Raw genomic sequence first — 72,089 nt, 5'->3', positions numbered from 1 at the left:
ACTGATGGCCTTGTCATCATCTGTGGCAAGATCCTCTGGTGATCGATCACACGCTTGGCTACAACAACTGTCTGTGGTTCATTCCTGCCTTCATTACATAAGAAAAAAAAAGTCTTATTTTTATTTTATCTAATGGCTCTTCCTTCAGTAGAGTCTAGCAGAGACCAATAGGATGGATAAAATATTTCACAGGGAAATGTCAGCAAGTTAGCAAATAGAATGAGTCCTCCATTTCCATATACTGCTTCGTTTCCTTGATCTCTCTAGTGCTAAATGGTTACAAATTGTCATGCAGGTCCAGACTACATTAACTGTCCTGGGGAAGAGAAAAAGTAATGTCAGAATTACAAGAAGGTTTTGATTTCTCAGAAGGCTATAATGAGATAAATAGGCGTGCTGCTCTTTGGGGCAGCTTTCCAGTTTGTCCACACGGATGGGAGGATTGTGCCACTTTGATGCAGATGGTGAGCTGGGTAAATAAGAAGTTCCTGTTCTGCTTCAGTCTGCTGATGTTCCACTTGTGAAAGGGCATCTGAAGGCTGATCATTGCCAGTTTACAGCCCGGCTATTTCCACCATTCCATTGTCACTGCTTGTTTAAACAAGGAAAGGGACCATCTGGCACCTGGCCAACCTCCTCTGCTTCTTCACATCCAGGGAAGCAGGAAACCTACACATTTGTCACTCGGAAAGGCACTTTGGTGTATATTACACATAGCCATAAAAACAGTCATATCGCCTACCCAGTATCATTACTCTAATGTGTTGTATGACTTAAACCAAATAAAGTTATGCTCAGAGATGAACCTCAACCTTCAGGTCTCTTTATTAGATACAGAAAGCTTGGTCCAACAGGCCTTCAAACAGCTGTTTATACACACACATAGCCTTAATGAAGTAAACAATGCTACTGATGTTCTTCAAGTGCTCTTTACTAGATCCATGCCTGTATAATAACTCAGCTCTATTGCCATTAACCACCAAGGTATTTAATGGGGGACTTGCAGATACAGGTGCTACACAGTAGGACCTGTCACAAATTCTGTCACCCAGAGGGAGATGGGTGTGTGCTGTGGACCAGGTTCTAATACCACTGAAATTTCATCAGCCTCAGTCATGCTACTTCTAATCCAAATAGTAAGATCAGCATCAGGGAGCTGTACCTCTTCCCAAAAGTTAAAATGAGCTTAATGATTGTTCATATATTATTCCCATATTCAGCTGAGGAAGTAACCCAGCAGGCAAAATCAGCGTAGTGCTCAAAATGATTTACTTTACTACCATCACTAGCATAGACTGTGTGACTTACGCTGTGCATATAGTAACAATATAGGATTTGCTAGGTTATAGCTCCCAGTGTAAAGCCAACACAGCCAACAGACATCCACAATGCAAAACACACTTTAACCCCAGTCTTGAAAAAGGGCTGCTGTGGCTGGTTTTATCACATGCATGAAATTCCAGGTGCACATCTGACCAAAGTGTTTTCAACCTGCACAGGCTGCCGAGCAGTGATGTTCCAAAACATCTTCCCCAGACTGTTACCAGCCTATGCTGCTCATCTGTTTCTTCATACTTCCTTCTCTCATCAATGAGCACGAGCTAGGCTTATATTTACTCAACCTTATTTACCATCTCAGTTGGGGAGATTGAGGTCAAGATGAAGACTGTGCCTGTGACTGTGTCTATAATACAGGCTGGCTGTTGAAGTTTGGTCTGCAATCGGAGGAAATCCAGCCAGTGCAGTCTCCTGGAGCCCAGTGACCCAGCTGACCACCAGCCAAAGTCAGCTTCAGAGAAGCAGGTCTCTCTTGGCTATCAAATGGATCTCCATAGCACAGTTTGGTTGCTTAATCATGGACATCTGATGCCATCACAGATGACTGAGGACATCCCTGCTTTCAGCTGCTGTTACAGAGGAGTGCCACGTGCCATGCCTGTAAGTCCCCAGGACTGTCTGGGCTACCCTAAGAACCTCACTGCTTATTCATTTCAGAACTTCTAGCTCTAAAAGAGATGGTCTGCGTCAAGAACCAGAGGATTTTACTATATCCTCACAAGAGAGATGTGCCCAGCGTGTCACATTTCCTACTGACATTAACAAAAGTTCTTACTTGGCATTTGCTAGCATTTTGCATGGCATTTGCTTTGGAAACAAAAATACTATATCAGATTCCCTTTCCTTCTGAGAACTATTAGCAAACTCTTTTTTTAAACCTTGTGAATTAACTTAAAAATGAAGTTTCTTGAAAAAAAATAAAAAAGGCTAGTGGTCAAACAGTTCAAAGGAGCGAGTCATTTACAATGTCTAAAAGAAGTCCATTTTAAATGTATTGATGAGACGATTTAGAATCATAGAATCATAGAATAACCAGGTTGGAAGAGACCCACCAGATCATCGAGTCTAACCATTCCTATCAAACACTAAACCATGCCCCTCAGCACCTCGTCCACCCATGCCTTAAACACCTCCAGGGAAGGTGACTCAACCACCTCCCTGGGCAGCCTGTTCCAGTGCCCAGTGACCCTTTCTGTGAAAAATTTTTTCCTAATGTCCAGCCTAAACCTCCCCTGGTGGAGCTTGAGGCCATTCCCTCTTGTCCTGTCCCCTGTCACTTGGGAGAAGAGGCCAGCACCCTCCTGTCTACAACCTCCTTTCAGGTAGTTATAGAGAGCAATGAGGTCTCCCCTCAGCCTCCTCTTCTCCAGGCTAAACAACCCAAGCTCTCTCAACCGCTCCTCATAAGGCCTGTTCTCCACCCCTTCACCAGCTTCATTGCTTTTCTCTGGACTCGCTCCAGAGCCTCAACATCCTTCTTGTGGTGAGGGGCCCAGAACTGAACACAGTATTCAAGGAGCGGTCTCACAAGTGCCGAGTACAGAGGGAGAATAACCTCCCTGGACCTGCTGGTCACGCCGTTTCTGATACAAGCCAAGATGCCATTGGCCTTCTTGGCCACCTGGGCACACTGCTGGCTCATGTTCAGTCGGCTGTCAACCAACACCCCCCAGGTCCTTCTCCTCCAGGCAGCTTTCTAGACAGACTTCTCCTAGTCTGTAGCACTGCATAGGGTTGTTGTGCCCCAAGTGCAGGACCCGGCATTTGGCCTTGTTAAACCTCATTTCTTCCAAACCAGCCAGAGTCTGAGACACTTAGCAATCCAGAAACAGAACAGACTATACAATTAATTTATCTGATCTATGCAAGCCAACATAACTAGGATTTTGAACATCAATTTATTGATAATCACCTCTTTATGAGCACCACAGAGTTCCCAGAGATTGTGTCATAATTCAGACACAAGCAGTCAGACAGTGAAGACAAACTGAGGGTAATGATAATGCAAACACAAGTTTTGTGTCACAATATTTTTGCAAAGCAATATAGACAACACTGATTTAATGCTAAGAGCATCAGTTCTGTACATAATGCAATCACAGTCCAATGTTCTGTGCCTGGATGTATGCCTGACCTCTAAAAAGCATTTTGATTTGCTGTACTTCAGTTTCTCCTGTGGAAATAGCCATTCTGATGCTACGAATAGGAAACGTTATGTGAATTAAGCTAACAATTCTGCTTACAGCCTGTAGGTTTGTCAGCATGGCAGACTTGTGTGGGTCAGACAGGCATTCTGTTTTCCTGCATGGTCCTGGAGCGCCAGTTTGCAGAGGTGGGTGCGTGGGTTTGTAGTTATGGTGCTCTTGACTCTAATCCATCCAAGAGAAGACAGTGTGATTTGCACATAGCTCTGGAAAGAATCCTTGTCAGGCTTCTTACGAGGAGCGGCTGAGAGAGCTGGGGTTGTTTAGCCTGGAGAAGAGGAGGCTGAGGGGAGACCTCATTGCTCTCTATAACTACCTCAAAGGAGGTTGTAGAGAGGAGGGTGCTGGCCTCTTCTCCCAAGTCACAGGGGACAGGACAAGAGGGAATGGCCTCAAGCTCCACCAGGGGAGGTTTAGGCTGGACATTAGGAAAAAATTTTTCACAGAAAGGGTCATTGGGCACTGGAACAGGCTGCCCAGGGAGGTGGTTGAGTCACCTTCCCTGGAGGTGTTTAAGGCACGGGTGGACGAGGTGCTAAGGGGCATGGTTTAGTGTTTGATAGGAATGGTTGGACTCAATGATCTGGTGGGTCTCTTCCAACCTGTTTATTCTATGATTCTATGATTCTATAATTCCTACCATCTGGGTGGAGAGTCATTCCTTGAACAGAGCCAGCCATGTCAGCTGCAGGGATCAGTAACCAGAATAAGCAAGTTTTATGAGAATTAAGCACAAACGGACGGGTTAGAAGTTTCAGGACACAGAGGCTGGCTATGTAACCTGAAAAGCTGCTGATGCAAGAACATAGCTGAACACTCCACTGTCTGGTCAAGGTGAAGACAGGTAGGAGGGTGGGCACCTTCTTACATGACACTAAAACCCAGGTAAAACCAATCTCTGCTTAGATTTGATTACAAGCATGAATCTCGGGTTAGGTTCATCAAAGTTCCTGAACATAAGCCAAGTATTGAATGAAAAGACCTCTCAGGTTTCCAGCAGTTCCAAGTTCCATTTAGAGTCAACCTAGGCTCTAGGGCTGGTGATTTGTGGTTGCAGAAAGGAAGGTTATGAACTTAAGTGGTTTTGAACAGAAATCAGTCCAAACTAAGATCTGCAAAGGTGCTACTTTCTGTTATCTTCTTGATCAGTCCCAAAGAAGAACAAGGTGGTGTCAAAATGAAAAAGTTTTTCTATTAGAACTGCTTAGAAGTGGAGATTTGCATGATTTTCCTCTGCCTTTCTACATTTTGATAAGTTTTCAAGCCTTTAATAGCTTACACTGAAAACTGGAGGAGAATACTGATCTGTGATGTATTGTGGGCATTGTTACATTGGCATTTGTTTGACTGGTATCTACTTTCCAAATTTGGAAATGATACAAACATTTGCATTTTTTTTGTTTTAAGCCATTCTGATTTTAAACTCAAGCTCACCTTCAAGACTAGGGCTTGAGATCCCTAATCACATGATGAAGTGGATTTCACTTTGATTACAAGAGGAAAAATGGAATATATGTCATATGAACAGACCCCTCCTCCTAAGCACATCTACCTAGGCAGAGAAGGTCCCAAGATGATCACATAGGTCTAGCTGCATCTGGATTCAAGACACCAGGAGTGCATATATGGGAGGCAGTCTGCCATGCATGCTTCATGCCACGTGTTACCCTGTTTATAAGTATGTGTCAGTTCTTGTGTCGACACAAGGTTTTTCAGTAACTATCCAACTTTGGGAACACAAAAACTCTGGTTTTGGGGCTCAGCCGAACACAGGCTGAGCTGTTCACGTGTGTGATGTCAAACCATTCTTCTGCACATCACTAGATTCGGCTTTCAGGAAACTGCTTTCTACTCACTGGAGTTCTGCCTCCTTAAGATAAACTGTGGCTTTGGTAATCCTGACTGAACTGTGCAGCATGACTGCTGCAGTGTGGGATGGTCATTTGGCTGTAATATCACTTATTTATGCATTTAGATCACTAGATGGCACTCAGGTCAGTCTCTGCTGCCAACTTCACCAGGACAAGAGATTTAAAACAAACTCTTCAGGGCTGGTTTTTATGTGAAGAATACAGAGTGTTTCTGCTCCAGACCTCATCTGGACCTCCATCAATAAGTCAATCCTCAGATTGCTCTTGCTGTCTTTCCCATCTTGTTTAGTATAAAAACACCTTCCATTCCCCCAGAGCTATATGAGTGGAAGCCGTAAATATTGTCTGACTCCACTCACCTTCTGGGTTTCATTTGAACAGAAACCCATCTTTGTCTTTCCAGTCTTTTCCTCAACTTTTCCTCAACAGCTCCAGTGAGTTGCAGGTACATCATGGGTACCTCCCCAGAGCAAAGCAGGTCTCTGTAGAGTTGCTTTGTCACTTCATACCACCACTTCCCTCCAAGTCAGGAGACTTGCTGGAAAGTAGGAGTGGGCAAGTAAAGAGTCCAGTTCAAGTTGTGCCACATCCCAGTTCACCTTTTGCTCACCTGTGTGCTACCCTGACAGTAAGACAGGATGACTGGGCAGACAGCCCCAGCTTGCTGTATTCACTTTGCCTCACCATGTTATGCTTTATCCAATGTTCAGTGGCAGTGATAATGTAGCTTGCGGTTTGCCGGCTATGACTAACTGCTCATAAAGAATAGTCCTGCCCTGGCCTCTGACAAGCCATGTTCCAGTCCCCACTGGCTGTCTGGTATTCCTGCTAGTATGCTAGCACCACGTCCTCCATTCCTGCAACACCACTTCTATATATATAGGACCAAGAAGGTTACCCAGTGGCAGACCTGAATTGACAGGGCCTCCCTGTCTTCACTACAAAGCAGAAGGTAAACTGTAGCACTGGAGCACAGTGGTGTCAATGGCATGGCAAGACAGGAGACAACGAGGACCTAAAGTCATGGAATCATAGAATCATGGGATAGTTAGGGCTGGAAGGGACCCTAAAGATCATCTAGTTCCAACCCCGCTGCCATGGGCAGGGACATCCCACTAGATCAGGTTACCCAAGGCCCCATCCAACCTGGCCTTGAACACCTCCAGGGATGGGGCATCCACAATTTCCCTTGGCAGCCTGTTCCAGTGTTTCACCACTCTCATGGTGAAGAAATTCTTCCAAATTCTTCCTAGTCTAAATATGCCCCTCTCCAGTTTATACCCATTCCCCCTGGTTCTACCACCACAAGCCTTTTATGAATAGCCCCTTTCCAGCTTTCTTGTAGGCTCCTTTCAGATACTGGAAGGTTGCTATAAGGTCTCCTTGGAGCTTTCTCCTCTTCAGGCTAAACAAGCCCGACTCTCTCAGCCTGTCCTCACATACCAGACGTGCTCCAGCCCTTTGATCATCTTTGTAGCCCTCCTCTGGACTTGTTCCAACAGCTCCATATCCTTTTTACATGGAGGATTCCAGAACTGGACACAATACTCCAGATGAGGTCTCACAGGAGAGGAATAGAGAGGCAGAATCACTTCCCTTGATCTGCTGGTCATGCTTCTTTTGATGTAGGATCCCTCCTAATGAGCACACCAGTCCCCCTGAATAAGCACAGAAATCTGCAGCAGGTTAATTCTTTCCAGTATTTGAGTTCTTTTGCCTTCTGGAAATAGTTGATAAAGAAGCATCCCATACTAGGCAAAACCTCTGACCATATAGGGACCTCTGTTTTAGTTTCTGTCACATGCAAGGACAGCAGCACTGCTCTGGAAGGCAGCCTGCAAAATGTCTTGCAGAACACAGTGCATCTACTGAAACCAACACCAGCCAGCCAACTCATCTTTTATCCTCAGCATGCATTCCTTTGCTGTGTAGCCTGACAGTCCTAGTAACGTAGGGGCTTTTCTTCCATGTCCACAAGTCCAGAGTTGGCTGTAATTCATGCAGTGCTGTTCCAGTTTCTTCCTGTAATTCTTGTTTTCTCTAGGGACTGCTTCTTATATGTAGGTTTGCTTTAGAGAAGATAGAATAAGGTTTAAATTTCCCACCTTATTTCAGAGCCATTCCTACCTTTCCATACTTCTTAATGCTTTTCTGGCCTTTCTACACTTACCTAGTCTTTACTTTTGCGGAACCCATCCCCCTTCAACTCTAAATTGCTTCCTCTTTTCTTATGTCTTCCTTTCTTAACTAATTTTTTGGGTTTTCTAATTAATCTCCCCACAGTGCCGCAATGTTATTAAAATCGGAGGGGGAGATGATTTTGTGGAACCCGCTAATTGCTTGAAAGCTAACAACCTTGTTAAGGAGGATTTAAGAGATGTTAGGTACAGGCTTGCTCTTTGTGCAAGCCTTGACTCAGCACATATGCAAACAGGCTCCAAAAATAGATTCCACTTTCCCAATTCACATGTGATGCATGTGCCATATTTCTGTGCTGCGCTTTCCAAAAATAGCGCTTACACATGATTGGTTGGCCTAAATCTGTGAGCATTTAGGTGATGCTTTTTCAACACAGGCATCAAAGCACTGGGCTCCACAGCCTTTTCATAGAGGGATTTTTCTCATGTGCACCTCCCCCTCTATTCACAAAAACAAGGATTATGTCCTCTCCCATGTGCAATTACTTAACACCCCTGTGGCAGCTGCACAAACCCCTCACGTGGAGAACTGACATTAGGTGTAGGCTGAAATATATTTTTAGCTTCTTTCTGTGCTCTCTAGCAGCTGGAAGCAAAGAGGTAACCCATTACCTGAAAACTATCCAACTCCCCTGAAACACCAGCAAGGGCTCTGCAGAGCATTAACCCAGAAACTGCAGCCTGAGAAGCAGAAGGTTTTTGCATGCAGAGCTGAAGAAAGAGCTTGGTTAGAAACTAAATAAAAGGTTTCTCTCCTGTACTTCAGGGAACCAAGTTTCTGGGTTGTGTGCAGATGTCTGCCAAAGAGAGTATGGAAACCGGGACTAAATGGTCAGAATGCTGGTGCGGCCACAGGGATCACTTCTTTGTGGAATAAAGCAACTAGTTCAGCAGAAGCAGGATAAACATGCATACCTTGTTTCAGACCCAGGTGGTCCTGCTGATCCAATACTGCAGTGATACCATATCAAGGGTCATTAATTGTGCAAGCACAGCCAGAGGTGAAAAGGACAGAGCTCATACATGAGTCATGTCACTTAGCAGATATGGTCTTCAAAAACTGTAGTGATAAGAACAGTTCTGCAGCAAAGTACACTTCATTATGTAAATTTACCTCCCATAGGGCAGATAACACTGATATGTTCTCCAAGCCTGAAGACACACATTTAACTTGCAGGAGACACAGTGGCTTAAAAACAGCTTGGGCCAACCTCACTTGGGGACCATACTGCGAGGTGCCAAGTACTTACAGCATACCATGCCTTATTTAAATAGCCTACTACTACCACTACTTCACTTATCAAGTGCTGCTTTATACTTATTGAGCTCCAACGGATTTACTCCTAAATATGCCAGCATACAAATATGCTGGCAGGACTCAGAGCTGGTACCATTGGTGGATTTTTTTTCACGTAGTAGGACTACTTAAAGGTAAAAAATAATGTAGTTGTTCTAGGGGCAGGAAAGAATTCAAGGAGTTGGTAGCTTAAATCCCATTACCTGCTGGTATCTTCCTTGAGTCATCACAGGCTCTGACCAAGGGTGCTTCACATCTGCTTCAGCACATGGTGGAGATACTTAGCTCTTACAAATAGACACTTTTACAGGAAACTTTATGAGGGTTTACAGCTTTTTCTCTGTCCAGCCGTCTACACTGCAACACCAACATCTAACATAGTATTGATCCCTACTTTTCTTAACCCTCCTGTCCCAACACTTTGACTCCTGTCAGACTTTGAGCCTCCTGCAAGCCACTACTTCAGAAAAGCCATGTTACAAGCTGCTGATACTCAGTTTGCAGTGGAAGCACAACAGCAACTTAGGACTGCTGACTGGGCATAGGTCGTGAAGGTATATAAAAGAATATTCCCAAGATGGAGGCTCTGCATTGTTTCAGCACTATTCCCCTCTGAACAATGCAGGTTCATCTATTCATGAAACACCTCCACTGTTCAGCATTGCAGACAGAGCCAACAGCCCTCCTGAGCAGGCACAGACTGTGGGATAAAGCAGCACTGAAGAGTTGGTGTGTGACAGAGGCTGGCTCCTCTGCTCTTTGGGCACCATGTAACACTGGATGTTAGTGTGCAGATGTGGGTGGGTATGCGAGCATGCTCTTGATTGCCTTTCGCTCCGAGGAAAGACACCCTAGTTTATGCATAGCTCTGAATATGTAAATTCCCTGCTAACATCACAGCCATCTGCTATGGCAATTTTACATACAAAACTAGCCAACATGCTCTACTGCCAAGAGCATGAACCAGAGTTGGTGGCTTCTAAGATTTTGGGGTATGGTGCAGAGGGCTGGTGTTCAAAATAACTTGAAGCTAGGCAGCTTTCTTGGGGGCTTCCAAAAGATTGTTCTTTGCCTAATGGGATTATAAGAAGAGTGTAAGTCATCTGCAGTGAAATGCAAACCTAGGCAAAACTCCTCTGGTTTGGTTACAAACACAAGTCTTGGGTTAGGTTCACAAAAGTTCACAGATCTCCTGTTAAACTTGAGACAGGCCTTTCATGAACCAAAACTGAATACCAGGGAATTTAGGGCCTTAAAGCAGTCCAGTGAAGTCAAGTTATGAAAGCGGAGGCAAACAATAAGGGACAAGTTCAAACAAGAGGAGGTGATTCTCCATGTGGGAGAACTGAGTTATAGAACTCCTTGCTGCAGGATGTTGTAGACAGTAATTAGCTACAAGGGTTCAACAGACAGCTGGACAAATTGATGGGAGAGAAATCCCTTGGAGGTTTGTAATTGAAATGAATACCCCCAGCTTGTGAAGATCACAGATGTTTCATGATTCAGGAAAAGGACTCAGAGCAAGGACTGTGCAAAGAAAAAAAAAACGCGTTCCTGTGTCCTGTGCATTATTTCTGTGCCCAGCAAATGCAGTCCTTACCAGAGTTCAAATGTGCAAAATTATTTATGATCTCAACATTTACTGAAATAAGGAAGTTTACATTTCTAAATGCCCTTGAGATTCTGTAGAAGGGTATCTCACCACCTCCCATGCAGACATTCCCTTTGTTCTCCCACGGCATTCACAGAAGAAGCTGTCGAACAGGTACCCTGCATACGTCTGTGGCCTGTAAACTTAGTGCTCAAAGACACAACCAAGCTATTACATTTCAAGGAATGACTGTACATGGTTTGAAGAGCAGGAATAGTCCTCTTGGGCAATGTTGTTTACACTGGGTACTGTAGAAAAGACACTGGCTTAAGCACCCATGAAAGACCTTTAATATTGTACCTCACATTTGTGAGGAGATCTGAGCATGACATAGGCAAACAATGGGTTAAGCTGATGTGTGGTATCTTATGAAGCCACTGCAGCTCACTGATAAATCTGAGACTAGCTTCTCTTGCAGACAAATGTTCTCCCATATCAATTAGTTTGACTGACATCAGTAGAGCATTGCCAACTTACACCAGCAGTACATCTGCTCCCACATCTTTACATAACTGTTCCTGACTTTTTCCTTTCTTTTGGTTTTTTTCTCCCCACAGGTAAAAAGAAGCTGTGATTATCCCAGATTCATTTGAGAAATGTCACTGAAATTGATGATATCACAATGATTATTACTTATATTTGCTACTGTATATATTTTAAGACCTTCAAACTCTTTCTTATATTGCTTTCAGAGCTGGGCTATTTAACTCATTCCCAATCTAACAGGCAAGAAAAAGAGCTTTATAAAAACATTAAACATGCTGCAAGACTTGGACCAAACCTGCTTTACAGTTGCTCTAAATGATCTAATAATGTACAGATCAGGTTCATGCAGCAGTGAGCAATTTGACGGTCAGACCAACATTGTTTCAGAAAAGGGGGGAGTCATGAGGCAAGTAAAAGGGCGCTCTGTGGAAATAAAGCACTTCACAGTGGGGCTACATTTGCAAAAGCATTTTTCACATTCTACAGGAATGTATTTCTTCTTTAAAAAATACCTATTGCAAACTGTGGACATGTTTAATATAGGCACCATGTCGACACCACCCTAGAGAAAATAACAATGGTTTGGCAGCCTGTGAAGTCTTTTAAAAATAGACTGTGAAGCCCCTGAGAAAACAACGAGGTCTAAAAATAGGAACAGAGCTGAGGGAGGTGAAAAAAAAAAGAAGGAAATAAAAAGCTTTCCTGATGCTGAAGCTCAGGGTCAGCTACAAAATTTGTGGTTCCTTCAAGGACAAGAAATTATTCATTGCAATACTCTGCAAAAAAAGCTTCCTTCCTGATTCCCTCCTGTGCTGCAGGTCCCTCAATGAGGAGAGAAGAGAGAAAAAGGTAGAATTTTAATAAATTCAAGCAGGTGAAACCTGGAGATACCCTCCCTTCCTACCTGTGCCCAGCCCTTGATAAAAGCACCTCACAGAAGTGGCATGTATCTATCTTTGCTTCTCCCAGCATCCTCTCCTTCCACACACCCCACTACCTCTGTTCTCCAGTGCCAATGCTCCTTTACACAAAAATGCTCCTTGGTGCACTGGCATGGAGACAGACTTCAGGATGATGAGAAAATCGCTGTAATAATCCAAAGAATTTTAAGCAATTGTCCCACACCCTTGATTGTTCGTGATGCAGGAAGCTGGACATTCCACTTCCAATACTGCATGCCCAAGCAGTAGGATAAGGCACGAGGCTTCTGCAGGATTTTAGACACACACCCACCCCTTTTGGGCCACTACCATTGTAGTTTTCAGTATCATCCTGTCATGTTTGTGAAATAAAACTGGAGCCCTCCAGTGGCCAAACCCATACTTGTAACAGCTGGAGGTTAACCAGAGACGGTCTCCAAGTTAGTTGACCTACTTTACCTTGGCACTGACCAACAAACAGTTTGGAAAGGGCTCGACAGCTGAAGCTGGTGGGATATACCTGGGTGGCAATCAGTCAGCGCACACAGGCATGTGGGCTGTGTATTCTCACAGGTTAAAGTCCTGACACATCTATCAAATCTGCAATTTGCCCACAGACTACCCCCCACCAGATTTCCTCCTCATTACTACATGGGAAGACACCAATGGAAAGGGGAGCTATTTAAAATGGCCATGGTCACTTGTTAGAAATAACGTGAATCCATTTCTCACTCAGAGAGTTGCAGGGGAGGAAAAACCTAGCCTGACTTCTTGGCAGAAGTGCAATAGAAAGGCAAGCCACTGGTACTGGAGAGGTCGGACAGCCCCAGAAAAGCTACTTTGTCACCCCAGAGAATAGCTATGGGTCTCCAGGGAATCACCTTCCTTTAAGGTAGCTACAAAATTCAGCCAAATGAGGTTGTGCCTGTGCTTTTGGCAGCTGCTTTAGAATCAAATGCTCATTGTTGTTTTGTTTACTTGAGCACTTACCTAATTGTTGTTTCTCAAAATACAGTGCAATATTTACCAAGGACTGAACTTAGCAGAAGATGAGCCTTGCATATCCTACCATCACAGGTCGCAGGGTCTCCAAATGGTTGCTCTTGAAGGTGCAACAGCAGTTCCTTTATTTGGATTATTTTATTCCTGTGACCCTCCTTGCCAGATGCTGTCTGATGTAAAAGCGAGCAAGTTTGCTTGTCTAGGATTTCCTTCCTTGAACTTTGATTATCCCAGTTTTGATTTTTTTGCCCAGAATGCAAGTAAACTGTGTTACATCCGGAGCCATGGAAGGGAAGTACCATGCAGCCTCCTGACCTCCAATGATCATCAGTGCCCTCCTTGCAGGGTCAGCAGCCAGGCTGCTCTGGGGTGCTCCAGATGAAGGATGTCACAGCAGAGTTCTCCCTCACTGTCTGCTCCTCTAAGCCTTAACCCTGCCTCAGCTCTCATTGCTCCTGGTTGAAATAGTGGAACAGGAAGCTTTACCAAGCTTAGAGCAAGAGCTCCCAAAGGAAATTCCAGTTCTTCTCTGCATCTGTACTACCTAAACCTACAGATTGTGGGCAAGAATAGGGTGACTTCACCACCTGAACACTCTGTCATTTTCCTGCCTCTTCTCTTGAGACTTATTGCCTCCAACACAATTTCATTTCAACAAAAATATCCCGAAATTCTTAAATCTGAAAACCAGCTAAGCAAATCATTGGTCACTTGTTTCACCGTACAGCAGTGATCATTCTCCAGCAGGTCCGCAGACGCCTGCAATTCACCACAGAGCTCCAGCCTACCATTTTCCTGCCCACTAGTAGGTGCTGATAGCAAAGCCCCATTCTGCACAGCTTCCAGACATAAAGATGATATTCCCAGCAAGTGCAATGAACTGGCACTTTTGGATGCCAGAGAGATTAACCTTTCGGCCAGTGCTAGGCCTTCTCTCAAGGATCTTCAAAATCAAACTGAAAGCATAGATGCAAAAATGGAAACATAAAACACCTGAGCTGAATTATTTCCTAGAAACCTCACCATACTTAAAAATGACATGTAACCAAGGGGAAACAATGGAAAATAATGCGAAAACCTACAGGAATACAGTTTTGCTGAGTTACAAAGCCTGGTATGGCTTTTTGAAGATGAAATCCCAAACCATAAAACAGCTGTTAAGAAAAGTCATTTTACCATTCTTTGCTTCTCCCCCACTACAGATCTCTCAGTCCTCAGATATTTTCCTGATGCTGCAAAAATCAAGTGTTAATGTTAGATGTTCTGCAAAAGTCCACAGCCCTAAGGACTTTGGAAATAGTGAGTATAAGAATGGAGTTTCCCCCCACCCTCAACCACCACAGCCACAAATGGCATTACAATTTTCCCTTCTATTCTGGGAGGGCTAACTTACCACGAAGGCCTCTAGACAAGCAAAAAATGACCTTTCTGTCTGCCAGAAGCAATCAGCAGAATGAATGGTGAGTCTGCATTTGGAAGAACTCAAGGAAGCATTTGGCTTGTTTTTTAAAACAAAAAGAGAAGATCAAACAGGTGGAGAAGAAGAGGAAAAGATGGAAGACATTTTGAAGATTACAAAGATACAGCTGGAGGAACTTCCTGTGAGTGAAAAAGCACCAGTGTTGGCAGGATAAAAATGTTCCAATGTGTTATATCCTGTCTTGAGATCAAGAAGGCAGTGAAGAGAAATGAACATAATCTAACCAAGAGAGCATCTAAAATGGCTTCAAATACCTTAAAGCAAACTGCCTCACTGCAAACTGTTAAAAAAACAACCACTCTCCTCATCCATTCTGGTTCAATGGACAACAAGAAGGGGCCCAGGGGGGTAAAGCACCTCCCACACTACAGGAGGATCAGGTTTGTGACCACGTGAGAAACCTGAACATATATGAGTCTCTGGGTCCTGATGAGATGCATCCCAGAGTCCTGAAGGAATTGGCTGATGTGGTTGCCAAGACACTCTCCATGATATTTGAAAAGTCATGGCAGTCAGAAGTCCCTGGTGACTGGAAGAAGGGTAGCGTTATCCCTATTTTTAAAAAGGGTAGACAAGATGACCCTGAAACTACCGACATGTCAGCCTCACCTCTGTGCCTGGGAAGATCATGGAATAGATCCTCCTAGAAGACATGCTAAAGCACATAGAGGATAGGGAGGTGATTAGTGGCAGCCAGGATGGCTTCACCAGGGGAAAATCCTGTATGACCAACCTAGTGGCGTTCTATGATGGGGTAACCACAGCAGTGGATGTGGGAAAACCAAGGGATGTGATCTATTGGGACTTTTGTAAGGCCTTTGATACGGTCCCCCACAACATCCTTCTGTCTAAGTTGGAGAGATATGGATTTGATGGGATAATGAATTCAGTGGATAATGAATTGATTGGTTGTTCACGTTCAGAAAGTCGTGGTCAACAGCTCAATGTCCAGATGGAGATCAGTGACAAGTGGTGTCCCTCTGGGATCCATACAGGGGCCAGTTCTGTTTAATATCTTCATCAATTATATTGACAGCAATATTGAGTGAATGCTTAGCAAGTCTGCAGATGACATCAAGCTGAGTGGTGCAGTTGTCACACCAGCAGGATGGGATGTCATCCTGAGGGACCTGGGCAAGCTGGAGAAGTGGGCCTGTGTGAACCTCATGAGGTTCAACAAGGCCAAGTGCAAGGTCCTACACCTGGGTCAGGGCAATCATAGAATCATAGAATCATAGAATCATAGAATCATAGAATCATAGAATCATAGAATAGTTTGGATTGGAAGGGACCTTAGAGATCATAAGCCATTTCAATGCAGGATTGGGAATGATGTGATTGAGAGCAACTCTGCAGAGGAGGATTTGGGGGTGCTGATTGATGAGAAGCTTGACATGAGCAGGCGATGTGCACTCACAGCCCAGAAGACCAACTGTATCCTGGGCTGCATCAAAAGAAGCGTAGCCAGCAGATCGAGGGAGGTGATTCTGCCTCTCTATTCCTCTCTTGTGAGATCTCATCTGGAGTGCTGTGCCCAGTTCTGGAATCCTCAATGTAAGAAGGATATGAAGCTGCTGGAATGGGCCCAGTGGAGGGCTGCAAAGATGATCAGAGGGCTGGAGCACCTCCCATATGAGGACAGACTGAGAGAGTTGGGCTTGTTCAGTCTAGAGAAAAGAAGGCCACAGGGAGACCTCACACTGAACTTCCAGAACCTGAAAAGGGTGGACAATAAAGATGGGGAGGGAGTTTTTACAAAGGCATGTAGTGATCGGTCTAGAGGAAATGATTACACTAGACATAACGAGGAAATTCTTCACAGTGAGGGTGTTGAGACACTTGCATAGGTTACCCAGGAAAGTTGTGGCTGCTCCCTCCCAGGAGGTGTTCAAGGCCAGGTTGGATGGGGCCTTGGGTAACCTGATGTAGTGGGAGGTGTCCCTGCCCATGGCAGGGGGGTTGGAACTGGATGTTCTGTAAGGTCCTTTCTGACCCAAAACGTTCTATGATTTCACGATTCCATGAAGCTGAAGTTGCTCCTGTTCTATAGGGCAGTATTTACTACACACTATGATATAAATCACTATTTTAAAAAGAGCAATTTGTTCTCCATGCATGGAGCCAAAGCCACTCCAGTTTAATGACTTGCAGTACCCAAGCTCTAGAGACTCCTTGCTGCATTATTCAACTTTGCTATACAGCTCTTGGAAGAACAGAAACAAGTCATCATGCCAGTAACATACAGTTGATATTCAGGTGAGCAGGTACAATGACACAGAAAAACAGATAAGCAATGACTCAGGAAATCCATGTCAGCAAGACCAAGAAAAAATGATTGTCTGCTTGACCCTAGTTGGGAAGGAAGAACATATTAACTTATTATCCATCTCAGTGAAGAGTGTTTCAGCATGGCAACCTCCAGCTGTGTCCCTGACCAGCACCTGTGGAAGATTTTGTATCCAGTCTCTAGAGAAAATTGTTTGGAGACCTTTTTTCTGGCATGTATCCCATTCATGCCACTGCAGTCTTTAAAGGAAAGGCATGGACTGAAACAATAGCCCCAGAATGAATCCTGGGTTTAAAGTCCTGCATGTGTTGGACAAGGCCACTGGACAGTAACTTTACGAAGACAAAGGTCTGACCTAAGTCTTAAGAGGAGATCATAGAATCATAGAATAACCAGGTTGGAAGAGACCCACCAGATCATCGAGTCCAACCATTCCTATCAAACACTAAACCATGCGCCTTAGCACCTTGTCCACCCATGCCTTAAACACCTCCAGGGAAGGTGACTCAACCACCTCCCTGGGCAGCCTGTTCCAGTGCCCAATGACCCTTTCTGTGAAAAATTTTTTCCTAATGCTCAGCCTAAACTTTCCCTAGTGGAGCTTGAGGCCATTCCCTCTTGTCCTGTCCCCTGTGACTTGGGAGAAGAGGCCAGCACCCTCCTCTCTACAACCTCCTTTGAGGTAGTTATAGAGAGCAATGAGGTCTCCCCTCAGCCTCCTCTTCTCCAGGCTAATCAACCCCAGCTCTCTCAGCCGTTCCTCATAAGACCTGTTCTCCAGCCCTTTCACCAGCTTCATTGCTTTTCTCTGGACTCGCTCCAGAGCCTCAACATCCTTCTTGTGGTGAGGGGCCCAGAACTGAACACAGTATTCAAGGAGCGGTCTCACCAGTGCCGAGTACAGAGGGAGAATAGCCTCCCTGGACCTGCTGGTCACGCCGTTTCTGATACAAGCCAAGATGCCATTGGCCTTCTTGGCCACCTGGGCACACTGCTGGCTCATGTTCAGTCGGCTGTCAACCAACACCCCCCAGGTCCTTCTCCTCCAAGCAGCTTTCTAGACTGACTTCTCCTAGTCTGTAGCACTGCATAGGGTTGTTGTGCCCCAAGTGCAGGACCCGGCATTTGGCCTTGTTAAACCACATGCCATTGGACTCAGCCCAGCAGTCCCGCCTGTTCAGATCCCTTTGTAGAGCCTCCCTACCCTCCAGCAGATCAATACTTCCACCCAGCTTAGTGTCATCCACAAACTTGCTAAGGGTGCACTCTATGCCTTCATCCAGGCCATTGATAAAGTGCCTTAAATTAATTACTTGATTAGTAGCAAAGACCTTGCAGTTGCTCTAACTGCCAGATACACAGCCTTTGTCATCTTAACCATCTTCAAGATTTGCAATCCAGACCATGACAGGATAACCATCTTCATCACAGTCATCCTGCTAGAAGTGAGACCTTACCCAGCAGGGAATATTACTGGTGGTCAGAGTGGAATTTGTTTCCTGTGTCCACCCCATTACAAGGTTTTGTGGTAAGACTGTCAAATTCAGCAGCCACACTACTGGTGCATTTGGTGTAGCCTAGTTTGGCTAAGATAAGAAAATGCTTTGATGCCTACTTGGCATGACATTTCAACTAAAATCATAGACATTTCTTGTTAGTTCCTTAAGGACTTCACCACATCAATAGACTCTTCCCTGTCTGAAATGGTTTTCTTTTTCTAGAGGAATAAATCAATCTCTGGATCACCACATAATGCCGCCATTGCTACTAGACATTCCCAGCACACCTCAGAAGTGAGTTCTTCAGTGAGCTTTGTGAACTTGTTCTGCTCCCTCTGACTCTACAAGCAATGTTAACTGGAATCAAGTAGACTTGTCTGGCTTGCATTAGATCCCCATTATCCAGATAACAGAAAATATGGAAATGTCCCACCAGCTCCATCTCTAATCCTCTAGATATGCCCTTCTCTCTTCCATACCATCTTAGCTTTTACAACTTCACACAACAGGATGCGGTTGCTCCATCACTGAGGCATCAGTCCTGTCTCACAGGAACAAGCCACTTTGTAGCGTTGAGAAAGCTACAGCGTTTAGACACCGGGAGCTCATCCACTCAGTTTGCTGTTGCTTCTTGCTTCAATATGTATGCACGATTCTATTGACTGAGCCCCTGCTGTAACCTGAAGGAAAGACTTTAGATGTGCCTAAATACCTGTTCTGTCAATTCCCTCCAAATACATTTCCTTCTCCTAGCAATTGATTTCCAAGGAACACGAAGCTACGGAGCTGTTTCTTACAAGCTGGCAGCAGTTTGGATATCCCCTAGTGGCAATAAATTGAATTTCAGTCACTAAACCCAGAACCTCTCTAGCCCTCCCCGAGTTAGCACATGCCTATTCCTGACTATTCATTATCTGCTTTGCTGTGGTCCCTAGCATCCCCAGTCATAGGCCACAGTACCAAATTCTGACTGACTTCATTTGTGGCAGCCACAGGACAGGAAAAATAATCTCTCTTGATGCCAGATACACTAAGACCCAAAGAGTCTGGGTATTCTGTACTCTCTTGCGTGAACCTGGGCCACACTTGTGTTTGTAGCTTGTAGCAAGAATGTTTGTCTTCAAACACCTAAGTGACCATGGGAACAAAAGTTTGCCAAATACCATAACAAAGGTATCTACTGTCACTGTCTTAGAGAAAAGATGAAGGTCCAGCAGGGTTTCAATCCACGGAGCCATTGTCCACAGCTAAGAGAAGTAAAGTCTTCAGTGTCAAAGAAAGAGAAGAGCACCTGCTGCAAAATCTCTAGGCTAGAGATTCATCTATAAGATGACATCATATTTAATAACGAAAAAGGGTTGAAAACATTACAGTGCTGTTATTTCATGCTGATAAATTCCACTATGATTAATTGCAACAGTAATTAAAAAGATTCTGAAGTGCAATATGATAGAATAATTCCTATTTCAAAACCAGATTTTTTTTTAGGAGAAACTTTAAATGCCACCACCTTAACATGAGAAGGAATCTGGTGACAAATCTTGGTGGCACAGTTCTCAGCCCTCTGCAGAACTACCCCAGGTCTGGCCACTTCACATATGGGGAACCATGAGAAGGAATCTGGTGACAAATCTTGGTGGCACAGTTCTCAGCCCTCCGTAGCACTACCCCAGGTCTGTCCACTTCACATATGGGGAACATTTTTGCATTTTCTTGTCCATAACAATCTTCCTTCCATCCAAAACCAGATGCTTTAAGGTTGGCAAGGTCAGCTCTGTAATTACCAAAATTTCAGAAGCTAAGCAGAAAAGGATAACTCTTCTTTAGCTTTTTGTGTCACCCTATAACCTTTAAATTGGAATAGTACCCCTGCTGTCAAATTCAACAGGGTGTTTCATATAATTTTATATTAGACTCATCATCCGGGAAATGTATCTGCCATCATTTTTAAAGCCAGAAAGGACTGCTATAATGTAGTGTAATTAGAAAAGGGAAGGGAACAGTGGAAGCTCAACCTACTGACAAAACAGACCCGTGGTACAACTAGCTCTTCTCACACCGTCACTCCTGAACCTTTCCCATCCTCTAAATCTGTGATTTACCCTGAAAAGATAACCACAGCAGGCAGCCACCCTGTACTTCCATCAGCAATGGCCTGACACCCCACACTAGTGAGGTAAAGGACCTACCTTTTACCACTGAAATGGTAAAGAAGAAGCAAATACAGCACAGGCCTAAAGTCACCAATACTATCATGTCAGCATACTTTTCCCATTTTGGGAGTTTTCAAACAGTCCTATAAAGACAGGTGCATGGGTAGCTCCATAGACACTAATTAATGAAGAGCAGGAGCAGCGGTGGGGGGAAAGGAGGGAGGAATAAAATAAATAAAGCAAACAGCTACTTAGTCTGTACTAAAAAAAAAGTGAGACAGAAAAATCTTTAGAGTGTCTTACAGACACTTATCCCTATGATAGGTATTTATGCACCTGAAATAGAGCTGTAGAGGAAAAGGTGAAAAGAAAAGCAGAAGAAATAAATTAGGCATTCAAACTTTCTCCAGCTCATCTTCGAATGCATCCTGCGCCCTCTCCTGGAGCACTCTCCTCATCCCAGCCCAGCCGGAGCAGAGACAAAGGGAAATAGAGGTCTGCGATAGAAAGAGTCAGAGCTGGGGAGACGCAGGGGCCATTAAAGGAGAAAGCTCAAGTGATATAATATGACATAAGGGTTATAAATGAGAGGAAAACTGAGCACTATAGAACAACTGATGTGGGTGAGCATGCTCCCTATAGTTTGCCTAGAGTGGAAGGGTTGGACATCTTATCTCACTCTACAGAAGAATTAAGAGAGTAGGCTCCAAAATTTGGATACTATAGTGGAGCAGGCAAGCAGGAGGGGCATTCAGAATTGCTGATTTACTGAAAACTTGAGCAGAATTCTCCAAACACAAGTCAAATCAGTGGTACTGATGAAGGGTTCTGCTAGCAAAACCTCTGGACTCTGGGGAAGGTTTCTCAGTGTCCAGTACACACCTGTACTTCTCACTTCACTGTGAACACTTTTACCAAGAAGCTGCTGATGTTCGGACAACAACACAGTACAGCAGATGTAAGGTTAGCTACACAATCCCTTGCAAAATTCTACAGGCCTCTGATTTCAGGGAGCCTCAGAGGAAGAGCAGATAAGCAACACAAAATAGTTGTTCCTGAGGTGCTCCTTCCTGGCGCTCACTCAGAAGTGTGAAGGACACTGTCCTGGCTTGGCCAGGAAATGTCTAATGTGACAGGTGTCACACCAGCCATTTCCTTCGATTGTTGTACAGTTCTACAGAACCCAAGTAAGAGCAGCTGACCAATCTTCAGCTTCTCTTTCAAAACATGGATTTTCTTTGAAACTCATGCTTCGCTAGAGATTTCTACTAAATTAATTCAAGCCAGTAAGCCCAAAATGTCTGAATTCAGTGCAAGACATTCTCTCTGAGATTTATGAAGCAGCAAGAGTCATTATATTTCATCTGATTGCCATAAAATTCATTCTGGAGCATCACAATCAATAACATGGTTTATGCTGGGAAGGTATGAGGCCTGAAGTCTGTTAAAACATTCCAGCCTCAAGCAAACTGTTCATTTGAGGATATTCTTACTCCTAGACTCCCAGTTCCTCAGATTATTAGGGAGTGTATTAGTTGCCATCAGCAAAATCCACATCAGCAATCACTGTGATGTGTTGGTTCCAGTGTCCAGGACTACTCAGTTTAATTTATTAGCACAAATGTCACCTCGGCTTCTTGTGGAAATGAGCCTCACAATCCTCCTTTAAAGTCACTCCAACTGTTGTATATTAAATTTCCCTCATTATGTTTCCTTCTCATTCGGAAGACTGCAAAGCATACGAACACTGTGCACCCAGCCCTGAAGATAAACCTCTGCTGCATTGTGCCTTGAACAGTCACTGAAACTGCAGAGAAGAGAAAGGTTTCCTAGCATAGTCACATTTTCCAGGGAAAAGGAATTCAAAAGGAATCAGAACTGGAAAATACAAAACAAAACAAACAAACAAATGAACAAACAAAAAGAAATCACAAAAAACAAAAACAAAAAAAAAAAACCTACGCAACAGGCCAGAGCAGACGCAGCTAAGAAACAGTATAAGCTTTCCTCCTTCCCCATCAAATACAGTCAACACTGCTCTTGCCAGCATGACTGCAGTGCCACCCCAGCTGCTCACACCAGTGTAAGCACAATCAGAATCTGTATGTATATATTAACTTTCTTCTTCTCACATCTGTATTTCATCCTGCTGCATTGTCCACTCTCCATCTCATTAATGTTTAAACTAGACCAGAACAAGTTGTTTAGTATGACTGGAATCCTGTATACCCTTCTCTGTGTATGCTCCAAGAAAATAACTCCAATACATCTCACTCCATGTGTAAAGGACACACTGCTCACTCTTACCCGTATGAACTATAGTCATTGATGACAGAGTCTGAATCTTTCACAACACCACTATCAAACAGCATCACAGCACCACCAAGCATCATTAGCAGTGATAACTCCTTTTCTCCTTCTCTGTCTCTCCCATCACCAACCCCCAGTTCCTTGCTAATCACACCTCATGGGTGGAACAGTTCCCAAAGACACTGAAAAGTCATCCCTACTTCTGGGGACTCTACCCATAGTGCAAGGCAGCACTGAGACTTAGCCCTTCACCCCACCTTTCCCTTCAGCCTTTGAGATCCACATTGCACTCAAGGGACAGAGTTTCCCTGACCAGGGCATGCAGAGATCTGATGACTGCCTGGGAGAAAGGGAGTTCCGTGAACTAGCAGGAAGGGTAATCCCTGTGACCTCCTCTCCACTGTCACAGTGAAGTCCACAGGGATCACAGGAGAAGCAATTCCAGAGGGAGGCAGAGTGGCTGAATCATAGTAGGACAATATATTACCTAGCAGGTCCTAGCAGGGAAGCAAAAAGCTGGGCCCCATGCTACAGATACCACAGCTTAATTGCATCTCTGCCCCTTGGTGTCACCAATTTGGAACTGCCATGCTCCCAGCTTGGCCACCATCAGGAGTGCCTGGTATGGAGAAAAGTCCTAGGTGTTTTGGGATTTTTTATGGTCATATAAAGCAACAGAAGGACTATACCGCATGTGCAGTGTAATCAGAAGACAGAAAGTGAGCAGCTGCAGCAGGCAACCAGTACCTTGCTAATTTGGAAGGAGCTACAACTGCACATTCCTGTATAGTGAAGCATGTTAGGAAAGGAGGTGACTTTCTGAAACACAGGATATCCTAAACACCTTCCTGATATCCCTTTAAATGTCTTCCAAACCAGGAATGTCTCTGTGCTACCTTGTTCACAAAGATGTATACACACTAAGCCTCTGCAGACACATCCATTTCCCAAACAATATTCAGGTAAAGACATATTTTGCTCTACTGAGCATTTAGGCTTGGGTTCTCACTATGCCTAAGCTGCTTCCTACAAATCACTAGGGAAGGAGTCCTGCTGTTCTCTACCCTCACAATTGCATGCAAAGAAAGATCAAGTGATCATAACAAAACAATTCTTAAACAAGCATTTGCTTCTCCCACAGGGCTGGGTGAACTTGCTGACCCTAAAGACACCAAGCTGGGTTCACAGTCCGCTCCAGGCTTGTTCACTGTGAGCATAATAGAGATCGTGGTTACATGATTTGACTGTCACAAAGTGCTTGAAATGGTCATTTTCTGGTCAACAGCAAAACATACCGTAAAGGGTAAATTATTTTCTATTAATAAACAAGGAAATTATTCCCTTATGAGTATGCAAATTGCTACCCAGGAAATGGCTTGGGTTATTAGGAGCTATTAATGCGCACAAAAACAACACACAGACTGCTCTGTTCAGAGGCAAACACATCAGTTGCACTGGCTCAGTTGGATCTGAGGGAAGGAATAGATTTTTTCCCCCTTTAAAAGTGCAAGAGTGTGCTGTACAGGCCTTATGTTGCCTGATGGTGTCACCAAAACCATCATCACTTCAGTTCAGTTCTTTGGATAGGATAATTAATGAAGACAAATTTGGCCAAGTCACAAAGACAAATACATGCAGAACTCCTATCTTGCTCTGGTGACAACTACTTGTGTGCCTTCTTGATGAACTTCAGATGCTCAGTGTAGAATCTACTGAATTGCTGGTTTCCCAGAAATGGATATCTGTTGCCTATAATTAATTTGAAATGTAAGGTTGAGCTCCACACAGTGTAGCTAATATCCACTAAGCTACTATTCAAGACTTTTTAAGGTCCTGTGGGCAAGTTTTAAGGAGTCCATAAAGGCAAATAATAAAAATAGATGGTTGTGAGTTAGCTGGTATTTATCGTACTGCTATTCTCATCTCCAAAAGCAATATTTAGAGAAACTTCAAATGAAAACAAAGATTGGCAAACAGTTATTTAACAATACTGGAGCTTGGGAAAGGTCAGATCTAAGTCTCATAGAAAGGCTAAAGTTGTTTAACCCCATCTAGTATCATTTACTATTTAAGTTGATCTGATTTTGTTCTAGATCTAGGATTTTGTTTCTATCTTCTGCATGAATATTGGCAAGTCTGAAGAATAAGTAGTTTTCTACCTACTAGATAGATGGGTCTAACGTCTAGTTTGTCTCTTCTCAGGAATGGTTCTCGTTAATGGGGTTAAATTTCAGCAGCTGAAGACCTAGCCCTATTCACTATGACCTTGGTGTTGTGCTATAGGTGAAATATTTTGCTAATATAATAGACAAAGATAAAATAGCTGTGATCTGTCTGGATTTTTTCCAATTTACATTAGACTGTTGATTTACTTGTAATCTGTACCTAACTGTGAGATCTGACTTGTTATGTAACTGTAAGAGATGCAGATGATGCCCAGCCTTTTTAGAATTAACCATAAGAACTGGTTCAGATCAAGGGGCCGTCTAGCTCCACACCTGTCCCTACCAATAACCACAATGACACTTCCCCATCTTCTAACTGTTTCTAGTTCTTGAGGTCTAATGAACCTGATCTTCAAGGCCAGGTTGGATGAGGCTTTGAGCAATCTGATCCAGTGAGAGATGTCTCTGCCCATGGCAGGGGTGTTGGAACTGGATGATCTTTCAGGTCCCTTGCAACCCACACCGTTCTATGATTCTATGAATCTCTTCTAATGTGCTTATCAGGTCTACCGTTATTTCCATTTAAACTTCTTGCTTCCTCACCACCCTTTGTCAATGAGCTCCCCAGTTCTGCTTCCTTCTTTGTGTTTTGAACCTGGATTCCAACAGCTTTATTTGAGTACACCTAGTTTTGTTACTATGAAGAAACGGGTAACTCAATCCCTACTCGAGCTCCCCAAGTCATTCACAGACCTCTGTCTTCCTTTCCCTACCACCCAGTCTCTTTTCCAGGTGGAACAGTGCCAGCCCACACAGTCGCTGCTCAAACAGAGCTATTACTTACATTGCTGACCCACCTTGATCTAACATTGTCCAGTCACAGACTGAAGATGGAGCAGCAGGATTTGCAGATGGTACTCAAGCTCCTAGCAGAGACTTATACTTGATTTGCCATTAAGACTGCAACTGAGCACTGAAATGATTTGTTATGGCAATATCTAGCATAACTACATATTCTCAATCCACCAACTCAGTGCCTATCACTATGAAGCTAAGATTATTTTTGCCCATACCCACCACTTTACATTTACCAACACAGAATTTTATCTGACTTTTCACTGCACTGTCACTCAGTCTTGTAAGGTCCTTCTGCAACATTTTTACAATCAGTCCTTTTCCTTACTGCCTTGAAGAGCTTTGTATCACCAGTGAGGCTGATCACGTCACTGTTCACTCTCCTCTGCCAGATCATTTGTGAAAGTACGGAACAGCACAAGTCTCAGGACAGGCCCTATCCACAGTGACTTCTCTCCATTCTATCAGCTGGCCAGAGACTCTGCCCCATTTCCCATTTTTAACCATGCCAGGCTCTTCCCTCTTACATGATGGCTGTGCAGTTCCTTCTAAAACCTTCTGGGAACCTAGGCTCACCATTATCATTGTGCTTGTTTGCTCCTTCAAAGAAATGTTTAACATTTATCAGGAGTTCATGGATTCAATTCTTTTTTATATTGTCTATTAATTTACTTAGTACAAATGTCAAATATACCAGACCACAGTTCCTTAGACACCCTTTTGGAACCTGTTTTAAAGAGTAACACGTTTGCTATTCTCTGGACTTCAATGAATTATACAGTGTCATAAGTAATTCCACTATTTCTCTTGAAAGTCATGAGTGAATACCACTCAGTTCTGGTGATTCATCAGCATTCATTCTGTGTATCTGCAACACAATTTCTGCCACTGTTACTTAATAGGAGAAATGCTAGTCTGTCTTTGATTTCATTTCTTCTAATTCAATGGCTTTCCAAATTGTATTCTCTACTGAGATTGCTAATTCACTTCTATCGCCTATTATATTAGCTTATGGCTTATTATGTTATGCCAGTTATATTATATTATATTATATTATATTATATTATATTATATTAGCCTTTTATAATAGGCCAGTTACAATAGCAAATATAGATGCTGTACTCAAAATTATATATTTAGACTCCTTGCTGCTGCTGCTTCTTCCTTCTGCTCTTTCTTTTGTACCTATATTATCCATGAATGCAGCTATGATCCCCTACTCCTTGGGTTCTACAGGTCTTTATGGCAGACGTTGCTCAGCTAATCAGCTCTTGGATTAGCCTTGCACAATTTGTGCCTTCCTCAATCCTTCTTTGAAAAACAAGCTCCCAAACTTACCCTAAACATGATTGGATCAAAAAGCTCTTTGGCTTATCTGTCATACAGCAGTTACACTGCGGTAAGTCAGACTAAGATGGTGTCGCATAATGTACCATTACATTTAAGGAAATATAGAAAGGTAGATTTCTGGGGCTTGGAGACCCAGTCCTGGAGTAGTAGCCCAGGGAAGTTGTGGCTGCCCCATCCCTGTAGGTGTTCAAGGCCAGGTTGGATGGGGCCTTGGGAAGCCTGTTGTAGCGGGAGGTGTCCCTGCCCATGGCAGGGGTGTTGGAACTAGATGATCTTTAAGGTCCCTTCCAACTCAAACTATTCTATAAGTGCAATATGGCTCTGTGCAAAATTCTGTGGTTTTATGCGATGACATTTTTATTCTGTTAGTATTTAAAACAGTGGAGGTCAGGACTAAGCTTACAGCCTGAGGAGAAATGCTTTTCCCTCCATTATCCATCTACAGTCCTGATGAATGACCACCTAATGCAGCCTGAGAAAGATGAGATGACCACTCCTCCTTGGGCCGTACTTCACATCTCTGTTGCCCTCTGGATAAAATGGGCATTTTCATAGGAAAAAACTTTTTTTTTTCCCTAGGAGCATTTTTAGTTTTCCCTAATAAACAGATAAGGGGGAGAGGTGCTGGTGATAGGGAAATATGGGGGTCTGCATTATTTGACACGATTAAATCTGAATTATAATCTGAACCTTATTAATTAGAATTGACTTTTTTTGTTTTGACTCAACAGGAGATGCTTTATCCGATGCTGTTGCCTGTAACATATCTGGACATAATGCATCTGCCTGTAAAACACTTCTGCAGTTGTAAGCAACCTCATTTCTTTACATTGCCGCAGGTTTTGACTACTGTTGATGCAGGGCTTGTAGTGATAGTGTCTGTTATAATGGGAACCTAGATACATTTTGATTCCTCAATGGCATTTGCACTATTCACTTTAATGTAGAGGTTGTGGGGTCATTAACTTTCCTCTTTCCTCCAAAAGAGGTGTCAAGAATCATCTAGACTGATAGAAGAAGGGAAAGAGAGGAAACAAGTAGGCAAATGGGGTCAGGATGAGACTGGTTTGAAATAAGGTAGCTGAAAGAACAAAGGCTGTGTAAGTCAAGCAAAAGATGGGTGGGAACTCAAATTTGAAAGTGAGAGTCCAAGGCTCAAGGAATTAGAAAGCCAAGGACCTCAAATGATGGTGTATGAGGCTGCGATTAGAGACAGTCGGTCTCATAAGTGAGGGGAACAGATGAGCATAATATACAGACAGGTAATAGTGCTATCATTCTGTTAAGCTAGAAAAAATGAAGTCCTGTGTATGAATCCTTGATTCATTCAGCAAGATACATACTACTGCATCTAGTGAGGGGAACAGGGTGTGGCATTTTTGTTGACAGTTTCATGACCCTCTTTCAGTGTGACAGTAAGGCAGACAGAATGCCTCTTGGTGGATGAACTCTGTGCACATGGACTTACTTCTGTTGCTACCAAGTCAAGGAGCAAGCAAAAGATGCAAGGAACAATTTGGAGATTACTACTGAGCATTTCCAGATGTAGTAAACCTGATGGAGCAAGCTAGCTCTCCTGGGAGGTGTCAACATTCAGAGAAGTGCCTGAGACAGCTCTGTTTTGCTTAGCTTTCCAACAAGACCCAGAATCTGGGAGATGCAAAGGCACCTCAGAGGTACTTTCAAAAACCTCTTCTCGGGCAAGGGCTGGAATGGAGCCAGACATTGTATAGAAAAGGAGAAAGTTCTTTAAAATATATCCATCCTTTGGTAGGGCCATGAGGTGAAAAGGGGAGGGACAGAGTAAGCAGCAGCAGGCGTGAGGTGACACGCACGCTCCTCAGCAGCACTAAACTGATCTCTACCCATGAAAACACTTCAGTCTGATGTAAGCTTGAGTGACCTTGGCTGCTCTGCCACAGAATGGAGAGATCACCCCTGCTGTACTAGGAGGAGGACAGGCTAAGTTACCTTTGCATCTTGCTTTGTGGCTGGTGTTCAGTGCAGTAGGGCAGTAACTGTCTCTGATGGGGAAAAGATGCTCTTCCACGAGTAGCTGTCAACTGTCCTAAGTTGTAACTGTCCTAAGTCCTAACACAGCTGTATTAATTCCACATAAAATATTTCATATGAACATAATGAAGTCCAAGAGTGTAAACAGTCTTTTTGACATAAAAAAAGCCAAACACCACACTTTAAAAATATTTATTTTATTCATACATCTAGCCTATTTAACAGTGGATCACACTGGTAGGAACAATCACAAATACCTAGTTACATGGTTTCATCAAGTCCTGGGCCTGTGCAATGTTGAGTTTGAGTCAAGCACAAATTATGACATCACCAATAAGAACAACGATTGCTGTTCAAAGCTCAGTTGAGTCCTGTCTCCTTGGTCAATTTTCAAGTCCAATAACCTCTTCTTCCACTGCATGTGGGATTCTCTACAAGGGGCATGGTTTAGTGTTTGATACGAATGGTTGGACTTGATGATCCAGTGGGTCTCTTCCAACCTGGTTATTCTATGATTCTACGATTCTCAAAGTCTGAATCCAAAAAACAGCCTGAAGAACTGCATTTTAAATGCTCCATCTAAAAATTACTTTTACCTCATGTACTTTATTTGAAAGGATTCAAGTTTTTGGTGCAAAAAAACTAACAAAAACTCTTTACTATCCACATTTTCTCAGAGGTGTTGGACCAGAGTTGTGTACAACAGCCTAGATCCAATCAGGGAGATGGAATTACTTACCACATGATGTGGCCTGCAAATCTCAACTGTCTTCCTTGAAATAATACATCGGGACAAGGTTTCACAGCAAAAGAAAAGCAAACCTGTAACTAACATGCCTGCTGTTTGTGCTGGCACACAGTATGATCTAAAATCTCTGACCTGCATGCCATGTATCTGAAGGTACTCATGGACTTCTACAGCATATTCACACCTTTGTAAAGGCAATTCTAGCCACCCATGGTCAGCAACATGATTTTGCCACACAGGTCAGGGTACAGTGACTTAGAGAAGTCCACACTGCAAGCTGGCCTGCGCTAAGATATACAGGATATCTCTGTGCTGTTTATGCCAAACAATATGACTGTAGAGTCAGTATTGCCCCCCAAAAATTGTGGGCTCAGATCCACACTCAGGACTACTGAGTAGATCCGCTTCAGAAGTATCTTTTGATCTGGAAACCACCTGGTTTCCTTAAGCCCAGTCCTATAAGCCTGTTTGAGCCACAGGTGGTCATGAAATCACAGCACATCAGAGGATCAGAACCTCAGCCAGCAGCCGCAAGGAGATACTGCAGTCCCCACCTGTTACAGGTGCTGAGAGCTGCCAAATGAGAGTGAGCTGCCTTCTACCTCTTTTCTCTCACACATCAGCTAGGATGACAGCCAGACAGACTAAAAGCCACTCATAAAGATGTACAGGGTGCTATTAATAAGGAGTCCTATGGAAGTTGGATGCCCAGCACCCATCAGGGTACCCTCCTAAAATCCCAGTCATCATTTTCAGAGTACCCTTTACTCCACTCTTCTTCTCAGTCTCTCCCCTCCTAGAATCAATTCTCTCTCTCCCCACCCTACAACTCTCCTATGAGAGAGCTGGACACATGCACAGGTCCACCTTTGTCTGTGGATATTTGTCTGCATGGCTCAACTTTGCCGCTGTCAAAGGCAGGGGATTCCAGATCAGAGCAATCCTCTCTGTCTTTCACTTTTCAGTGCTAACTGGGTTTCCTATCACCTTCAGCGTGACACAGTATGGACTTGTGGAGCTTGAAAAGCAACAGGGTTTTTTGTCACAATGGTGCAATACAAAAACACTTCAGAGCACTTTCTGGGAATGCTGCATATAATTACATTACATTTTCAGAACTACGTGGCTATTGTGCCTTCTAAACCACATGAAAGACTACAAACACTGCTACTTCAGAAAAACTCTCTACAGCCACTGAAATTAAGTCACTATGTCCTTTAGAACAGGCAATAGACACACATGTTCACAACAAGACTTCAAGGTAGACATGTTTAAACAAGACACTTCAGAGCTAAATGAGGAATATCTCTTGTTTGGGCACATACCTTAGATATCGGATATTATTCATGAATAGGATGATTATTACTTGTAGACCTATGTGAAACACCTATCATATATGTGAGTTATGAAAACACAGTTTTAAAAAGCACAGTAGTCCAGGGCCAGAAGACAAGCAGACAAATGGACAGACTTTGGCCACTTGTTCAGTTCTCTAGAGAAAGTTCTTTGCTCTTCTATGGGCTGACCTTACATGTTTGCCAGGACTGGATCCTCCACTGGAAAAATGGTTTAAAGTAAGTTTCAATGAGAGTCTTTTGGAGGTGCCTCATGTTCATTTCCAGCTTCCCACATGACTTGGTGCTTATCTGGGGCTTTTGATGAACAGCTTAAAAATTGCTGCTGGAAATTGAACCCTTCTTTATTTAGCTTTCCCAGAAGTGAGACACATTTGAATATTATATTGCCTCTTCCCTCAACACTCATTCATATCTAGTTTTATTTTCGTGGAACTAAGAGCCTTAACTCCTTTAAAAACAACAAGAAAACCACAAAGCAACAAAACCAGTTTCCTGTACATAAATGTTGTATTCCACAAACACAGGGGAACTTCACCAACTCTATAGTAAGAAGACGCAACAACCTCTTTCGCAGCATCCTGACATGACAGCCTTGCAGCATTCAGAATTCAGTCTATCAAGAAAAAAAAAAAGTTATGCGTTAAAAAATGCCCAAGACAAAGGTTTAATTTTGCATGGATCACAGTTAAGACATGTCAACCTAAGGGTTTGTTTCTTAATGAGAATATTTGAAGGGACTGAATTTGAGATATCTTGGTGATAGAATTACAGACGGCTACAATGGAAATGCTACATTTCTTTGCACATCTTCACATTCAGTGGGATTTGATTTATGGGGAGGTGGTCCTTACAGTTGCTGGGATTTATACATGTCTCTTCTTGCAGGAGATGAAATATGCATATTAGAAAGTTGCTGACTTTGGCAGGATGCATTGCAGTGCTGTGCTGCTCCAAAGAGGGAGAGCCAAGGTCTGACCTTTATTGTAACTGGAACATTTCTACTTTCATAGTCATTTCTTTAGTGTCTAATTTTAAATCCTTTTAAGATAGATCTATATTAAAAATCTGGCATATAAGCCTCTTCTTCCATGCCAGGGTCAGGAAAGTCTATCAGTGCAAGAGAGGAAATTTTTCAAAATTCTTTTATAATCAGATTCAATACAATTTATTGAGGCAATGAATGGAAAATATGTCGGGCCTGCAAGGACTTTTCTTCCTTTAGAGACTTCTCCATTGTCACACTTTGATGCAATCCATTTTAACTGCACAGCTCCATTTACGCCAGTGACTCATGAAACCTAAAGGGTCTTCATGAGTTATTAAAAAATATCTGAGGTCCTGCACAACAAAACTCTGAGGTACATACTTAATTTAATTGTGTTAGTAGTTGACAGGGCTAGTTATGAGCTTAAAGAAGTTAAGTATGTGCCTGCCTAAATGCTGTGAGAAGCATAAGACTCACATTGTGAGGAATTCACATAATTTATATTTCTACACCGTATTTTCCACGAAGACAGTTCTATTTCCCACTCAGTACAGAAGTGTGAAAGCAGCCTGTTCCACCACAAAGATCATACACTTTCTAGTCCTCATAGTCCTGCAACTCCTGCTACTGCTCAACAATGACTGAAGCAGCCAGCAAAAGAAAAGCAAGACCAGGCTATAAAAATAGTGGACCGGTAGGAAAGCCCTAGGCTAGAAGGTTGCTTGCAACATTGCCACAGACAACAGGAAGAGAAAGAAAGATATGGGAGAAACATGAGGCATAGGAGAAGCCTACAAAGTGAACGAGATTTGTCAACAGCTCTATCTATATTCAGAAAGGAGAAAATGGCAGTGCTGCATGAAATGCATAAATATATGTATGCTTCTATAACTATAAATATATATAAACAGATTCACAGGCACACAGAAGCTACATATACAAGCACTGACTACAGATATATAGAAATATGTAAAACACTGAACATCTGTAAAATGCATTTGCCCTTCAAATCCTATTCTAGGAAAAGGCCAGCGTTACCAAAAAATGTACGGTCCACTTGCTTTGAATTCACTAAAACTGTGAGAAATCTCTGATTTGCAGGCTGAGGTTGTAGAGAGGAGGGAGCTGGCCTCTTCTCCCAAGTGACAGGGGACAGGACAAGAGGGAATGGCCTCAAGCTCTGCCAGGGGAGGTTCAGGCTGGACATCACAAAAAAAAAATTCACAGAAAGGGTCATTGGGCACTGGAACAGGCTGCCCAGGGAGGTGGTTGAGTCGCCTTCCCTGGAGGTGTTTAAAAGACGGGTGGATGGGGTGCTGAGGGGCATGGCTTAGTGGTTGATAGGAATGGTTGAACTCAATAATCCTGTGGGTCTTTTCCAACCTAGTGATTCTGTGATTCTGTGAAAACAAAAAACCAACCTTGCTGCCTCCTACTGCCTTGGAAGATCCTTGAATCCTTCTCAACGATGATGGACGTGATCCCATGCAAACTATATGTGTAACAGGGAGATCTACACATAGGAGCAACCAATGGCAAGTTAGCTGAGAAGAATGCAAGGCCTTGAGTGGCTTTGACACAGTAAAAAACACTGGGGATGGCAAAAATACCACAGAATGGCTTGGGTTGGAAGGGACCCTTAAAGGTCATGTAGACCAACATCCCTGCAATAACCAGGGACATCTTCAATTGGATGAGGTTACTCAGAGCCCTGTCCAACCTGACCTTGAATGTTTCCTGGGATGGGACATCTACCACCTCTCTGGGCAACCTGTTCCAGGTGTTTCACCACCCTCATCATGAAAAATATCTTCCTTATACCAAGTTTAGGGGAAAGTTACTTCAAGTGGATGTAAATCCACTAAAGCAAATTTTACTCACTTCTGTTATGATAAGGAGACACAAATGGGGCAGTCAGGTTATTATGCTGTGCAAAGATAAGGGATAGATGGTCAAAGTACTTAGATCTGGAAAAGCTGGAGAAGTGGGCCAATGTGAACCTCATAAGGCTCAAAAAGGCCAAGTGCAAGGTCCTACATCTGGGTGAGGGCAGTCCACAGTTTCAGTACAGGATGGAAGATGACATGATTGACAGCAGCCCTGCAGAGAAGGACTTGGGAGTGCTGGTTGATAAGAAGGCTGACATAAGCCAGCAATGCACATTGGCAGCCCAGAAAGCCTTTTAAAAGGTGTGTCTCAAATTTTCGGAAACAAAGTGGGGATGAATTCTCTACCACGGCCATATATAGGTCTTACACCTGGGTCAGGGCAATCCCCATTTTCAGCACATGACAGAAGATGACACGATTAAGAGCAGCCCTGCAGAGAAGGATTTGGGGGTGCTAGTTGATAAGAAGCTCGACATGAGCCAGCAGTGTGCGCCCGCAGCCCAGAAGGCCAACCATATCCCAGGCTGCATCAAAAGAAGTGTGGCCAGCAGGTCGAGGGAGGTGATTCTGCACCTCTACCCTGCTCTTGTGAGACCCCACCCAGAGTATTGTGTCCAGTTCTGGAATCCTCAACAGAAGAAGGATATGGAACAGTTGGAACAGGCCCAGAGGAGGCTACAAAGATGATCAGAGTGCTGGTGTGTATCTGATATAAGGACAGGCTGAGAGAGCTAGAGTTGTTCAGCTTGGATCTTATAGTGGCCTCCTAGTACCTGAAGGGGCTACAAGAAAGCTGGGGAGGGACATTTTACAAGGGCGTGGAGTGACAGGATGAAAGGGAACGGCTTTATACTGGAGAGAGGAAAATTTAGACTAGATGTTAGGAAGAAATTCTTCACGATAAGGGTGGTGAGGCACTGGCATAGGTTGCCCAGGGAAGTTGTGGATGCCTCATCCCTGGAGGTGTTCAAGGACAGGTTGGATGGGGCCTTGGCCAGCCTGATGTTGTGGGAGGTGTCCCTGCCCATCGCAGCGTAGTTGGAACTGGATGATCTTTAAGGATCCTTCTGAACAAAAACCATTCTATGATTCCATGATTCTATGATCTAGATCCAACACATTTATAGTGCCCATCTCAAAACACAGAAAAAGAATTGAATAGCAAGCAAGTCTGTTTCTAATGTGAGGATAAAGTTACCAACTCCTTCCAGTGTGCTATTGCTTCAAAGAAAACCTAAGGCAACAAATACACAAAATTACCTGATGTTACTGTCCAAGCAGAAAGATGCATCATTGCCTTACATGGGATGATTGGTAGATTTAGCTTGACTGAGTGAATCAAAATATTCAGGGCAACTCCCAATACCCCGTCTTACTTCCTCAAATTAAATCTTCAGTTTATCTCCAGACACTGCTGGCCATATGCAACTCGCACTTCTAGGAACTCCCTTGAGGAATCTTGACTTTCAAGCAAATGCTCTGATGAATTTTGATATTAACAATTAAAAAGGACATTGTTGAATTTAATGTCGTTTATGACAATTTGCAATGCCTGTATTGACTTGCTCCAGAAAACAGCCCATATGACCATGTCCCACTTCCATCCCCTTAGATGTGCCTAAATCCAGTGTAGCAAGGCTTGTCCTCAGCTGCCACAAAACTCTGCAGATGCACAAAGCACAGAATACACTGAATTCCTCCATGTGCCTATGGCAAATGGCAGTGCCACTCGGGCTGCCTTATGCTTCAGGCTTCTCCAGCACATACCACCAGCCCATACCTCACTACATGGGAGCGTGTCTGACAGGCCATGCTCCACACCTAATGTGCTGACCAACACTACTTTCTCTCCCATCACATCAGAAGGGGAAGAGCCAGAGGGTGTTAGCTGCTTCCTCTTATAAACCAGCTCAGGGTTAAGAGCACTCTATTAGGATACCAGACACTTTCTTTTTGTGTTCTCCAATGTCGCATCTGCCTCCAAAGTTACAGGCATTAGCAATTTGGCCACCCAGGGATGCCTCTTCATGTGGTCTTTGCAAAGGGCTAAGATTTCAAGCTCCACTGACAGAATGACAAGTTAGATTTGCCAGGCTGCTGGTGAAAGAAGGAAGGAGCTAAAAGCAAAAGGTCTCAATCCCTGCTTCAAGGAATGCTCTGGATGTAGCCTTCTACATCATTAATCCTATGTCCCATGAAGCTTCAGCATCAAGGACAACATAGAATCATAGAATCATGGAATCACCAGGTTGGAAAAGATCCATAGGATCATCAAGTCCAACCATACCTATCAAATACTAAACCATATCCCTCAGCACCTCATCCACCCATCCCTTAAACACCTCCAGGGAAGGTGACTCAACCACCTCCCTGGGCAGCCTGTTCCAGCGACCAGTGACCCTTTCCGTGAAATTTTTTCCTTATGTTCAGCCTGAACCTCCCTTGGTGGAGCTTGAGGCCATTCCCTGTAACATGCCTGTAAACCAGCCTCCTCTGATTTCTGGTGGCCAGGGGACTCTCCTAGCAGTGTAGGTCCTGTACACTGCATGAAAAGAAACTGCCCTTTCATTACCTGAAAGGCTCAAAAAAACAGTCTGCAACTCTATTACCAGGGCAGGTTTCTGTCCTGTGAGTCCTGCTTCTGCATATCCAGGATTTAGAACTTCATGAGCATTGTAGAGACCCCATAACACACCCCAGCAGTGGCCATATAGATAGCTCTCCAGTAGCAAAGGAAACTACTTAAACATTTTGAATGCTGAGGCAGGCCACCCTCCTCACCAATTTTTCATGGCCAAATTCACTTCCACAAGCTGCCAACAACCCTGTTGCCTTGTCAAATACTTACGTGGTCCACAGGATGGCACTGTGCCACCCCACAAATTTGTCCCTGGCTTTCGGTAGCACTTCCTGACAGCAACAGTCAGTATAAGGCAGACTTATCCACATCACAGGTTTTTCCTTTTAATTTTGAGGCTTTCCATAATTCAGCATAATTTTACAGATTCACCCATGCCGGCACACCAGCTGATCCTCTGTGTCTTTGCTCAGAAAGATCACCATCTGCCTTCCATAGGCATTTTGCTTGAATAAACAACAGTAAGCTTAACCCCAAAAGGGTTGGCCTGGTAACTGCACAGCAACCTCCAGAACAACTGCTTATTTTTGCTGCTAAGAAATTGTATTTGGTAAGCCTGAAACTAATTTATAACAGCTACTGCTTACAACACACTTTGTAAGTTCAAACCAAATTCAGTTAACAGTCTCGCTGATTCCCACATAATTTGCATCCTATTTAACATTGCCACCAAAGTTTGGAGTTTGTGCAGCCTACAGCTATCAAGCATGGACTGAAGGGGGCTCAAACATGTAGATGCATATGCATGGACACAGTAGGCACATGCGCTACAGCTCAGCTGCTGCAGCATTCACACAGTCTCAAAATCCTCTCCCATTTATGGGTCAAAGATGAACCAAACCACAGACATTAAAATCTGGACTGTGCGTCAGACTTCAAAACCTTCTCATCAATGTTTGAGAATCCTATGACACAGGGTTTAGATTCTTCCCTAGACTTACAGAGCATCCCTTCAGGCTAAGTATTCTGGAAGAATTGCAGAGTCAAAGACTTTAAATTAAAATTCAGCAAGATACGCTTGTTCTTATCAAGAATCAGCAAGGTGAATTATTTCAGCTTAAAGTAGCTGAGAAGGTGAAACAACTTGTGTTTTACTTGAGTCTAACCTTCCTTATCAGCTTTAACTTCAGTCACTAGCCCTTGTTAAATCCTTATCTGTTTTATCTTCATTGCTTTTTCAAGTGTGGGTTTTTGGTTTTGTGTTTTTTTGCAGTATCGACATACCTAGGGAGCCAGCACACAAAATCACAACAAAATATTAGCACTGCATCAACAGCAAAGGCAAAGACAACAGTTGCTAAGGACAATGGGCTACTCAGGACAGTAAAGTAGCCACGGTCCTGACGTCTGCTCTGCATATACCCAAGCCCTGGGAAGCTAGGCTTGTGGCTGCTGATGAGAAATGAGGAAAGGGGCCTGGGGACATGGAAACTGCTACCATAGCTATGGCAGCAGTAATAGCCATCTCAGCTCCTTACCTCTTCCCCCCTCCAAAGGTTCTCAAGGGTCACTCTGGCTCAATTCTTCTTTCTGTTTCTCCCCAAGGCTTAACTCTGGCCCCACATATGCAGCAATATTTAACTTTGCCTTCACACCTAAGACACATCAAGCTGGTATGGCAAAGTATTAATAAACTGTAAGAAAACACATTCATTTGTAGTAAAGCTGCCATGCTTTGATGAAGTCATGGAGTTAAAAGAAAGCACTGTGAGGGAAGGCATTACTTTGGTGGACTCCATACATGAAGGTATGAGAGGAGGTTGCATGGTGCAGGTCATGCACTCAAGGGATCACCAAAACAACAACCACTTGGATACAGGGAGTGTGATCAAAACCAGCAATGTAAATACAAGCAGCAAGTTCATTTATAGCTCCCCAGTCCCTAGGAAGTGGGTGATTTATGTTCAAAACACCCTTTGCTCCTGTTGCTCAATCACAGTCACATAATAATCCACCTTAGAGCCAGAGGCAGGATTTTCAAACGTGCCTGCTATAAGTCCAACTCTGTTTCACTAAAATACCACCAAAAATTCCCAATGACCACTGTGGCCACAGTGTGGTTAGGCTTTAAGAGGTGATTTTTTTAAATGCCATCTTATACAAATCCACATCAAACTTCTGGGAGTGAGATTTATAGCCTCTTCTGAGTGTCTGGGTGATTAGTTGAGTATTTATATCCCCACTATAGGTGCCTGAAAACCCAGTAGCCAGCTTTTGATTACTGATGGGAAGCATGGAAAGGGACGTAGGAGTACAGGAAAATACTAACACAGGCAATGTCACTGAAGCAACTAAAGAGGGTAAACATCCCATTTATGCTGTTTCCAGCTGTGAAAATGATGGATGGTGCCCTTTATGGAAGTTACAACCACGTGAAATCAGAAATAAACTTACAGAGAAGCTGACTGAAGGTCCCACGGTAACCAACTGCCCCAGCTACAAACCTAAGTCCAGTTTCCCAGCCCTGCCTCATACTGTCTGCTTGTGATTACCTGCAAGAAACAGGGCCATTTGCATCACCTGGAGAAAAATGAGTCTATTAATGAACACATTGATTGTTCCTATAGACCCTTATCAATGATAAAGACCCAGCTGCATGCTGAGGGGAAATTGAGGCATGAGAAAAATGAACTGTCAGATCCATATCAGGCCCAGAACCAGAACATGCCTGCAAGTATCTGTGGCAGATGGCACTGCAGCAGAGCTGACAGGAAAAACTCAAAATCATACAAATCTGTGAGAGTGATGGTGAACGACTCCTCTCTCCAGCATATTTTCTTCTGCTTTTTTAATACTTTGGTCCCTGATAGAAATTCAAAGGGTGAAAAGAAAAACCTGCATGCATTTTCTTCTTTTGGACTAGCTGTGAAAAGTTGATGTCAGCATGTTATCTCCATGGCACATTCAACGGGCTCTCAATTTACCTTGACGTAAGTCAGCTCTGGGCCTTGTCAGATAGAAATATTTTGCACGCCTTTAATTATAAGGAACCCAGCAAGGGAACAGAGTGTCAGGAATGAGGGGGCTGCATTGAGTATTTTGTGTCTGAGCCTGAAAAAACAGAAATCAGATCAGCATGGCCAAAGCACTGGCCCAAAGCCAACATCAAACTAGGTAACAGCAGGACTTGTTAGCATTTGCATACTCCATGAGCCTCATGCACAAAGCCAAATGTCTTCTGTGTATGTTTGATCCTTACCACTCATATGTTAGTTACTACTGTTACGACAGTTATACAATACAGCATCCTTAGGGAGCATGGGTCTACAGCTGTGCCTGGTATTAAGTAAGAGATGGGACACACTCAAAAAGATGTACTTGTCTAAATGGTTTGGGAAAAGGGATCACCCAAATGACATAATGCAGTCCCATTTTATCGCTGAAGCACTGAGATATGTGGGATGTCCAAATGTCAAGTGCTAGAACTGGGGATTGTCCCCTTGACTCTAAGTCCAATATTTAATTACAAGACTACCCTTATTATGTGGTCTTTTAACTAATGAAAGATTGTATGCAACCTTTTGATTCAACTTACTGATGAGCAGAAATACCAGGGACAGAAGTACCAGCAGGTGATTTTTCTGCTACTTAAGTTACATGCCTGGGGGTTGGAGGATGGAGAAGAAAGCTGCATCAGGCTCCAAAACCAGTCATAGCTATACCACAGCTGCAGCTGGCTTGATCAATACATATTCAGACATTTGTGGAAATGTTGATTAATGGTTATGAGGCAAAGAAGAGTTCACTACTCATCTTCTCTGAAATCCACTTGTCTAAGTGTTAATGGTAGTTCCGAAACATGTGCAGTTTTTTTTAAAGAGTCAAAGAAAAAAAGTAAATAAAAAGGTGAGCTATAGCATGCCACACACTGCAGAAAGCACCCTCCACTTCCATCCTTTTCTCAATAAAGCCAGAAAAATATCAGTAATCTTTTTCTTTTCCTATTATCCATGAGTAAAAACATCCAAAAAGATTACCTGCTGAATGGAAACAGGGGGAGCTCAGAATTTGTAATGACATGTTCTAGCAAGTTGCATTGTAAAAGCAGTATTGGTTCATTAAACAACTTTTTCACTTGTGCAGGTTTTCCAGCTGCAGAAGAGAAAAACTGGCTTGCCTCAGCTATAGCCAAAGCACTGGAACATCCCTTGTGTCACTCATAATATGTGCTGTAGTATCCATACCATTTGGTCTGTCATTTCACCTCTTCTGGGGCACCTGAATATCATCTATCTGAAAGCAAGGAAGTATTGGAGCTGACACTGGAGCCACACTACTAGTAAGCAAGAACTACCAACAGCTACTGCTACACTGTATAAAAAAATATATTTTAAAAATAAACTTTCCTAAAGCAAGGACAATCCCACACACTTAAAAAAAAATCCAAAACACCCCACAAAAAAAATCTCACAAACCCCTAAAAAACAAAAACACATTATATATTTCATTACAGATCAAAGTAAATGCAAAATTGTGCATTTAACCTTGTTTATATACATTTACTTAAAAAAAGTTAAAAAGCAAAAACATTCAGAACATTAAGAAAAGTATTACATACATTACAGAATTTTCTAAATATGCATTTCCTAAAGAATATAAAAATAAGCTAAATTAAACTCATATGGCAAATACTGTTGATTTTGAGGAAGGGGCATCTGTTGATGGAAGTATGTCCTACAGAAACATTTGCAATCCACCACAGAAAACTTTAATAGGTCATCAGGCAATAGGCTAAAGAATAAGCAACAGCGAATACCTCCAAAGTGTTTTTGAAAGTCACAGCGCCAGCTCCTAGGACAGACTATAAAGATCAATTAATTGCTTTGTGGGTATTATTTCAGAAGCAAGAAAGCTCATAGTCTACAGTACTAACAGGAATATACTTGGCAGTATTATTTCTGATACATTCAAATTGCAGCGTAATTCAGAGCTTGGGAAATACCTTATATGTTTGTGGTACTTGTCTAAACAAAACTTACAGTATAAAGTAGATGTTCTAAGTTTGGCCATCTGGCACCCAACAGGACCAACAAATATCTACTCAGTGCCTTTCTATTTTATGTACTGATGATGCAGTGGGATTCAGAAACAAAGCAGGTCCATTTCTCCATCAGTGACTATGGAGTTTGTGCCCAGAGCTCCTTTCTGTTTAATGACAGCACTACACCTAAAAATACAAGCCCATTATGAGAATTAAGGTCTTGTCTAAGAAAGGCCTAAAACTGAAAAATGGAAAGGGCAAATAAGGTCAGAATTTGGTCACAAGTTAAGAGCACATTAGTGTTTCACACACTGGAGAGTGTTCTTGAACTACTTACTTTGCAATGCAAAGTAAAAACAAGAGTGTATAAACACTATTCATGCATAAATAAATCAGACTACTTGAAGATTAACAATAAACACATCTCTCATGCTTCTGACATAGCCTCGTGAATCAATATAATTTACCTGTAGGATTTGCCAAGATATGATTATCCGTTCCGTAACACAGAAGAAAGTTGTGGGTTCTGCTAACTTAGACTCTCGCTTTTCCATCAGTCTCCATACCTAATTATGTCTTAGTCTGTCCTGGCTATAAAAACAAAATGTAATAATGCTCTCTTATGATTGGAAAGTTTTCTGATCTCTGAATATACTATTTCATTCATAACAAGCCCTTTGAACAACTTTGTGCTCTCTGTTTGTGTAGTGATAGCTGCATCAAGATCTTTACCACTAAAGTGTTGCAGGCTTCAAGACTGAGGCTCACACAATGGCAGTGCACAAGATACAAGAACAGTAAATTGAGAAGTACATAAACATATACTGATGGTGGCCCTTTCCATCAATGTCAAAGTGAACTGAGCTCAAAAACAGATGCAACACTGTTCATGGTTCAAATGAAGCTCGTTGGCTCACTCTGTAATTGTTATAAAATAATTCCCTTCTAATTTTGCTACTGCCATAACTCAAGAGATGGTGCCAAGCACTTGGGATAAGCCTTTTAGACAACTTATGGACAACCAGGTTCATGTGCACCATCCTGCTAATGTCATAGATAAAACTCAAGTGGTATCAATACATGCTTTCATAATGTGCATGGTTATACGTAAAATTTGTTTGCTTTGCGTTTTCCTTTATTTCTATGTAAGAGAGAAAATGCAGAGCTATTTCAAAGTTCAAGAACTGAGTTTGATAGCCAAAATCTAGATACAAATCACAAGATGATGATTTCCTCACAGAAATGAACAAAGTGCAGCAACATGCCAGAAGGCTCAAGAGCAATATATAAGAACTAGATTTTTCTTGATGATTTTGTGACACAGAGCTGGATGGATGAGTGACGCTTCCACCTTGGTCAAAGTCTATTTTATCTGCTGAGCTCAAGGAGATATTTTATCCCTTTCACACATGATGAAATGAACAGAAAGAGGTAAAAGAGGAAACATGAAGCTTTATTCTCCCTCTGCTAAATGGAAAATTATCCTGGTAACCTCTTCAGGCCAGAGTAGCCATTGTTACCAACTTCTCTGACCTTACATTCAACATAAGCTGTTGAAGATCATGCATCACTGTTGATTTCTGCATCCAAATCAGATACCCTGGCTGAGCTGCAACAGAGCTGGCTCAAGGCTTTTCTCAAAAGCCAGTGCAATGCACTGTTCCAGTAGCTCCAGAGAATTCACAATAGTGAGGAATTACCAGAGACCCCAGGAAGGACGAATGTCATCGTAGACCTGGACAGCTCTAGATAGGGAGAAAGTACCAGACAAGGCCAGCAGAGGTTCCATATTGAGCGGAAGAGCAGTGAACAGATTGGTGTCTTGTCAAAGAGCATGGACTTCCTCTCTGTCTCCAGACTAGTTTCTAGAGCAGCCTGATATTCCCTGCCCCATCCTACCCATCCCCTACGACTTCTTTCTCCTCTCCAGGTCCCATAGAGAAAAAATATCTCCCAAGACTCACAGCTCCTCCACCAGTTCTCTCTCCTACCCACACACCCCAAGTAATAATAAAATCACCAAGATTTGGCATTTTGTAGCTAAGCGAGTGCAGTATGGCAAATGAGCTGGAGGACACAAAAAATCAGGGAAGATCTTACAATTTCCCATCTACTCAGCATCACAAATACACCTAGGTGTAGGAAAGGATTCTAATAAACAAATTCATTGAACCCAGGCTATTCCCATTGCACACAACTGCTTCCATAAATCTCATAAATTTAACCAATATTGTGGATTTTGCCTTCATTCCTCCTATTCAACCTGGAACGAGCTTTCATTCCTCCTTCTTTTTTTGCATATTAGAAATCATCCTCTCCTTTCCAGGACAAATTTATTCAGCTTCTCCGCTGTTGCTGAAATGGCAATGTTAGCTTTTAGCTTATAGAGCTCTCACCTCTTTTGTCTACTCTGCCCCTAGTGTTTTTGTAACTATAGGTCTTGCAAACCTTTTGCTGGTCTAGAGAAGTCAAGCTCTTCCAGCTTCCTCTTGCAAAGTATTTTCCATTCACCTTATCATTCTTGCTGTTCTTCCATGCATCCTTTCTGGCAAAATTTAGGTGACCAAAAATACACACTGCTTTTCAGATGAGGCTTTATAGAATTAACATTTCCCAGATGGTACTGAACATGTTCCTTCTGAGACTTCCAAAGACACACCTGCAATTTTTATGGCTACAGTACTCTGGTGGTTCAGTAAGTGACACTGGTTCTCTGGCTGATCTTAGCACCCCTAATCTTTCTTTTTGCCAGTCTTCCCTAACTGATAAATCCCAGTCACAACTTTAATTTCTGTGCTATTTAGTGCCTTTCAATTTCTTTAAGTCAATCATCCAGTCATATAGTTCTGTGTCCTAACCCACAGTCTTGATGATGACACGTAGGTTGCTTGATTGCTGAATTTCATAGTCTCAGCTCTACTGGTAACATTTTTAACAATCTCAGGACTAATCTTTAATGAACTCCTTTAAGGACCTCCCTACTGTTTCAGCCTGCTTATTTAAGCGGTTCTTTACTGACACTATCTCTTCTACACACCCTTGTCTGCCGTATCTCAAGTGGTATATTTCCATACAGCATGCTAATGGCTTTTACATGAAGTTTTTTTGCCCAGTTTCAGGGACGGCATCACTGAGATCAGCAGAGTTTGAGCAGCAAGAAAGTAGTCCAATTTGTTTAAACTTGGCATTCCCTGAAAACAGAGGCTCAAGCCAGCAGATCTATAGCTAGCCTGCCAGGATTGCAACTATTTTCACATAGGCACAACAGCAAAAAACTGTAGGAGGGGTAGAGTTTGTCTCCACGTCTACCTCTGCTATCCTTCTGTTATTATACTTAAGACTTGCCATTGCATTTCTCTGGCTTTAAACACTATCTCCTTTGAAAACATATCTAAGCAAGAGGAAGCAGATGGAAATTGGAATGGGAAAGCGGTCAAGAATCTAGGACCAGCATCTGCTCAATTCAACATGGGAAATCTAGTGACCATGCATGCCCCACAGCAGCCTGCCTTCTGCTCCAGCCAAACATGGGGGAGTGATGTCAAGAGCACAAAGACTTTAGCATGGCACAGCAGACAGGCACTCGCCTTCCACTTATGGTATGGTAATGGTGCACCTTCCTGAGAGCACTGTAGCAGATAAGCAAACAAAAAGACTGTGATCTAATTCTGCTTTCACCAGGGATAAATTTGGAGTCACTTCACTGACATCAGTGGAGTTATTCCAGAATTGCACCAATGTAAAAGAGGGCAGCATCTGCTTCCTGAAAATGGATGCCATCAAGCTAATTGAAAACAACAGATGCATCAATGAGCAGCAAGAGGATACAGTAATGGTCCATTTTTCTTGTAAAATACTATTTAATTTCTCTCTAGAGAATATAAGAGAATAAACCAATATGTGCTCTAAAAGCTGAATCTCCTGTTGGTGTAAAACTGTATACAACCTTTTAGGCATATGGACTATCGTGCATCTACCACAACTAAAGAGATCTATTCTAGACATCTGGCTTTACAGCCCTCTTCTTTGGGCCTCATTCTTCCAAAAGTTACTTAAATTTGAAGTCATACCATTCATAAACTTAAGGATACATTTATCTAACCTCTGGAAGTCAGCAGAACCGAGACTCAAACCGAGACTCAAACCGATACTCAAATAAACAAACCATGGCTACAATATCAATTACATTTGGTAATTTAACAGGCAAATTTGGCGCTTAGCTTGGTAAATTTGTAAGTTATAGCAATTTTTTACTAAGAGTCTTTCAAAGTTTTATAGTAAATATCTTTATGTATTAGATGCAGATGTGGCCTTTAGTGGCACTTAGGGACTCAGTTTAGTGGTGGACCTGGTAGCGTTAGGTTTATGGTTGGACTCAATGATCTTAAAGATTTTTTCCAACCTAAATGATTCCATGCTTCTACATCCATTTTGTGAAACTGAAGCCAAAGAAGGACTTACTAAACTTTCAATGATATTTTCGTATGAGTTTTCCCAGGAGTCTTGTCTCTAATGAATAGGCAACATGGCTTCAATATTTTGGGGTGACCATGAAAGTTGACAAGCACTTTCCCTCTCGTAAATCTTTTCTTTCAGTAAGAAGTCACACAGAGTGAAGTTCAATCCATTGCTCCAGCCTCTCTTAATGTGCACTACACACACGTGGACATTTCCTGTGGTGAATGTTTATCAATGAATATTTATGCTTCAGGAACAAAAAAAATCCACACTGATCACAGTTCTGTGTTTCCCAAAGAGTAAAACCATGTTATAATATTCAGACTCTTGTGCCAGCCAACACACCCCAGACAGACTTCCCTGGAGCAAGTGAAAACCCAGCCAGTTAGGCAAGGCATATAGAATTAACATGTTCTAACAACATAAGCTACCCTGGAAATCAACATCACTGCAGCCCCTGTCTGCCTTCACCAAAAAACATTCTGGGTTTATCTCTATGACTAGGGTCCTGCCTTATCTAGGACCTAAGCCTTCACAAGAGGAGCTCCTTCTTGTAATTAACCAGCAATCACCATGTGTTTGGTGGCAGCTAAGGTCATTCAGCATTCAATTGCCACTGTTCCTTTTATCAGAGGATTAAGTCTCTTCATCCTGCAAGCACCTGCTCCTTTCCTTAACTTTATGTGTAAAGCAGATGACTACAAGGCAGGGATTCAACTGTAAGCCCGCTGATAATATGGCTACAAATGTCTTCAGAATAGTATTTCTCTAGAGTATGAGCTCCAAAGAGCAAAGATTATAGAATCACAGAAGCATTGAATAGTTTGTGTTGGAAGGGACCTTATAGATCATCTAGTTCCAAGCCTCCTGCTATGGGCAGGGACACCTCCCACTACACGAGACTGCCCAAGGCCCCATCCAACCTGGCCTTGAACACCGCCAGGTATGGGGCATCCTCCACTTCCCTACACAACCTGTTCCAGTGCATCACCACTCTCATAGTGAAGAAAGATGAAGAGGTCAGACTTTGCTTTCGGTTACAGTGATGTAAATAGAGCTATCTTGTGCTTTTACAGCTGCAGCTGAGGGTAGAATCTCATCTAGTCTTAGAATTCTCTATGAAGTTGTCTGCATATTTCCACCACTCAGGAAAAAAAAAAACAGATAAAATGCTGCTGCTCTTATTTTTTGTCAATATAAACTTAAACAGAAACTTAACTTTGCTGAGTTTGTTTGACTTACTTGGAATCAAGTCAGATGAGAGCTTTTGGGAAAGCTGTGGTTAACTCCTGATGTGATCCACAGATCTTTCCCTGATGTAAGGATGACCTTAAGAGAAGAACACATAAAAATAAGCATTTTAACAAACAGTACATATGTTTTGACTTGATGTAGAAATTGGAGACCAATATAAACCAAGGTAGTTATACTAAATGGAGATTTTCCAACTTGAATCAGCACATGGTGATGATCTGGCTCATACTATATTATTGTAGTTTATAATTATCTTTCTTTCTTCATCTAGAACCAGATTCTCTCTTTAGGCTGCAAACCTTAATTAGGAAATCCTTCCTCATTAATTGCAAGAAAACCTTAGTCGTTAATTTCACAGAAGAAAAAGAAACCTTACCTGCTTCTGCTTTAGCAGCAGGCACTGGAGCTGCTTTTTCCTTTGCTTTTAGGGAAGATGCTGTTCTTTCCATCACAGTACAGAAGATACTTCAGCCTTACTCTGCCTCTTGTTACCCTGAATTTCCTTTACACCCATTGTTCATCTCCATAGGGATCTCTGTACGTTGAAAGGGAGGGTCTACGAGGGAACATCAAGTCCACCACCTTCACCCCCACAGCTGCTGCAGCAGTGAGATTTTATCTATGAAAGCTGGATCAAAAGGAACAGGGCCAAACCAGAAAAAAAGCTCAAAAATCCTAAATTGCAACATTTTCCAAACAGGATCACAATAGTAATTTTATTTTGGAGGCAAGTGCAGGAATCCACCAGTAATGTAGACTTTGAAATATCACAAAGCAGGTCTTCATGCTGTTTGTGCTTAGTCTTTTATATGGCTGATGAGTTGTGGATAAAATAAAGATATCCTTATTAAAATTCTTCCTCTCCTCCCTTCCTCACCTCCAACAAGATGATTTCTATCCAGCCCTGACTTGGTGCAAAACATCCTGTGGGAAAATTATTTGGGGAACTGATTGTCACAGAACAGCCAAAGGTTCAGGAAGGAGCAATAATCTCTTCCACAGCAAAACTATTCCCTAGTGAGACTGATTTTCTAATGTGATAGTTCATCTCCTATTCCTTGTCACTGTACACTCAGATGACGGATTCACAGGCCAGTTGCCCCTCATGTCCTTGACTGTAAGTGCTCAGATTGTCCTTCACATGCTCCCCACCTCTCCGTGTGTAAGGACATAAAAATACAATTCCTTCCCTAGTTTGCACACTCTGCTTTCAAATACTTCTAGATGCCTGTCTGGAGTTGAATATAACATCTGTACACGATATAAGGTGATGGGTTCCTCTTCACTAAGCAAAGAAAACAGTGTAAAGATAAGGTAATAACAGCCGAGAACGGAAAACATTCAATGAGTGCTTTTGCTTGTAGCCAAAGTCATAGGGTAGAGAGAAACAGTCTGGGAGGTTGTTATGGAAACAAGTCCCTGGAGGTGCCTACTTTGCTTCACGAGGATGTGCTTTGCCTTCAGAAGGAAATAGCTAGACGAACAGACAGATTTATATTTCAAACATCCAGGATGGTGTCCTAAGGGCTTAGAACTCAAGGTAAGATTTTTGAAAGCATCTCTGTGATTTGGTGACATGAGTCTTCTGTAAAGTCAGTGGCCCAGGTGCCACTATGTCACTTGAGTCACTTGAAAGGTTCCTTAATAATAATTTTGAATTGCAGAAGTTCTGTAAGATATAGTACTACTGATGATGCTGGGACTTGCTTTTCAGGAGATGCATAGCAAAGCATTCACATGCCCAAATCAAAGTCCCTAGATCCACTGTTTACAAGTTTCTGTCAGCTTTTTATATTTCTCTTAGCTCCAACCCAGAAAACCCATGGACCAAACACTACTCCTGTTTTACACATTTTCACTGTGCTTTCTCTTCAGAACTGAAAAATGTGGATCGCAAAACCAGCACAAAAGCTGGCTGTTTGCAACCAAGTTCCTTCACACCAGCGCCTTGTGTGTGCACCTGCATGCATGCACACGCCTCCGTGAAGATGCCAGCTAAACTCACTGCTGAATTTTACCTGAGAGTAGGAAATCTCTTTACAAGAGCATCTCTAAGACACACTGGGATTATGCTACCAGTAATTCATCTCACGTGTCTTTTTGTTGGAGTCTCCATACCCAGCCGTCTGTTATGCTGGTTGGGAGAACAACCTGTTCTGAGCAGTGAAGGCTCCCTCCTGGCAGGCGCAATGGGGTCAGGCCTAAGGAAAGAAAAGAACATGGGAATTTTCTGGCTCAGTGTGTCTCATGCCTCCTCCTGAACTTGTGTTCAACCTGAGTTTTTTATATCTTACTTTGAGGAAACTTTTATCGGCTGATTCACACAGGCATAAAATAACCCCAAACATGGACATTCTGCTGAGAGACAGCAGCAGCCTTGAAACATCCTCTTAAATACCAGGTTCTTTTGCTAGTTTCTAGACCATCTGTTAGAGCAAAACAAAATTTGAAGAAGAACCACTCTCCTGCACTCACACAAAAGACTTCATTGCAGTGACCCTGAAACACACACTAAGAACAAGGACAGCTTTTTACTGAATTAACTCAATGACCAAGACACCTTTTTACATAAAGTCAACAGAGATGCCACTGTGCTGATCCTTCCTCAGTTTCACCTATTCAACAGAATTACTTACCCATCAGCTGGTTACATGCTTCAAGAGATGCAGAATGGCTTCCAATGGCCATATTGTCAGAGACAGCTCCCTCAGTCCCAATGAACCAAAGAGGAATTAGGCACCTATGTATTCAGGCAAAATCCTCTTAAGCTATGGAGCCCTCATCACATCACATTTTGTGTCTCCCAGACTGACCTGTAGTAACCAAGACAAGTAGCATTGTGCTACTAATTTTAGCAAAAGAGAAAAAAGAAAGTTTAATAGGATGGTTGTGTGCTGACCCCAAGGAAGGTCCCTCTACATTATAAACCTTAGAGAAGACAACGCAACTCTGGAGAAATGCAGAGCAGTTAGGATTTACACAAACAACTTCTACCATATGATCAGGGCCCAGATGAGGAGAGGCCACAATAAGAGCACTCTAGGCATGGAGCCAGATCTCGATGACAAAAAAACAAGCAGAGTAATAAAGATGTAAACAGATCCCATCTCACAACCAGTTATATAGTCAATTCTGACTATATTAAAGTACATGTCTTTAGCACTCCTAGCCTTATGGTCGAAAAGCATAATGTATACATACGCAGAAATGTATTCTATATATTTTGCATCTTGATATTATGTCTGGTTTATGTATTACATGTGTCACATGCAATATGTAGTGCATTCTAATACACATATCATACAGTATGATGCAAGGCATTAACGTCTGCCTTTGCTTTCATATACATGCACGAAACACAGAATATACACTTGGATCTAAAACAAGGAAGACTTCCTTGCATGAAAATTTGCCAATAGAATTTGAGAGCATCCATTCGCCTTTCTCACCTGCTGTCAGTATTTGAAGCATTTTAAAGGCTGTAAGGCAGAGCTGATTGAAAAAAAAATGAAAATACTTGGGAAGCAAAATGTGCATCTTGAGATGCAAATCTATGATCCCTGGGCAAACACAGCACTGCAGGCCATGCTCTACATTTTGCATTGCTACCATAAGTTGCTCTCATAAAACCTAGTGCATGCAAAAGACATTGCTATGCCTCCTATCCATCAAATACCAAGAACTGGCTAGATCAGCAGTATGGTAAAAGGACCTCTTTAAGGCTAGCTGTTTCTCCTCTCATTTGAAAGGTCTGTGTATGTCGTTGGATTTGAGCAGATGGCTCAGGGAGGTTTGTATCCATGCCAGTCTAAATCTCAAATGTTGACACATTTACCCTGGGGCAATTCCTGCCTGTGACCTGCTAAATCGGTGCAATCTTCAGGCAGCACAGGTGCCACTGTCTGCGGTCAGAGTTTTTCAGCAATGTCAACAAAATACCAACATGCAAACTTCTTTTAGCTATACAAACAATACAATACAAATGCAGTGGAGTCATTTGCTCTCACATGCCTGAATACAGAACCAGATATCTGAAGCATTATGTACATCTCATTAAATGCTGTTGTGTGGAGATAAACTGCAGACATAACAAATGAATTTACTGAAATGTGCCTTGCATCAGAAGGCACTTATCACTATGAATATTAGGTTGGTACTATAAAACCCAATTAACATCAGGGCACTGGCGTAAATAAGGCTGAAATAAGCTCAAAACATCAAGAATCTTGCACCGAGTCTGTTGATTTCCTTAAGCCTGTTTTTGATAAATGGTACATGGTCACAACTAGTGAAGAGCTTTTAGAGCTATGCACCTTTTTTGAAACACAAATCAAGAGGACCTTCAGAATGTAAAGGGCTGCAAAGAAGGAAGGCATCTGCTTGCTTACTTTCCCCTACAGCTGCAGAACTCACTGTGATGCTAGCTACAGTGTTTCCATTATTCAAAGGCAATGGCATGGCAGGCCTGACTGCCAAGGGCACTGCACTGGCACAGCAACTAAGGGCACAGCTCAAGCCAGATGTTTGTCGCCCCTTTAACTGTTTACTCGCTGACGGATCCTCCAGCTGAAGTAGTGGCAAGGGCTTCTCTGCTAGTGGAATGGAAAGGCTAGGTTTCAGAGCAAATACTGGATTAAAGCAGTCTTCAAAAAGCAGAGCAAGAAATAGATGAAGGAGTTGGGGGGTAATAGTTAGCACTTCACAGAATAAATCAAGAACATTTCTGGCTGCACGCAGTAACAAGAAATAGCAAATCAGGACAGAAAAGCCCATTATCACATTCAGTCTGTTCATGGTATCACAATTCACAGTCTGGCATGTAAATGCTGAATAGAACCAGCTGCTAGTAGGAAGACGGCTGTGCAGCAACTTGCAGCTTCATGTCTGGACCCAGGACAACAAAACTGATCACACCTCTGTCAGCATTTTCTTCTCTTTGTAACCCTGGTTGTTGGGAGGAATGAAGTTGGCATACTTCATGGACTCCAGATCTTCTGCTTCCAGGAATTCAGATTTGCTGAGAGACTGATTACTGTCCCCTTTCTTGGGCTCAGAGAAGGGCGACTGCTGCTGGCCACAGGTGACATGGGTGTACTGGCACTGCTCTTCATGATCAGTCTCTCGGTGGTAGAAGTAGTTGAAGTTGGACACAATGACAGGGACAGGAAGAGCAATGGTGAGCACACCCGCGATGGCACACAAGGAGCCCACAATCTTGCCACCAATTGTCATGGGATACATGTCCCCATAGCCCACAGTGGTCATGGACACCACCGCCCACCAAAAAGCATCAGGGATGCTGGTGAACAGGGAGTCGGGGTCATCAGTCTCTGCAAAGTAGACAGCACTAGAGAACAGGATCACCCCAATGAAAAGGAAGAAAATGAGGAGGCCCAGCTCCCTCATGCTGGCTTGGAGAGTCTTTCCCAAGATCTGTAGTCCCTTGGAGTGCCTGGAGAGCTTGAAGATCCTAAAGACCCTGACCAGGCGGATGACTCTGAGGATGGCCAGGGACATGGCTTGCTGCTGGCCCCCATTGTTGCTGCCGCTGCCAGGCTGTTGTTTCTGTTGCTGCTGCTGGGCCAGCTCAGTGCCCAGGGTGATGAAATAGGGGATGATGGCCACGATGTCTATGATATTCATGATGTTGCGGGAAAACTCAGGCTTGCTGGGGCAGGCAAAGAAGCGGACAAGAAGCTCAAAGGAGAACCAGATGATGCACAGGGTCTCTATGAGGAAGAAGGGATCGGTGAAGAAGGGGCCAGTGCCAGCAGCAGGGCGCAGTGGGGTTGGAGTTCCGCTTGGTGGTGGCAGCGGCAGCGGCAGCAGCAGCGCCTCGTCCCCCAGCAGACCTGACTCCCCAAAGCCGGTCTGGGCGCCCTTGGGCTCCTGGCGAAACTCAGGCAGAGTCTCCAGGCAGAAGATGACGATGGAGATGAGGATGACCAGCACAGAGACGATGGCGATGGCCCGGGCCGGCCCAGAGCTCTCGGGGTACTCAAAGAGAAGCCAAACCTGGCGCTGGAAGTGATGCTGGGGCAGGGGCTTCTCCTCCTCTTGAATGAAGCCCTCGTCCTCACGGAAGGTCTCGATGGCCTCCTGGCCCAGCTGGTAGAAGCGGATCTCCTCCAGGAAGATGTCCAGCGGCACATGGACCGGCCGGCGCAGCCGCCCCCCGGACTGGTAGTAGTAGAGGATGGCGTCGAAGCTGGGTCGGTTGCGGTCGAAGAAGTACTCGTTTCGGAGAGGGTCGAAGTAGCGCACCCGGCGGCTGGGGTCGCCCAGCAGCGTGTCTGGGAAGATGGAGAGGGTCCGCAGCTGCGTCTCGAACCGCAGCCCGGAGATGTTGATCACCAGCCGCTCGCTGCTGCAGCAGCCGCCGCCGCTCCGCTCCTCGCCTGGCGCCTCTGCCTCGCCGCCCCCCACTCGCGGCGCCGCCAGCGCCAGCGGCTCCTCCGCCCGCATCGCGTCCCCGAACCTTCAGCACGCGGCAGCGCTGCCCGCCGCCATCCGCCCGCCTGTTGCGCCTCAGGGCGGCGGCTCCGCGGGGCCCCCCCGGCTCCTCCTCCGGCTCCGCGCCCGGGAGGGGAGGTGTGGGAGTGCACACGCGCGCGGGCAGGGGGAGAGAGGAGGAGAAGGAGGTGTAGGACCGCACGCACACTCACGGGAATTGGGGGGGGGGGGGGGGGGGGGTGAGAGCGAAAGAGAGGGGAGAAAGAGGTGTAGGAGCGCACAGACGCACGGGATGGGGCAGAGAGAGCAGGAGGTGTAGGAGCACGCGCACGCACACGCACGGAAGGGGAGAGGGAAGGATGGAAAGGGGGGAGAAGGCGGTGTAGGAGCACGCACGCACACCCCCGGGAGGGGACAGAGAGAGATGGAGAAAGAGGAGAGGGAGGTGTAGGAGCACACACAGACACACACGAAAGGGGGAGAGGAGAAGGTGTAGGTGCCCCCCACACACCCACAGCCAGACGGGAGGGGACAGAGAAAGGAGGAGGAGTTGTAGGAGCCCGCACGCACACACACACGCGCGCGCACGGTAGGAGGAGGAGGTGCAGGTGCGCGCACACACGGGGTTACACAGAGCGAGAGGGAGGGAGATGCGGGAGCTCAGGCACAGACAGGTGCGCGCATAAGCCGCGCCCCCGCGAGCAGGGGCAGGCGCGGGGACGGACAGACGGACGGACGCAGGCGGGGGCAGCACCCAGCGGCTCACCCGCCTTTCTTCCCTTCCCCCCGACCCTCCAGCGCGGACCCTGAGCGGCGCCGCTGGCTCGGGGCGGTGCGCAGCCGTGGGGCCCGGGAGGGTTCGGTGGTGTTGCTGTCTCTGCCGCAGGCTGTGGTTGACCTTGAGCCGGTCGCTCTGTGCCCGTGGCTCGCCGAGCTCCGTTTATAAATGTCATTGCCACGATGCAGGCGCTGCGGTGTCACCGGACCATCCACGCGGGTGGAAACAACCTGCCACACAGCAAACTGGGGAAAGGCACGGTTTCTCTCCTCTCATTTAGGGTGGATAGAGTTTTGCCCCTTCTCCTAGGTACCAAACAGGTGAGGTTGCTCATTTTTTTGTTCACCGCCCCAGTCAGCACTTTGTCTCCCTGGGAGCCAACACTGCATTTCACAGGCAATCAGACTAACAGGTTTTTTTGCCTTTAGAAACCTGTGGCTTGCTCCGTGCACTTCGCTTTTGGCATATGAAAGCATAGAGAAACTCTTGACAGCGGACTTCCTCCTCCCGAAAATGGAGCCAACAGGTGAGGCTGCTTCCATCTCGGGACAAAAGTCTGGCTTTCCCTTGAAAGCCTGTTGTCAGTGCTGAATATTATTTAGCCAGCTTTTATCATTGTGGTATGCCTTTGCTGGCTGTGAGCCATATGCTTAGGCTACACTATCTCTTAGCAGCAGAGATCTAGAAGAAAACATTCCCCTCTTTCCCCCTCCTCCTAGTTCCTCTCTAACTAGCTGGCAATATTCAGTTACTTCACACTCTGGACATTTTGACCAGCTGACCATGTCTACCTTGATTGGCTCTGTCCTCAGGAAGGAGGTCAGTATGATTTAAATGTCACTTAATCCTTTTTTCTTTGCCACTCATTAGCATTGAAGATGGCTGCTTCAAAAGGAGGCATATTTTTTCATTTATATGAAGATGGCTGTCGCATAAGGAAGCGTATTTTTCTTCTATATTTTTCATAATTAAGGGAAGGCAACTGGATGAAAAACACTTGGCTGGAGATTCTTTTAAAAAAATTAATCAGTGTTTACCTTCGTAATATTAAAATGCTTCTCGCTGAGTTTCTTTTTCCAATAATTACACTGAATTATTCATTCACAGGATTATTTCAATCATAGTTATAATTTATTCATTCAAGTGGTTAACTTTTAAAAAAACCTTTAAAAACAGATTTTGGGAGGGACAGAAAAGCTCCTGAGGTTTATAAGAGGACACAGGGCATATCTACATTGCAAATGCTGCTGTGATTAAGCTCATCGTGTACTGGTTTTAAATGAGCAAGCTTCAAGCATAGTAGAGACAGTGTGGAGCTCCACAATAGTTTGCAGGTTGCTTTTCCAGCCCACACAGATATTTCAGGCTGCCACAGCTCTGGTCTTCATGTTACCTGGGCTAGCAGTATTATATATAGCTCAAGTGCCTGCATGCGAGCTGCAGTCCCATCTGGCCATGTCTGCCCACTCTGTTCTCCTCCTACCATGGTCCTTCTCTGAGTAGGCACCCAGGCTTCTACATACTGCCTGTAGAAAGCCCTTAAGAACTTACTGTATTTCCCCGTGTGTACTTAATGCTGCACCTCAGACACAGTCTCAACCCCAAAAGCCTTTGCAGCATGCAACTAAACTCATTTTAGCACACAGCCTGTTCCCAAACTGATCCGCACCACACTGCCTGTGCAGCCGCACCCGTCACTTCTATATTAAGAGGCGATGCCAGCTGCCACGATTCAGCTTCCGTGTGGATCTTGCTAGGCCAGCATCCTGTGATGGTACACAGTTTTGCAAAGCTGGAGGAGCTACCAGGAAGGGGCAAGAGGCAAACTTGAAGCAGCACTCCAGAGAACCACACAGCAGTACCATAAAACTCCTTGCAGTTATTTCGCTGCTAGGTCTGAAGCCAATGCTACAAGACCTAAAGGTGCTGCTAAGCTTATCTTTAAGGTGGTGCCTGTGTTCACAGGACCAAGTATGGCACATTCAAGAGTTCAGGATGACCATGTCCTCTCCCAGGCTATGTCAGTCACTGATTCCAAGGTGCACAAAAGTGCCTTCATAGATGCATGGGAAAAATTATTGCCGACTAGCACAGCAGGACACCTGATTCTGTGCTCTCACCCTACTCCAGAAGCTGGAGGGACATTGCCCCTTAAGCCTGGCCCTCACAGGCACCTGCCAGTCTGCGTCACAGCTTGTTCAGCTTCAACAAGCTGAACAGCTCCTTGGATGTCTTGCATACCCCTGAATGTGAGTCAGCATTTTGGGTAATACTGATGTCTTTTGTATTTCCTTTAGCTCCCTTTCGCTAAATTTTATGTGCTTAGCACTGTAGCTGCCACAAAGTTGTGGGAATGTAGCATTTTCTCAGGAAAGCCAAATTCAGAGATCCCCAAGGTAAGCACTCCAAAGTTAAGATAACCTGAATAGCGCATGGAGAACTTCTTAGCCACTTCCTGCCTCCCTGGGTTTCCCAGTCACTCTGTATCTTCTCCTGAACTTTCTAATTCTCTCCTCCATGGCTCCTGTGCTGCCCTATCTCCAGCTTCCCACATTCAGGTACTCTTCCCTGTTTTGGAGTGTCTTCTTCTTCTGACCCTACTAATTTCTTTACTTAATTGCAGGCAGTGCTTTGCTCATGTGACCATATTAAATGAAGAGACCAGAAGAAAAACAAACAATCCTTCATACCTGCAGAGCCTTTCATGAGCTACGTACCTCTGAAACCATACATAAACACCTTAACATGCAGCCTTGGAGGGACAACATTACCTCCCACAGGCTTGAGGCCCTGAGGTAGAATTCATCTCCCAGGAGCCAAAATATTCCAGATGTGAAACAAATACTGATGATCTAAAAAAAGCAACAGCCAAGGAAATAATAAAAAAAATGTAATTGTTGGCAGAGTATCCACATCTGAAATGGTCATTTACATGATGGGTGGATGGGGTGCTGAGGGGCATGGTTTAGTATTTGATAGGAATGGTTGGACTCAATGATCCAATGTTTTTTTTCCAACCTGGTGATTCTATGATTCTATGATTTACACCAAGTACTAATTACAGCCGACTTCATGCCTCCCTACTTACTCAGAGTCATAATTCTAAAAATGAAAGTGCTGAACAGGAGAGGGAAGCAGAATTAACTTAAGTCTTGAAGCTGTTAGCCATACCACTCAGAAACTGAAGTTCTCTAGTTTTGTTCTCTTACCAGCAACTAGGAACAAACCTATGTGTTTATTAATGGCCTTCCAGGCATCAGAGCAGCCAGCTGATCTAGCCAAATTCTTTAGTGCCTTTAGCCTCTATCCTAGCCCAAGTGAGTGCATAGGTCTGAAATATTGCTCTCATCATCTGGCAAAATACTACACACACTCATGCTATGAAAGATGAGTGGTTTTACTGAATATGGGAAAATGAAACATTGACTTACGCATTCATATGCGTAAAAGGGAAGAAAATACATGAGGAATTCTCAGGTTGTGTAACTTTAGATCTCAAAGCATCAGATGGTAACAGATTGAGTAGATTTCAGACACCTGGCAATACTTTCTTTGTGCATCCAACACACTACAGTATCCACCATTGCCACAATGAGCAGTGATAAGACTTCCTAGTTTTCTGAAGATAGAAACAACTCTGACTATTCTCTGATAAGAAAGCATCCATTCCAGTTATCAGAGCTTCTGTCACCTTTCATTCTTTTGTATAAAGTTTCCTCCTCTCCTCATTAGTTACACATTTGAAGAAAATACAGCAACTCAGTGGAGTTGTTATTTATAGTGATACAACATCAGCCATAGCACAATGAATTCACATGCATGCACAAACTGTTTCCCAGTACCATTAATACTACAGTTGCAATTTCATAACAAAAGGGTGTATAGTTTCTGATGCACTAATCTTTACAAAATCCTACACAGGCTCTCTCTATACTATGCTTTCAATAGGGTGCTTGTGCCAGCATCACCTGATGATGGCACACCTTTGATAGGAATGGTTGGACTCGATGATCTGGTGGGTCTCTTCCAACCTGGTTATTCTATGATTCTATGATTCTGTGATTCTATGATTCTATGAAGGAAGAGTGACACTTTCACGATGAAGATGACATACTCACTATATTACCCAGGTCTGTTCCTGGACCACAGTCTTTTCTGTGCATTGAATTCTTGTACTGGCAAAAAGATACCCCTGTGTAACTAATAATTTTGTCACAATACTGGAATAAAGGGAGAAGGGGAAGGGAAATCAGGTTGTACCAAAAACTTTCAAGTGAGCATTTCCTAGCTTTCAAGTACTTACCTCTGTACACCTGAAGTCCTTTTAATGCTTTCTTTCTCTTGGGCTTTCAGAAAACTAAAATTTAAAAAAAAATCCCTAACTTTTATCCTACAGATGAATAACTTGTAAACCTCTTTTAAACATCTTTTAAACCTCTGTTTCCAATATCTCTTAAGTATTTTCCATGTAACTGTTTTTTCTCAGATGCCTTCCAGAGAGACCCTCTAGAAGTATTCAAGGAACTCCAGGGCTCTAATTATCACCAGGTGAAAAATGTGCTACCTGCTAGACGGTCACAATTTTTAGTGTCACAACACAACTCTATGCATCTGAGCAAATGAATGAGTGATACAGAAGATAACAACAGTATGTAGACACATGACTGGAAAAAAGGATGGAGGCTTTGCAACTATTTGCTAGGCAGCTCAGGATTACTGAGGTGTACAAACACTCTGTCCAAATTCAGGTTCTGCAGTATCCAGCATAACTCCTCTGAGATGTCTGTCCACCCTTCAGTTGGACTTTGTGCTCTTTTGGTACTGTTTAACCCCTTTTTGCTCCTGCATTCCATCATTCAATTTCCATCCCTGTAGTTCCTGAGCTGGTCCCAAATGTTTATCCTGTCATCAAGCACCTTGGTTCCTGCCCATGTTTGCTCCTTCTATTTCTGTCCTCTTCCAGCCCTTTTAGTTCACTTTTCTTATCCTAGCTCATCTCCTAGTCCATTCTGTTCCTAATGATTCTCAGTTCCCCAAATCCCAAATATTTCAACAGAGCCCCCTTTCCATGCAAGTGAAGGGCACTGTTTCCAAAATGACAAGCAATTCTTTAAAATCCTTTTGTGGCATCTGGTACATCTCCTGCATTTGTGTGCAAGTGATATTTACAGCTCTCCTCATTATTCCAAATGCATGATGAGGAAAGTGATTTTAGCCTGAGTAAAAAAGGCCTTGCTAGGAATCCTGGCTAACATCAGATTGCACACGCTGCCAATGGCACTTCTAATGCTTTTTAGCTGGCAGAATTTGCAACTATAACATTTAGAGTAGGCTTATATTTGCACGTGTATAATGCAATGGAGGTTAGAGAGAGAAGTATTGTGAAAAAACCAAAACACCACTATCAGTTATTCATTATTGAGCTGATATTAACAAAGTGAGACTATGTAGCTGTATGGTGGAAAAGAGAAGTAAGTGACATAGTCTTCTAAGGGATCCTGTAACTTGCTTCTGAGTGGTCCTGTTAATGACCCACCTTAGTGTCGTGGACCCAGTGTAAGGGTGTGTGGAAGGGGAAAGAATCTGCTTCATGAAGGTAATCAGTGAAGGCTCCTTTCAATGCAAAGGTGATAAGGGGGAAGAAAGACAGCCAAAGACACAAATCTCATAGATCAGGGATAACAATGACAAGGGAAAGCAATGATAAAGACCAGAATTCTTCAGCCACTAATCAATGGGCTATCTAGAAACTCCAAGCACAACTTTGGAGGGGACAAGCATGGGCTTTGTAACTGGTAAGAAGGGGGCAACAAGAGGAACAGGAGCATTTGAGATATTCAAGGGGAGCAGGGGCCCCATGGAGCTGGTACTCATGGGATTTGTGAGTGTGAATTGTTTGTGCCTGTGAACCTAGAGTGCCATGTGTGCCTTCACTAGTGAACTTCAACCCTGAGCAGGTGGAGAAGAGGAGGAAGGGGATGTACTGACCAATAGTTTTGTTTTCCATGAGTCCTGGTAGGGTTACATGTGGGCAGCACCTCACCTGAGGCAGTTTGCATAGCCAGCCAGGTCTGTGTGTGTGTGTCTGGGATACACACTCAGTCTCCCTACTGGTCCAGCCTGCAAATGGAAAAGCAGCAGACATGTCCACTGGCCCAGGACAGAGACCTTTGGGTCTCTGGGCACGTGGTGCTGGGCTCCAGCATCTGGGCAGGGGAAATCACTGGAACCTGGACTGCTGGAGATGGCAGCCACCTATAACATCCCTTAATACCCACACCTGAGAGCTTGGGGTCAGCCAGTGGAACTTCCACTGAGGGCATCTCTACAGACACATGCACATGTAGCCTATTTTAAACACTATTAACTTATAATGTTTATATAAATGTATTTTTATATGCGAACATATTAAACATCCCAAAACCAAAAACACACCCACCCCCCTCCCAAAAAAACCCAACCAAACAAACCTGTGGAAACTTGTTACATTTAATTTTGCTACAACATGTCACCTCCTTTATTTTATGCCAGCACGGCACATCAGTACTGAGAGAGAATGATAAAGAAAGATTTTAGTGAAATTTATGTGGTTCTGATGAGAAGCGAATTCACTACCCCCAAGGTAAGCCCCTGTCCTATCCTGTGTGTGTCCCCACGCATACACAGTGCTGTGAGGAATATTCTATCTGCACAAAGTTCTTTTCCCCAACCATGGTTCTATGCAACTCATTTGTGTCCCAAAGACCGTATCTGTCTGTCCTCATACTATTGACTGATAAACCCTTTGTACATGTAAATACTGTACCTCTCTGCTTCTCATCTGCCTGACCTGTAAGGCATCTTTGCTATCTTCCCTTTGAGTGAGGGGTTTCTATAAAGGTTGTGCTTCCATTTTTCTCACTAGGTATTGTTAGGGCAGGCATAGGCAGTAGACTGCCCGGCTGCACACAAAAGGGAAAGCAGAAGGGCATACTGCTGCCTGGACCCACACAGCTCTCATTGTGCTTGCTCTCCTTGTCCATCCCAATCCCACCTGCAAAAAGGAGGGAAAGAGTTTGGCCATTCTGTAATGTGTAACTGCCCTTCCAGGAATTTCTCTGAATGGAAATGATGAGACTTCTAGATCTCATCCGGCCAAAGAAGGGTCATGTCCCTACCTGTGAAGCCAAAGCAGGCAGCACTGCGTTCCTTCTCTTATCTCAGGCTGCCTTTCCCTTCATCCCACTCTTTGAACTTCTGCACCCAACACACACACTTCCCCACTTCCCCAGCGTCCTGCCTGAGGTCACAAAGACCACTAAAGAAACAGTTCTCAGGTCTGTTGCCCATTATCGCATCCATCCAACATGGACAGGAGCAGCAAGGTCTTGGTTAGCCAGTACAACACACACCCCCCCCCTGCAGCCCCACTGATGTGGAAACATCTGGTCTTCTCAGTGCAAGGAAATCCTCAGGGATTTTGGTAGTAAATCTCTGACAAGTCTCTGAAGAAATACATGTTAAGGAATATATTTGAACAAATTTCCTCAAGGATGGCAAAAAGTACATGATGACATCAGAACAACCTCCCTGCTAAATTTTCCATCTCTTCTCAAAGAGGAGTAGAGCTTTGCAGAAAAATTAATGTAATAATTTTTGACAGGTGAAGCAAAAAATTTTCTACCAACTTCGTTTTAGAAGCAGTCAAATAATCTTTTCCTTTTTTTTTTCTTTTTATCATAGGCTTTCCAAATGAAAACAAACAAGCAAATTAGCCCCAAGGTAGATGATCAACATGAAAAAATGCTGTTTGAATACTCTTAAGGTCAACAAGAAACCCTCTAGCTGGAGCAAGGAGGGCTTTACAGACTCTTCGAATGTAACAGTAGTGTGATCATGATGCTTAGTGACAATATTTTAGGAGATTGTTTTTCTTTCATTGAATACAGACCAACTAGCCACTAAACACAATTAAAACTCAACAGAGGAACCTGATGTAGTAAAAACAGTACACAGACTGTTTCCATTTACACAGTCCTACAGTCTTAATCTGAATAAAGAACAGAAATCATTCCCCCTCCTCTTCACCACTGGAATGATGTTCGAATACAAAGCAATAAGAAAGAGATGTAAGCATCAGACTTATAATGTAAGCCATCTTTTCCCCTGGATAAAAACTGCTGAAAATCAGTGGGCCATTGCTGAATGAAACCATAAGGACCACTGGTAAGGTAAGATGGTAAATGTCTGGTAGGAGTTACCCATGCAAAACCATCTTCATCACTCCTGGGCTTTCTGAAAACCAACGAAGAACCACAAGCTTTCAGTCTGAATCAGATTTCAGGGCAATGAAAATGGGGTCCATAAGTAAGCAGGCAGAAGAAGGAAGGCTAATAGGTAAGTCATCCCACTGCTCAGTGAGGCACAGGACATAGGAAAAAAGAACAAGGAAAAGACTGAAGTATTCATTGTTTGTTTGGCTTCTATTTCATTATTTTTTACTAGTAAAGTTGGACCTCAGGTCTCTGAGGACACTGAACTTAATAGCATAGACTGTGCGAGTGAATGGAGTTAGGGAGCCCTTAAGCCAACTGGACATACTCAAGTTTGTGGGATCAATCAGGAAGATTTTTATGGTGCTGATGGAGTCTGCCAATGTCATTCAGAGGCCAGTTTCTATCATCTTCAAAGGTCATGGTGAACAGAGAGAGGTCCCTGTTGTCTGAAAGGAAAATAAAACCACCATTTTCAAGAAGGAGGCCTCAGGTAGCTGCAGGCCAGTCAACCTCACTGCCATTCCTGGGAAGACTATAGAGCAAATCCTGCTTGAAGACATTTCCTGCTGAGTGAAGGATGAGATGGTGACTGGAGAAGCCTGCATGACTTAATCAAAGGCAAATTATGTCTGAACAACTTTATTCCCTTTTTTTATGAAAAGACTAGCTCACTGGAGGAGGCTAAAACAGTGGATGTTGCCTACTTTGTTTTATCAGCGATAGTGTTCCCTTGTGCTTAAATGTACATAATACAGGAAACAACAGCCACTATGCTTTCCTGGCTGTATATACCATTGCTGTCCTATAGTTCAACGAATCCTGAAAAATGTGTTAAACAGCAATAGAAATAGGGAGCTATACAGCAGATCTTTCTGATATAAGTCCTACAATTTTACATTTTTTAAGATTTGGGAATGGGCAAATTCACAACTTTAAGCATTAAATGATTTTAAAGCCTTATCTGTTTATCTGGGAAGCAGATCTGGCTTAACTCCGTTATGAAACTTCCTGGAGAGTAGGGGGTTCCAAGGAGAGGGTATATTTTCCAAGGTCCAGCTGCCCCTTGCAGTGCATGTCTATGGCACTATTATCTACTTGTCTAACTGGAATGTGATCTACCTGAGACATTCAGGAAATACTCCTCAAAAGAGGAAGAAGAGCAAAGGAAAAAGGCGAGCCCTCCTAGTCCTGGTGTTGATCTATAGATATGTAGTTTGGCACCTGACACCAAATTAAACCAAGTATTTGAGTTCTGTGCACAGCTCAAAGCAATGAATCACACTCTTTCCATGACATCTCTCCTATTAGAGCTGTCTTATCCACTTATATGCAACGGTTTCCTAATGGCTGCCAAACCAAGCCTCATCTCTTGTGAGGAGGAATGACAGCAACACCATTCTTTTTTTTTAAAAAAACCTCTGAACAGGCAAAAGCTGCCTGCAAAATAAAGCAGGGACCTTCCTGAATCACCCTCTGCTTTTAATGAGATATACATACAGTTAACCTTCTATATCCTTGCTGGATCACAGCTTGCTGTGAAGATGTCAACACCCAATGGATTGTGATTATAACGAGCAAATAATTGCACAATCTTGTACTCGGGAGGAGCCTTACATAGTAACTTAGGTACAAATGTAGGGATGGGCAAGGGAGCACCTTTCGTCAGTTGCTGGAATCCCGCTAACCTCTTTGGGATCACTCAGAGGGAGTACAGCTGTTCCAACGTGTCAGTGTTCATGGAGCTGGGCTTTAACTTTGCTGAAGATTTTTCTGATGAGCAATCTTGTGAAATGCTGTTCCAGCACAGGGGACGTGACTGTAAAAGTGTAGGACAAAAATGCCTTAATTATAATGTTGATGCTTGCTTCTTTAGGAGGCAGAGGAAAGAAAGGAGGGGGAACATCTTACAGCCTCTGCTCTCTCTCCCAAGACTGAACAGATTTTAATTTTTTACTCTAATAACCAGAACTATAGAAGTCTTTCTCCTCTCAAGATATTGAACATCTTTTTAATAACATGTAATGAAGAGGCTGTGGTTAAATAATGTAGCTCTTTTGCCCCAATTCTGATACTTTCTTATAGTGCTCATCTGAATCACTAAAAAGGAATTAATATTTTATTACTTTCTATGAAAAATGCATTATGCCCATCCCAAAAAATTTCAGCAAGGTTTTAAACTCTAGTCTCTGCGGTTCACAATAGAATTTCTTTCAGATTTTGCTCTCACTGAAGTCAATTAGCCCCTGTAGAAAATCCATGAATTGTTTTTTAAAAAATTAAGAGCAGCCTTAAATTTGTCATGGAAACTGGTTTTAAACTTGCACAATTAAGTTGCTGTCATGTTTCAGTTTCACAGCCCTGGAAACAACAGATATTTCAGTTTCTGTTTGTACACATCATCCTATACTGACCCTTTTTGATTAAGTAGTCCTTGATTTTTAGGAAGGAGGCTTTCTTTACAAAAAATACAGTCACCTAGCCCTTTTCTGTTATATCCTGTCAGTGTAATAGGCCAGCCAGACCCTGAGAACTAGGTATTTGCAAACAAGGTTTCATCACAATGACACTGCCAATTAAGCAAACATAACCAAACTGACAGGTCTATGTGATCAAAACTGTTGTTGACATCTTGATGTTGGATGAAAAATAAGCAACTTTACTTGATTTTATGAAGAGCTTAAGCATCCTTAAAGCAGCCGGATTAATTGCCAGACATCTAAAAATAAAAGAAGTATTCCAGACTTTTAAAAACAAACAACATCAGTCTCATTTCCAGTAGTTTCTTAGGAGCAGATTCTCTAGAATTTTTCCCAAGGGAACTATTTCATCTAACGATAGTGATCCTAATCCTGCTGGTTTTTACACAGATCTTTTAGATTTTTGAATATAAATAGCATCCAATGTGAGGAATGATTTGACTAAATAATTGGTAAATGTGAAATTCTCGACTTCAGATCTTTTATAGAGATGTTGCTATTAATATTTAAGAAAAACTAAGGAAAAAAAAAAAGAAAAAAATGTCCCAAGCCATAGATTAGCTCAAAACAGAAATAGCATTAACTGTATTTCATTCTGTAAGGCATTTCGAGCTGTCATCAGAGCCAACTATTGGAATGGAGCCTTAAGGATCCTGTCTATTTTTGTGAGCCCAAAGTGACCAATAATTCTGCAAAGAAAGATGCAGAGTTACTTGCAACACCTGATGCCCAGGCTGTAGGGACCATTGTAGCCCAATAAAATGCTCAACATGCACTCTTCAAACAATGTACAAGGAAGATTAAACAAGAAAAATATTTCCCAAGCTTTCTGAAGGGGGCCTTTGTGCATATTTGTTTTTCTGTAGCCAACCAATGCTCTTTACTAAGCAGGAGCACTCACATCCCAAGTGAACATTTTAGAGCTCAGATTGCTTTCCTCTCCTTTAGGCCACCTTGGCAGATGTTTCTGCAAGGTAACGCAAGTACATATTCTGAAATAGGACTGCTCTTTCTCTGGTCCTCTTGACATCTACTATGGCCAGCACTGACCTTAGATTTATTCCTCTGTGTGCATTATTAGAAGGACATCAGTATTACTGAAAAAAAAAACCATTAAATGGATTTGTTTCCAGCATTTCTTAATTACAGGTAAGCCTACACAGCTAATACTGATAGATTCAGAGTTATCCATGACCATGCTATATAATGCTATGAGGAGATCTCTCATCTGCTGTTTATTTCTGAGTTATGTGAAAAATTGCAGATGGTTCTACCTGAGGCAGAACACTGTAGCCACAAAGCAATATCAAGCTGCACAGACTATTTCTGCCTCATGTCAGATGAATTCCCCCTTCCTCTTACACCCAACCAAATGATAACCTGAAGCAACACCATGTGCCCATCGTCCATGTTTTTTAGATCTCTACATCAGAAATGTGTTGGTGGAAATTCTGACTTACTGGATGCATGCCATTGAGGGGTTTGGTGCCTTATCTATGCCTTTATTTCTTCCACCATTGTAACTGGCTGACTTTAAGGAGAAAGAGAATTTTACAGTAGTTCTTTATAGGAATGTACGGCTTATGAACTAAGTCCTGTGTTATTCTGCTTCTCCCCTTTCCCAGCGCCTCACTGCCAGAGATGCAGCTGAGTGAGGATGGCAGGAAGGTAGTTGTTTTGCATCCCTCCTTGAGAAGCGCTTCTGAGTTTCACTCTTATTCTGAAGCTGGAACCTTATGAGCAGACAACCAAGGATCCCTCCCTGCTGTCATCCCATGGGGTAGAAGGGGAAATGAAAACTTTCTCTCCATAAAACATCGGTGTCTGACAACACACATTTTCCAATGAAAAACTGTTCTCACAGAAGATTCCCAGTCAGCCCTGTATAAAAATTAATTTCCAAATCCTCATGAACAAAGGACTACCATCTTCATTGTTTGAATAAAGGCATGTCTGATCTCCATTTTTTAATTCACAGGAAGACCAGTGAAGAAGGCTCCACTCAGCTTCTGAACTCAGAGTGTTATTAATTATCCCTGGGTAAACGTGCAGAAGTTCTGCTGCAGCTTTGGCATTACTGAAGTGAACATGAGGGTCTAAGAGACCCATAGAACACTGGGGAAGAGTGCTCAGACCCGGAATAATACCCATGTGCACAATTTTATCCTAGATCAGAATTGAAAATGAACAGACCTTTCAACAGACACAGATTTAAATTAAAAATATAAACTAGATATTTATTTACAGCCTGATAGGGGACACAAAGTCACTTATTTTTTTCCTTATGTGCTTGTTACAGAGAAACTATGCTCTGTCTCGAGTGTAAATTCAGATCTCAGACACAGAGTACGTTGCTTCCAGCAGAGGTCAAACTTTATGCATGAGGTCATTAGTACATTTCCACAAGGAACTGCTGTGTTTGTTTTTTCTTGGTACATGCTGAGAAAAGGAAATCTGCTTTCTCAGAACAGGTTCTTACCACTTGCCAGGATCACACTCCTCAAGGTGCCTGACTTTAGATATTCAACATGAATGCACTTCTGAATCATTAGTTCTTTCTTTCAAAACTGAGATGCACAAATCATTGCAACCTGACTGACATTAAAGGGAACATCCTTCTGAGTACAAAGATCTTCTGATCAAGTTATAAAGAAGGTAAAACACTTCACCAGAAAAGTGACAGGAGGTGAATACCTCAGGCCTCATGTAAAACAAAAGATGTATTGAGCCTGAAAGCTTCAGATGAAACAATCTTTTCATTGTGTGGTAGTTTGGGAACAAATTAAGTGAGTGGGCCCTTTCTCAGAACATAACCATATTTTCTCTCTGTTATCACACACACACACAGAATCACTACGTTGGAAAAGACCCACAGGATCATCGAGTCCAACCGTTCCTATCAATTAGAGAGTTGTCTGGTGCTCAGTTGCTGCCCCCCTCTCACCCTCTCCCTTCCTCTGGACTGGCTTGGTTAGCCACTGTGCATTTCCCCTTCCCACCCTGCACTGTTAATTAACTCATGATTTCCATGCAACACAGTACTTTCAGCTCTCTGCTCAGGAGGTGGCATGTATTTCCCAGACAGTCTAATGACAAGAGGTGTTTAAGGGATTCAGTTTAGTATTGAAAATTTGCTGGAAATGTCTGCAAGTCCCTATTTTTGAGGGGTCCTTTTAGAAATAATGATTCCATGTTTTAGTAATGTCTTTCACACAAAGTTCTTGACTCATCTTTAGAATTGCTGTCGGATTCAGTTCTACTCTGTCCAGGTACACGAGTAGTTATTAAAAGCCAAATGACTAAGATTTGTATGAATCTTTAGGTGCATGCATGCATGCTTACATACAAAAGTTTGGCTGCAGTGTTGTGCTTACTAACAGAATTATTACTTGCAGAAATATATATCCTTATAAGTGGGGTTCCCCAGGGCTCAGTGCTGGGTCCAGCCCTGTTCAATGTCTTCATCAATGACCTGGATGAAGGCATCGAATGCACCCTTAGCAAGTTTGCGGACGACACTAAGCTGGGTGGAAGTGTCGATCTGCTGGAGGGTCGGGAGGCTCTGCAAAGGGATCTGAACAGGCTGGACCGCTGGGCAGAGTCCAATGGCATGAGGTTTAACAAGGCCAAATGCCGGGTCCTGCACTTGGGGCACAACAACCCTATGCAGTGCTACAGACTGGGAGAAGTCTGTCTAGAAAGCTGCCTGGAGGAGAGGGACCTGGGGGTGTTGGTTGACAGCCGACTGAATATGAGCCAGCAGTGTGCCCAGGTGGCCAAGAAGGCCAATGGCATCTTGGCTTGTATCAGAAACGGCGTGACCAGCAGGTCCAGGGAGGTTATCCTCCCTCTGTACTCGGCACTGGTGAGACCGCTCCTCGAATACTGTGTTCAGTTCTGGGCCCCTCACCACAAGAAGGATGTTGAGGCTCTGGAGAGAGTACAGAGAAGAGCAACAAAGCTGGTGAAAGGGCTGGAGAACAGGCCTTATGAGGAGCGGCTGAGAGAGCTGGGGTTGTTTAGCCTGGAGAAGAGGAGGCTGAGGGGTGACCTCATTGCTCTCTACAACTACCTGAAAGGACGTTGTAGAGAGGAGGGTGCTGGCCTCTTCTCCCAAGTGACAGGGGACAGGACAAGAGGGAATGGCCTCAAGCTCCGACAGGGGAGGTTTAGGCTAGACGTTAGGAAAAAATTCTTTACAGAAAGGGTCATTGGGCACTGGAACAGGCTGCCCAGGGAGGTGGTTGAGTCACCTTCCCTGGAGGTGTTTAAGGCACGGGTGGACGAGGTGCTGAGGGATATGGTTTAGTGTTTGGTAGGAACGGTTGGACTCGGTGATCCGGTGGGTCTCTTCCAACCTGTTTATTCTGTGATTCTGTGATTCTGTGATTCTGTGAAGTTTATGCATGACAATGATTTTTCATCATTTAGGGATTTTTTGCACAATGTATCTGAAAATGCACATTAAGAAGTGTTGCTTTCACTATTCTCTCTCTTCATAGATTACTTTCCTGCTTTAGTGGTTTCAGATATTGAAGAGAAAATGACCAGTGCACAACTAGAACAGTGAAGGGTGGAAGGCTTACCTTAACACAGGCAGTTCAGAAACAGTCTGTACAATAACATGTCTTCACATCTGCTTTTCACTGTGAAGTTTCAAATATTTACTTCAAGGACTGGATGGCTCTAGAATCTGAGGTAAATTTGTTCAATTATTTTCTCACAGAAAACAGCTCAGTGGCCTTTAAATAACGGCTTTAGAAAATGACCAGTCATATTTTTGGTGCAGTCATATTCAGCACTTTCTCTAAGTTAGCCTCATTGCAATCTTCTCCAGATGAACTACCAAATCCCTAAAAAGTACACAGCTCTGGAACAGGCCAACCTTACATGGGCCCTTTTCTGTAGATGGGTTAAAGACCCAGCAAGCTGAAGGCCCAGGTACACAAAGCATGTCAGTGGAAGAGTGAGCCCCAGAGCTGAGGTTATCTTTGCCTCAGTGCAATGCTGGCATGAACCCATATCCATGTGTGGCAATGTGCCATCACTCTCTTGTCACACAGAGCACATCTCGAGTGGCCATTCTTGGATGCAGCATTCAGCTTAGGAACTTCTAGCTAGAGGGGCAGAGGCAGAAAGATATCTGTGTCTTCAAATTTGATTTGTTTCATAGAAGAGCTTATCCCAAAAAGTCTATTCACAATTCACCCCCCACCCACCCCAGATGGCCTGTTCTCCTCCTGGAGATTCCCAACTTGCACAAGTCTTTCAGGCAGGAAGTAAAATACTATGGAACTATGGAAATCATTCCAGTCTACTAAGGCAATTGAAGGGAAAGTCAAGAAATTAGGCAGTGGAAGCGAGGTGCCTTCAGAGAAAGCTGCAATGTTTTCCCCATATGACAGAGGACACCCATTCACACTTATGCCAGCATCACTCAGAAGTAATTCACCTGAAATGAACAAAGCAATGTAAGTGCTGAACCTACTGAAAACAGGATCAGGTCTGCAGGCTTTTTAAAGGATAAAGGCAATGATATATTCTGAGACTCATTTCCCATTTCACAACAGCCGGATGGAAGGAAAGCAAAGCCTCCGACTCTGACACACTTCTCAGAGCTTCAGAGAAACAAAAGAGAATGTGAGAGTACCAAGTATAGGTTTGTAATTTAATTTATGCTTATTTTGGTCCAAGGTTGAGGTCAACGCACAATAAGGAGGTTATCAGATGACTCATATTAGCCCTAGTGCTGTGCTGGGATAAAATTAGTACTGTGGCTACTGGGAAGATGCAAGATTGTCAGATGGCCAGGGTACAGCCTTACATAATTCATTTCTATCCTTGAAGTAATTTTCTTGACCAAGTCGGAGAAGGGAAGGGTCATTGTTTTGTAGGCAGAGGGAGAAATCTGGGCTTTCTACATAATGTGCTTGGCTGAATTGACAGGAAAGCTCATCCAATTGCCTTGTTAATGTAAACTACTTGCACTGTTTAGCAGTTACTGTGATGATAAGACATATAGCAATATATAGATCTTTTTCTACCTGATACAACACAGATGTGGATTTCTAAGCAGCAGTTTTGCCTAATTAATAAAACAAGCAGTAGGAATAGGACAAAAACTTAAAAACCCAAGTTTTTTGCTTAATTTAACTCCAAAGCAAAACCTCTATGTTTTGTCCGTGGAAACAGAATAGGACTCCAGGTATCATGAGGGAGACACAAAAATAAAAAGATGACCCAGACAGGATGTGAAAGAAATGTGAACCTGATGCTCTGCATGTAATTGAACATAGGCCTCTAGGAAATCCAATCAAAATGGTTTAGCTATTATGATCCATCCTTTTAGATGAAATATAAAAACACCTAAAGCATAAATAGCTATTTCAGGGAATCCTTTAAAAATAGATTAATGTTCACTAGTAAGCAATACCTGTGAATATTATATTTTTTATCAATTGACCAGAAAGTGAATTGCTTTGCTGCACTGTAGACAGTGTCACCCTGCTACACAAACTGTATTTTTGCTAACAGATATTATGACAGACTTACAGGAGCAAGAGACTGACATCCAAAACAAAGATTTCTCTTGTGTAATAAATCTGAAACTCCCCAGGTGCAGCTGCCTTTCAGAACTGGAAATGGGACAGGTCTGACATCTCTGTGAGAAGCTTCTCTTTCTGAAATTCCCTGTCTAGACTCATAGGGAGCTTTTGAGTACTTAGAGATAATTCTC

General features: G+C 43.3%; 1 protein-coding gene and 1 long non-coding RNA gene across 4 annotated transcripts; one reads left to right on the top strand and one right to left on the bottom strand.

Annotated features, from left to right (window-relative positions):
* Window positions 1-29,260: 29,260 nt before the first annotated feature.
* Window positions 29,261-53,912, bottom strand: LOC138723862 (potassium voltage-gated channel subfamily A member 6-like). Of its 3 annotated transcripts, none has more exons than XM_069863291.1 (3): window positions 47,767-53,912; window positions 47,379-47,465; window positions 29,261-31,798 (listed from the first exon to the last, which is right to left on the bottom strand). In XM_069863291.1, exon 1 carries the CDS (start codon window positions 53,853-53,855, stop codon window positions 52,299-52,301), a length of 1,557 nt encoding a protein of 518 aa, XP_069719392.1. In that variant the 5' UTR covers window positions 53,856-53,912; the 3' UTR covers window positions 29,261-31,798; window positions 47,379-47,465; window positions 47,767-52,298. The 3 variants fall into 3 exon arrangements, with proteins under 3 accessions (XP_069719392.1, XP_069719381.1, XP_069719401.1); XM_069863280.1 differs by lacking the exon at window positions 29,261-31,798 and adding an exon at window positions 45,235-45,462; XM_069863300.1 differs by lacking the exon at window positions 29,261-31,798 and adding an exon at window positions 45,235-45,441.
* A 762-nt stretch (window positions 53,913-54,674) lies between these two features.
* On the top strand, window positions 54,675-57,491 carry LOC138716701 (uncharacterized). Its single transcript, XR_011336713.1, has 3 exons — window positions 54,675-54,941; window positions 55,050-55,147; window positions 57,245-57,491. It is a non-coding gene; the product is annotated as an uncharacterized lncRNA (long non-coding RNA).
* The last annotated feature ends 14,598 nt before the right edge of the window (window positions 57,492-72,089 follow it).

The sequence above is a fragment of the Phaenicophaeus curvirostris genome, chromosome 1 (assembly GCF_032191515.1).
Source record: "Phaenicophaeus curvirostris isolate KB17595 chromosome 1, BPBGC_Pcur_1.0, whole genome shotgun sequence".
Lineage (NCBI taxonomy): Eukaryota > Metazoa > Chordata > Aves > Cuculiformes > Cuculidae > Phaenicophaeus > Phaenicophaeus curvirostris.
Note: the sequence above shows the minus strand (reverse complement) of the source record. Positions and strands in the feature narration are given on the sequence as shown.

Coding starts and splice junctions, on each gene's coding strand:
- LOC138723862 (XM_069863291.1), bottom strand. CDS start 53,855: ATGCGGGCGGAGGAGCCGCTGGCGCTGGCGGCGCCGCGAGTGGGGGGC.